The following is a 61,077-nucleotide window of genomic DNA, read 5'->3' as shown; positions in this document are numbered from 1 at the left end:
TCTGATGAGAAACTTCTTTAAGTTTGTGTTTCTAAGGATGGCTCTTAGGTCCCAGAGAAGATGGGGGTAGAAAATTTACATCACGAAGACAGAGAAAGAACCCAACTTTTCTCCAAGATGGACTTTTTGGGACATACTGGCTTCTCAGAGGTGTAGTCTGGGCATATCAGCCCTTTTAGCAATGTGTGTTTCAAAAAAAGCATCTTTTCCCTTTTTAAAATTCCATCGCATGTGAAATAAAACCAAAAATAAACTACTGGGACTATATCAAAATAAAAAGCTCCTGCATAGCAAAGGAAACAATCAATAAAACATAAAAGACAACCTATGGAATGGGAGAAGGTATTTGCAAATGACATATCTGGTAAAGGGTTAGTATCCAAAATACATAAAGAACTGCTACAACTCAACATCCCAAAGCCAAATAATCCAATTAAAAATGGACAGAAGACATGAACAGACATTTCTTCAAAAAAGACAACCAGATGGCCAACAGACATAGGAAAAGATGCTCAACATCACTTATCATCAGGGAAATGTAACTGAAAACTACAATGAGATATCACCTCACACTGTCAGAGTGGTTAAAATCAATAACACAAGAAACAACAGGTGTAGAAAAGGTTGTGGCAAAAAAAGAACTCCCAGGCACTGTTGGTAGGAATGCAAACTGGTGCAGCCGCTGTGGAAAACACAATGGCGATTCCTCAAAAAGTTAATATTAGAGCTATCCTATGATCTAGTAATTGCACTATTGGGTACTTACCCAAAAAATACAAAAACACTAATTCAAAAGGATACATGTACCCCTATGTTTATTGCAGCATTATTTATAATAGCCAAATTATGGAAGCACCCAAATGTCCACTGATAGATGGATAAAGATGTCGGGTGTGTGTGTGTGTGTGTGTGTATATACACACACACACATCAGATATATATATATGATATCCATATATCAGATATATATATATACACACACACACATACACACACAACCATATATATATATACTGTTTAATATATATTATGTTAGTATATATACACTATTATATTAATATGTATTAATAGTAGGCATGCTATTTATACATACTATTTATACTTTTTTTAAAAGATTTTATTTATTTATTTGACAAACAGAGATCACAAGTAGGCAGAGAGGCAGGAAGAGAGAGAGGGGAAAGCAGGCTCCCTGCTGAGCAGAGAGTCCGATGCAGGGCTCCATCCCAGGACCCTGAGCCACCCAGGTGACCCAAGATTTTATTATTTGACAGGCAGAGATCACAAGTAGGCAAAGAGGCAGGCAGGGGCGGGGGTGGGGCCGGAAGCAGGCTCCCCACTGAGCAGAGAGCCCGACGAGGGGCTCAATCCCATGACCCTGAGATCATGATCTGAGCGAAAGGCAGAAGCTTTAACCCACTGAGCCACCCAGGTGCCCCTATACTATATAGATATAGATATAGATTAGATATAGATATAGATATAGATATCTATATATCTATCTATCTAAATGGATAAATAGATATGGAATATTACTTAGGCACAAAAGTGGAATGAAATCTGCCATGTGCAACAACGGATAGAGCTAGAGTGTATTATGCAAAGTGAAATCAGTCAGAAAGACAAATACCATATAATTTCACTCATACATGGAACCAAAACAAAGGAAAAAAATAGACAAACCAAAAGAGACTATAGTACAAAAAACAACAAAACAACAACAACAAAAAAACCCAGGTGGTTACCAGAGGGACATGGTGAGAAGATGGGTGAAATATGTTAAGGGAATTACACTTATGGGCCCCCCGGGTGGCTCAGTCTATTAAATGACTGACATTTTTTTTATGATTTTATTTATTTGACACACAGAGAGAGAGCACAAGTAGACAGAGAGGCAGGCAGAGAGAGAGGGGGAAGGAGGATCCCTGCAGAGTAGGTAGCCTGATGTGGGGCTCGATCCAAGAACCCTGAGATCATGACATGAACTGAAAGCAGAGGCTCAACCCACTGAGCCACCCAGGCACCCCTAAATGACTGACTCTTGATTTCAGCTCTGTTCATGACCTCTGGGTTGTAAGATCAAGCCCTTTGCCAGGCTCCACGCTCAGTGGGGAGTCTGCTTCTCTCTCTTTCTGTCTCTCCCTCTGCCCCTCCCCCGACTCATGCTCTCTCTCTAAAATAAATAATCTATTAAAAAAAAAGAAGAGTCTACTTATCATATAATGAGCAATAAGTAATGTATGGAATTGTTGAATCACTATATTCAGGTTTACACCAGAAATTAATATAACCCTGTATATTAACTATGCTGGAATCAAAATTTAAAGCTGAATTTTAAAAAAAAGGTGAGAAACAAGATGGGATCGGGAAGGAGACAAACCATAAGAGATTCTTAATCTGTTTCCTGTTTTGTTAATTTTGGCCATTCTAACTGGTGTAAGGTGATATCTCAATGTGGTTTTAATTTGAATCTCCCTGAGGGCTAATGATGATGAACATTTTTTCATGTGTCTGATAGCCATTTGTATGTCTTCATTGGAGAAGTGTCTGTTCATATCTTCTGCCCATTTTTTGATATGTTTGCCTGTTTCGTGTGTGTTGAGTTTGAGGAGTTCATTATAGATCCTGGATATCAACCTTTTATCTGTACTGTCATTTGCAAATATCTTCTCCCATTCCGTGGGTTGCCTCTTTGTTTTTTTGACTGTTTCCTTTGCTGTGCAGAAGCTTTTGATTTTGATGAAGTCCCAAAAGTTTATTTTCACTTTTGTTTCCTTTGCCTTTGGAGACGTATCTTGAAAGAAGTTGCTGTGGCTGATATCAAAGAGATTACTGCCTATGCTCTCCTCTAGGATTCTGATGGATTCTTGTCTCACGTTGAGGTCTTTTATCCATTTTGAGTTTATCTTTGTGTACGGTGTAAGAGAATGGTCGAGTTTCATTCTTCTACATATAGCTGTCCAGTTTTCCCAGCACCATTTATTGAAGACACTGTCTTTTTTCCACTGTATATTTTTTCCTGTTTTGTCGAAGATTAATTGACCATAGAGTTTCAGGTCCATATCTGGGCTCTCTACTCTGTTCCACTGGTCTATGTGTCTGTTTTTATGCCAGTACCATGCTGTCTTGGTGATCACAGCTTTGTAATAAAGCTTGAAATCAGGTAACGTGGTGCCGCCAGCTTTATTTTTGTTTTTCAACATATCCTTAGCGATTCGGGGTCTCTTCTGATTCCATACAAATTTTAGGATTATTTGCTCCAGCTCTTTGAAGAATGCCGGTGGAATTTTGATCGGAATGCCATTAAAAGTATAGATTGCTCTAGGCAGTATAGACATTTTAACAATGGAAACAGCATGTGTTGGAGAGGATGTGGAGAAAGGGGAACCCTCTTCCACTGTTGGTGGGAATGCAAGTTGGTGCAGCCTCTTTGGAGAACTGTGTGGAGATTCCTCAAGAAATTAAAAATAGAACTTCCCTATGACCCTGCAATTGTACTCCTGGGTATTTACCCCAAAGATACAGATGTCATGAAAAGAAGGGCCATCTGTACCCCAATGTTTATAGCAGCAATGGCCACAGTCGCCAAACTATGGAAAGAACCAAGATGCCCTTCAACGGACAAATGGATAAGGAAGATGTGGTCCATATACCCTATGGAGTATTATGCCTCCATCAGAAAGGATGAATACCCAACTTTTGTAGCAACATGGACGGGACTGGAAGAGATTGATTATGCTGAGTGAAATAAGTCAAGCAGAGAGAGCCAATTATCATATGGTTTCACTTATTTGTGGAGCATAACAAATAGCATGGAGGACAAGGGGTGTTAGAGAGGAGAAGGGAGTTGGGGGAAATTGGAAGGGGAGGTGAACCACGAGAGACTATGGACTCTGAAAAACAATCTGAGGGGTTTGAAGTGGCGGGGGGGTGGGAGGTTGGGGTACCAGATGGTGGGTATTATAGAGGGCACAGATTGCATAGAGCACTGGGTGTGGTGCAAAAATAATGAATACTGTTTTTCTAAAAATAAATAAATTGAAAAAAAAAAAGACTCAATCTCACAAATCAAACAGGGTGGCAGGGGGCGGGGAGGTAGGGAGAGGGTGGTGGGGTTATGGACATTGGGGAAGCTATGTGCTATGATGAGTGCTGTGAAGTGTGTAAACCTGGCGATTCACAGACCTGTACCCCTGGGGCTAATAGTACATTATATGTTTATTAAAAAAATTTACAAAATTATTAAAAAAAAAGGTGGGCTTGAAAAGATTTCTAGAGTTGCATTTCTGGTTTTGTGGCAATTTGTAAGACAAAGACAGTTGTTTCCAAAACCCAAAGAAATGGATTATAGACTGAATATCTATGGATTGACCTGCCTTTTTAATTAAATTTTTACCTTTTTTAAAGATTTCTTTATTTTATAGAGCATGTGTAGGAAGGGGGAGGGGCAGAGGGAGAGACAGAAAGAGAAGCAGAGTCCCTGCTGAGGGTGGAGCCTTGTGATGCAAGGGCTCAACATGGGGCTCCATCTCACAAAGCTGAGATCATGACCTGAGCCACAACCAAGAGTCGGACACTCAGCACACTGAGCCACCCAGGTGCCCCAGAAACTTTTAGTTTTTCTAATATCTGGGAGGTTTTCAACTAAAAAAAGGAATCTAAAGATTTTTGCCTTTGTAAAATCTGTGTGAAACATTTTAACAGAAGTCTTTTTTTCTGAGTACAGAATTTAACCTTAGCTGCCATTAGTGTCTCAATATTGGCCTTCCCCAATTCATTTGTAGAAGTAGGAGAAATTTTGGCCTTCTGTTTTCCCTCTGTGAAGGGCTTCTCCACAGGCCTATGTGCACGAATAACCATAGTATAATCATAGTGGAAGAACTCACCTTAGCAGCCAGTCAAGGTCTCTGGGAGTAGACTTGGGAAGAGCTATTAACCTAATTCTTCTCTGAATTTGGTTGGATCTTATGAAAGTGGAGGAAAAGAGGCTTTTTATTTCAAAAGATTGCTGCTGTTCAGGAGACATGGGTTTTGCAGTGGTGGGGTTTTAGATACATCACGATAGTACTGCCCAGAAATTCCTGAAGCTGAAAGGGCCTGATTATAGCGAAGCAAGCCCTACTGCCTGTCCTGGGTACTTCTGCTAAACTCACTTTCTGGCTTTCAGCATGTACATGACTAGCCTGAATAGCCCGTCTCCTTTAAACCTAGAGATTAGACCAGCATGTTCACTGTGGATCTTCCAGGGAAAGTTAAAATAAGCAGATAGGGTTGGATTTTAAGAGGAATTTATGTTAGATGTGGACATTAATATCTTAGGTCCAATTTTTTTTTTCATCTCATTCAGGGAGTCCCTAGGAATAGTGATTATACTAATCAGACAACTGAGAGCTCTCCATAAATAATTTTTTCCTTGCAAATACAGCCAATTTAAAGGAACCCTCTTCTGGCCACTGACAAGTAGGATCTTATTAATTCCAACAGCAACTCAAACCACTAAGCCCTTTTATGGTGTGATCAAATACGTAAGAGGTGTCCCTCTCTAGGGCAGATAAGGCAGCTCCTATCATACAAAAGTTTACTCCCAAAGATTATCTAAGAAAGCAAAGGGCTTTGTTGCACAGGCAGTAAGAATGGTATAGTGAAAACGGTGTCAGCTCTCTCCCACAAAAATGAGTAGATCCGCTGATGTGTGACGGCAGCCAATACTACTGGAATGGGACTTCCAACACTAACAAGCAACGAAGGATGACATGACGGAGGCCCTTGTGGGCTAGGACATTTTATGACAAACTCCCTTGAGGACGGGCATGCCCGGACAAAGCGTGCTGCTGGTAACTGCAGGTCTTGGAACCCCAGTCTATTTGGCCACCAAGGTACACACCAGTAAGTGCACGTCTGGACAGTGAAGACGAGAGAGAAGATTCTTACTGGTCACAAAGCTAGGCTCTTAATACATGTAACAAGATGAAAGGAAAAACCCCATGTGCACATTGACAGCTTTAGCTAAGTGCTGGGTCTCTCAGATACGGTTCTCTCATATCTAGGAGGATATGCTGTGGGTTGAGATTGTGCAGTGTTAGGCAGATAACCTATTGTTAATCTAACCTGTTGTGACCAACTGATCCTAACACGGGAGTACCTGGATTAGGCAGTAAACACTCTAAAAGCTTTTAAGTGCTCAACCCATGCCTACCAATTTTTAGGCTCTGGCTTCCAAGATTGCCCACGGCAACATCCTTTACCTCATGTGCACATTAATCCACAGGGGAGTTTGTCTCAGCAGACACCAGTCTGCTGAGAGCCACCACTTCATGAGTCTGTGGGGTTGGCTCCAAAAGTGCACTTCTAGAGCACAGGCCTGCTTTCTGCCCCCTGGAAATTCCTTTTTATGACAACACAAAACACAGACACAAAGGAAAAGAAAAGATCATCTCTGGGAGGAAATGGATCAATAATAGTACTCAACCACATTTTTACCAAGACTTGTTAAGTCCAGTGTATTAGTTCCACAATACTTTCTCTTGCTAATCTAAATTTAAAGACAAGGAGCGCCTGGGTGGCTCAGTGGGTTAAGCCTCTGCCTTCAGTTCGGGTCGGGATCTTGGGGTCCTGAGATCGAGCCCCACATCGGGCTCTCTGCTCAGCAGGGAGCCTGCTTCCCCTTCTCTCTCTCTGCCTGCCTCCCTGCTTACTTGTGATCTCTCTCTCTCTCTGTCAAATAAAATCTTTAAAATAAATAAATAAATAAATTTAAAGACAAAAGATTCTCATTACTCTCACTCCACCAGATTCTGCAGATTCTGGGAGGCAGACGTGGAAAGAAATCTTACCTTCTGCTGGTTTTATGTCAGATGTCCCAATACCTTAAAACTGCAGAATCTTCGGAGCAACTACTCCATGGAAACCAACTATAGGGGAGGAATTTAAATTTCAGTCTACCCATCAAGATTCTTTTCAGCTAGTCTAGGAATTGAATTGGTAGGTGACAGGATTGGTAGGTGACAGATTAACAGGAGAAAAGTTTTATTATATGTGCAGAGAGACCCAACAGTGCAATTGAGACATAAAAAACTGGGTAGTTTATAGATAGATAATCTGTGAGTAATAGATAGGACAAAGAAAACTTAACTTTGATTAACCAATTAAAGAATTCTAAACTGAATTAGGGCTGAGGGAGTAAATTAGTAACAAGTTATAAGCATTGTTTATACAGATTTCTTGGCTCTAAATTTCCTATCTCTGATAATAAGGATGTTTCTTTACCTTGTGGTACAGAGATGGTATGGTGCCTTTTCACATCAGAGATTCATTTCCTGCTGTTTGGGAGAGAGGGTGTGGTCCGAGTGTCCTTGTGCACAGTCTTGTCTCTTATGCAACTTTTATTTAGAATAATCAATATTCCAAAGTGGGACATTTTGGGGGTGGTCTGTCCTTGGCTGCTACACATTTAATGGAATGCTTATATGAGTGTCTCAAAACCATTAACTAGGTTCCTTGGCCAGTAAATGATTAGGAAGCATCAGCCTTAAAATATACCAAAATACTACTTTTAAGTCTATACTGTAAGAAAATTAGAAAAGTTTACACTGAAAAAAATTTTATAGACTACAACAAAATAAAAAGAAACTTTTTAGATTTAATTTATGTATTTTTCTATTTAAACCCCTTTGTTTCATCTTCCCAATATCCACCTGATTTAAAAAACCATTAAGTATCCTAAAATACTGGAAACAATTATTTAAATGAAACATATCTCCCACCTATGTAATAATGCAAAGAAAATATTTTTCCTAAAATATCCATCTACAAGGATTAAATCAGGTCAAAACCAAGCAACAAGCTCCTCTAACTGAAATCCCCTAAATAATCCTCAAAAAAGATACCAAGGGCATAATAATGTCAATGTCCTGTGATCTTTAATCAACTTTTTAGTATCGCATTAAGGGCTAAGAAAGGGCTTTCAGCTTTCTAGTCTGGCTCATCTCAAAGTCCTCTTCTTCTTATGAAGGAAGAGGAATTCTACACATAGACAATAACATACACAATTGTCTACATTTAGAAAACTTCCAAAAGTAAAACCAACTAAATATCTCTTACTAATATCATCATTAGAACATGATCCACAAACTCCAAAGTTGCTGACCTGAATTTATTAATATTGATTTTGCGAGCTAATGCAGAGAAAAATTACTTCATTAGCCTTAACATAAAATGAAAACTCTAAATTCCGGAAGTCTTCTTTCATTAGGAGGCTAAACTCTTCTGACTCACTGAGCCAATGGCAGGTATACACAGCATCACATTTATCTTTCTAATCTCTAGAACTTTCAAAATTTAGGATATACAAAATAATACCTGGACTTTGTCTGTATTCCACTGCCTTCCACTGTTTCATTTTTCCTACCTGAATTATGAATTTTTAGAAATTAAATAAATTCTTCTGAAAGTCATTTGGAAGCTTCTGTATTTGCCCTTGAATGATAGTTCTCCATCACGTGAGTTTATTCCACAAATTTCTCTCAGCTTAGAAAATTCTCTGACCTGTTCTATGTATGACCTTGCCTAGATTTCAAAGTACTACAACCACCTATTCACTGCCTAGCACTTATTTGAATGGACAAATAAATGAATGAATGTTCACAATAAATTGTAAATACAACAAACTACTTCAAGGGTACATTCCAGTGTTATTTGAAGACACCTGAAGCAGCAATTAAAGCTCTCATTCACCAATTCCAGTTTTAGCAATTCAAATAGTTGTCTTCTTACAAAAGGATATACTTCGGTTTGAAGTGGCAGAGGGGTGGGAGGTTGGGGTACCAGGTGGTGGGTATTATAGAGGGCACGGCTTGCATGGAGCACTGGGTGTGGTGAAAAAATAATGAATACTGTCTTTCTGAAAATAAATAAATTGAAAACAAAAAACAAAACAAAACAAAAAAAAAGGATATACTTCTGCATTGTCACAATTTACTACTACCTGGTGGTGGCTAGTAGTAGCCACTAGCATCAATTTTAAAACTATTCCAGATTTCAAAAATACTACAATATGAAAAATTCTAAGACTTCAGTATTAAAACTTAATGATTTTATAACTAAATAATCTAAGAGTGAGCAGGGAGGAAAGGAATGACAGAAAATTGACCACATTTCTTTAAAGACAAAGTTATCAAACTAAGAACCTATATGGCCCAAACTCTAACATCACACAAGAGAAAATGAAAAATATGACACAATAAACAAATCTTCCATTTCATGTCTTGGAGGTGCAGGGAATACTGGTCTTTAAACTTTCTTGTATATTAGAAACTTTTGATCTTGATCCAAAGAATCTGAGTATCTAGAGGCTGGACTGGGCATTTCTTTTTAAAGCTCCCCCTATGATTTTTAAAGTGCAGCCAGATTTAGTAGGTTGGGAATCACTGCAATAGTTTAAAAAAAAAAAAAAAAAAAAAGAATCCTCATTTGTGAATATTCTCATTAATTTTTCTTTGCTACAGACCTTGGTTGCTATGTGGTCTTTACTAATTATAACCAAACTAATTAGCAAGAGATGCAGGGTCTGGTCCTAGATCTATCCCTACGTCATCCTACTGCTATTACTCTGCCACCAGCCAGGGCTGTGTTTTTGTCTATGAGATGCTGGTGTAGGATTAAATATCTAGGTTTTTTTCTGATGCTCTATCTTTACAAGCAGAATGTTTAACAAGTTAAAAACACATCAAATCAAAACTTATCCATCTTAGTTCCATTTTCCTAACTGTTGGCAATAGCCAGAGAAACTGCACTAAATTCTAGGAAGGTTTTTCCTCATCACAAATAATTTTCAAAATCATTGTCAATAGCATGAGATGCTGATGAAATGCTAAAGCCAATATTATTCAGGCTTCATGCTACTATAGCAACAAACATATTCATGGGGAAAATACATTTGGTTTCATGAATACAACTAATTACCAACTTGAAAATTCAGCAAGCTGTGTGGTCCCAGACAAGTTATTTACCCTCTCTGTGCTTCTGCTCTTTCTATTACAAAATGGACATAGTTACAGTACTGGCTTTCATAGGGTTGTGAAAACTAAATTAAATGCACTTAAAGCATTAGGCAGATACTTTGAAAACATGCTCAAAACTTCAAAAAATCTTTTTCTAGAAACCTTAAGTTATAAAGCCGAACCTGTAAATCAAGAAAAAGAAAGGAACCATTATTTTATTTCTATTATCCACTAAGAGAAAGGACTAGGAAATGCCTTTCCCATCAGATCATTTGGGGATGAAGTAATCCTTAACGATATGGTAGAACTGTCCAGGAAAGTCCAAACTAGTCTAGAAACAAAACTTAACATTTGTTCTTTCAGCATGTCAAGGAATACAATATAGGATAAACTCCCAACAGACTCAAATTCAGCTAGTGTTTACCAAGTGAATGAAAATGACCAGACAGCAACTATGTAAATTCTATTTTATTATTCAGAGTTGCAGAAACATTAAAATAAACATAGGTAAAAATAGCAATATGCAAGGGTCTGCTTTTCATTTTAACATATCCACAAGAAACTAACATAAAAAGTAGGCATTTACAAATTTGCAGAAGTCACAAATTGAAGCAATCACCTGTATATAAAACAGCTAGAAACCTACTAGCCATTGTAACATCCCCATGAAGAATCTGGAAAATGTTCTATATTAAGAACATATGAAATCCACCAAACAAAAAAGTCTTGTTCAAGTGTGCGTTGGTGGTACAGTGGTGAGCATAGCTGCCTTCCACAAAAGCCTGCTCATTAAAAGAGGACACTTCCCCCAAGAACTGTCATGATATAAGCAATTCACTTTCAAATTGTTGCTTAGCAAAAAATTTTTTAAAAATTAAATAGGTATGAGACACAAAGAGATAAGGCAACTATGACAAAATAAATTATTATGTGATAAACTAATTGTTAACAAGACTGTTCCTTATTGAGTGGAAGATGGAAGATGGAAGATATTGGCTATTCTCTGTACTATCTTTTTCAGCTTTTCTATGTTGAAAATTCTTAGAATAAAAAATTCGGAAAGGAAGTTTACATACCATTCTAAACTTAGAAGTATAACTGATGTCAGTCTCTTCTTCACTTAGATATTAAATATATTTCAGTAATAATCATATTTTATTTGAGGTTTTTCAATGAACTATAAAGCCAATCCACAGATTTGGGATATATATAGAATTATTTTTGAATATGATAGAAGCTCCTGAATGTAAGAGGAAGGGCTTCTAAAATTTGTTTTAGCCTGAATTCATTCCATCAGAACCCATGAGAGTATATAAATCTTGCAGATTCAGTTATAGCTAGTCAACTTAAAGTGAGGGAAGTTAGTTCTTGGCTTTTCCTTTTTTTACAGGGAGTTGACCTGTAGCTTCTAAGTACTTATTGATGAGGTCTTCTTGTGTGGACGATGAACAGGGCTGATATCTGCAGTACTCCATTGTGTATTCTCCCTTTCCCTAAGGAGTTAAAAAACAACAGAGATTTTGTTTGCTTGTTTCGGTACATCTACCAAGACGGGATTTCACACATTTGAGCACTGTGTAGGGCGGTTTCTTAAAGAGCACCTGAGTAAAGTATAAATATCTGCTTACCTCTGTGCATGACCTAAGTTCAGTGGAATAACCAAACATATCATTTAGAGGGACCTGAAAACAAACACAGGATATTCTGGTATTGCTTATTGAAAAATATTTGAGTAAAGTACAGAAAAGCCTTAGGCATTTAATTCCTTTAGTCTTAGGTTTCCACTAACTCTTGATTAGTTACTCTTGATTTTACTCCTGATTTAAAAGAATTAAAAGCCAGAGAAGTATATATTTGTTTTACTGAAAGTATAAATCTTATTTAAAAATACTTTAACGTGGCAGTCACAACTAGAAACCAAATCCTTCTGTTTCACAGGGTGGACACCACTCATACCCACTCCACACTCTGGCTGCAGCTCAAACATGGAGAAGCATTTCTTCTGTGAAAATGTTACTACAACTTTCCTCTGGACACCTCAATAATATGCTGATAGTAGTGTCTTTTAGGAGGCCTTATGTAATGTGATATACACTTTCTTCCATGAGATTTAAGTAAAGCACAGGCAATGGAACTCAGTATTATCCAGTAAATAAGAGATAATGTGATAAAGCAGTTATACAAATGAAACTTATAACAAGAAATAAAGACAACTTCTATACATCTAAGAAAATGACATACTCATCATAAAGGCCCACATAGATCTTATTTTTAGTTTTTGCATTTAAGAGCTGCTCTAACAGCAAATTATAGAAATTGCCACAAATACAATACTCGAATAGCTAGGAAAATGTGTCAATTAGCTCTACATTCTCCAAAACCAACTCTCCAAAACCAAAAACTAGCTCTCATTTCTATCTGCGGTTACTAAAAGCAAGATTGTCAATGATCAATAGTACTTACATCGGCATACAGTGTAAAATAGTCCTCAATCCCATCTTGTCCTGTGATTACCCCATGGCGTCGGTTAATTCCCGCAATCACAGGTCCTTGAAATTCATTTGGGGCTATGATTTCCACAGACATAATAGGTTCAAGAATACATAATGTTGCATTTGCCAGAGCTGGGTTAAAAAAAATACACAAATTAGTTTATTAATCTTTAAACACGTGGGAACTCTCCCCTACCCAGACATACAAAAGAGAGAGTGCTTCCAAAGGTACACGCAAGTGATGAGGCTCAAGTATTTGATCTGGACTCTTTTTTCTAGTAGCTGTAACAGTCACTCTCCTAGATGGAAATTCCAGTAAGACAACACATGATTACAGTATTAATAGTTCTAAACTATATTTTTATCCTTAAACATCACTAAGCTGCAGAGAATATAAAAGGGGTCTTCAAACGACATTCAATCAAGTTCTTTAGCATCTAAATTATCCAGCTGAGGGTTACTTATTCTCCTTCTCTGAATACTTTCAGGAGTAAAAACTCTCACTGTTAAGTCTTTGTTTGTCCAGGTAAACCAGTTCCTTATGGTTGGTCCCTGGAAGACAGTTATTTTTAACTGTAAGAGAATAACTTTTATCATATATTTGGAGACAATAAACAAGTCACACCTGAGTTATGTCTTTCCTTTCCTAGGCTAAACATTTTCAACACGTGATTGAGAATCAGAAGACCAAGTTTCTAGTTTCCGCTCTGACCTCAACAAGTTATATATGCCTTTTAGAAAAACAAAATGTGTCCAGGCCTCAAGTTTCTTCACCTATAAAATGACAGTGGATGTGAAGAGACATTTAAGCACTGAAACGTGTGTGTCCAAGCTTATTTTTATTCCCCTTAATATATAACCAGAACACTTCTTAAAGTGACAAATGCCAACTGAGGGTTATATTTAACAATGTGGAGAGAACAGAATAACATTTCAAACATTCTTATCGAATTTGTATGTTATGATAGTGTAGAATAATACTTCGGCTTCAGACTGGATGAATCATCTCTAAATAAAAACTTTAAGCAAAATCTAGAAAAGATGACAAAGAAAATATTTTAAGATAACCACAGCTTTCCAGGCATCAATTTGTTTAGATTAATCAATTAATTAATTAATTGGCAATCATTCTCATAGAGTCATTAAAGCACTTCTCCTAAAGCCACTAGTAGCTTAAGTGCAATAATTATAACAACAGCAACTTAATATGCTTGGATTTCTTTGAATTATTCTCTAATTCAAATCATAGCTCAGACCTACCTTTGACTAATTAGTCCTCATTAGTGAATTTTGTTCTAAAAAAGAGAAGTAACTGAACTTTGCAGACTCCAAAGCTTCTTCAGCTAAGCCCCCCAAAACCCCACACAGACGTGGAACACAGCTAACAGTTTGGGACTATAGAAATGGCTCTAGCTCCTGCAATGTCTGGGGTTAATCCAACAGCAGAGCTTCCCTGGCTCTAAAGAAATGCAATCCATGCAGAAGAAGACACCCAGAAAGACAGATATGAGCAGATGTATTAAGATTTAGAACATGTTACCTCATGCTTTCAATACGTCAGTAATATAAAAGAGCGAGATTGTGAAAGGGTCATATTTTAAAGGGAAGAAAGGGCCAGGTAGACAGTGCCCATCACTTAACTGCTGAGGATGTCTTGTCCAGTTCTCAGTTTCATATTCTCTCATCCTTCTCCTTTCCCTTTAAGTTCCTCTTTCTTCCTCAACTCATCTCCTGACTCACTTCCAAAGAAATCATGCCTTCTTCTAAGCTGCTGTGGCAAGACTCTGGAGTGAATTCACCCTGCTGTATTCAACAGTCACACGGCAGCTCACTCCTAAAACCTATGTTTCCTCAAGCAGATCCGTGTGGTCTATGGCTTTTTAAGATAGCAAGTAAAAATACCAACATCATCACAGGTACTTTTAAGCCTGTGGTGGTGAGAAGGGTGGTAATATTTTTATATCAACCACTAGGAATAATGCTGATAACACCATGCCAGGTGTTGAAGAGGCCGTTTGAGGTGGTGTTCAAGGGCTAGGACTCTAGGCTGGTTTAGCTCTCAGCTCCACCACTATCATGTAATCTTGAGCCATTCAATTAACTACTCTGAGTCCTATTTTCTCAACTGTAATGTCACTGTGAACGTAAGATACAATAATTCATGCACTCAGCATAAAACACCACACATAAGTGATCAATAAATGTTATTATGAGTACTCGGAGACAAGAAGCTAGGGAACAGTGGCATGGCATAGTACCAGGTCAAAGGCAATCCAAAGGAAAGCGTGACTAGCATTCACTGCCCAAGTATGCACGTGCAAGTTTTCAAAGATGTTCCTGTATGGAATTACTATTTCCAAGCAGCCTGGGGGAAGTTTCCACACAGTAAGTATGGAGCAGAGCTGGGATCTAATCCCCAAGCCCATCACCTAATGGGGCAGGAGCTCAAAGAAGGGGTGCTATCAAGTTAACTGAGCTAACCTTTACTTCTAGGGCTTTATTTCTCTTGTTGGGTGGCTACAAGTTTGAGGTTTCTGGGAAGACCAAGCATAGTGCTCTAAAACCTGGCCACAGAAGAAGATGGCAATGGTCGCATTTGTAAGGTGAAACACGCCCAAAGAGAACATTCAATTTTAGATTCAGTTTTAGTTACATCACTGATTCATCTCAGAGACAAAGTTTCAACTGTGACCCAACAGTTCCAGTTTGCATTTGTTTTGAAAAAAAAAAAAGACAATCCAAACTATTTTTCTTCCAATTTTGAATAGAGAATGGCTAATAAATCTAAGCTATTCTGATACTGGGCTCATTTCACGGCATTTTACCCCAAAACTCTCATATGGGATTCAAGAGAGGTTTGCATGAAAAGCTTATTTTCTTACTAAGCTAAGGAAAACTTCCTTTTACCCTATACACTTGTCCTTCAATCATGGATGACTGAATAACAGATGAAGAAACAGCAAAGTAATTCATTTTTCATGCTAGCATCCTGATTTGTACATAATTATCTGGCAAAAAAAAAAATTTCAATTACTATCTAGTGTTTTTCCTATGCACACCTACGAGGCAGTTTTCATACTTAATGTCTGTACACTTAAAAAATTAAAAAGTAAAGATCACATATTCACCAGTTTAGCTAATATACACAGATGTACAGGCTGTTTTCATGGATGCACATGTGTAAATTATGGGCATATATGTCTGCATTTAGTTATAACTCTTATAGGAGCAATTAAAAAAGAAGATGAGGCTTTTTGTTAACTGACAACCATACCAATTATCTGGCTTTGTTTAAGCTCTATCTCCAGGACAGCTACTAATTTCCAGTCAAGAAGCAGCATAGAATAATTGGCGATTTCTAATTTGACTATACTTGTAGAAGGTATTGACATGGATGGAACTGGAAGAGATTATGCTGAGTGAGATAAGTCAAGCAGAGAAAGACAATTATCATGTGGTTTCACTTATTTGTGGAGCATAAGGAATAACATGGAGAACATTAGGAGAAGGAAAGGAAAAAGGAATTGAAGTAAATCAGAGGGGGAGATGAACCATGAAAGACTATGGACTACAGGAAACAAACTGAGGGTTTCAAAGGGGAGGGGAGTGAGGAGATGGATTAGCCTGGTGGCAGGCATTAAGGAGGAAGAGAGCACAAGCATGTGGAGTGAAAAAGGGAGAAGCAGGCTCTCCTCTGAGCCGGGAGCGGCAAGTGTTTTAATGTGAATCATGCCTTCGAAAATCTTTGTGACTTAATTTCCCTTTTTCCTATTAACACAATCTTCAGATTACGACAAGATTTCCAGATCACAGATTTCAACTGCATTTTTAACAGAGCTGGCAAAAGAAAATGAAGGACTTTCTCTCCCTTTCACAACTGAGAAACTAATACTCAAATTATTAATAGCTGCCATTAGTTTAAGTATATAAGGAATAAGCAACCAAGTCAAGAAATGAGCAATCTTTTCCAACTACTGCCCCATACCTGGTCACAGATGCAAACAGAAAAACAAAATGAAGTCCAAAATTCATGTAGAATCAACAAAATTGTAATTTACAGAATGCTTAAAAAATATTATGATTAATCTAATCTTTACTGTCCATTTTGACTGCCTCTGATAAAAATGTTTCTGAAATGTTTCATAAATCATAATATAATTCTCCTGTCTAAAGATACTTATGGACATTATTAATAATATGGAAGAGATGACAAAGAGAATACATTTTCTGGGTCCAGGACAGAGGTTTCAAGTTCCTTTGTTGAATAACCCTGATGTCAGATTGCTGTGTTATTTGCTCTTCTCTCTTAAAAGCAAGAATCAGATACATTTGCAATTGTTTAGGTTTCTGGTTCATCAGGGTTTTTAATACACCAGTTATTCTGTGTGGAAAAGGTTGACAATTCCAGCAGTTTATCAAGAGGTCTGCACTGTGAATAAAGTTTACTGAATTCCTTCAAAATATGTTGCCATCCACAAAATGCCTAAAAGCCTAAAATGTCACACTTTACAAAAATTACTTAAAATTTATGGATTTCCTGATATCTGAGTAAGTCACTAAAAAGAGCATGATGGCAATGTTTCTATAAAATATCTCTTAGTACTCCAAGCATATCCATCTTCTTTATTAAAAACACAACAGCCAAAATATGGAAAAAGCCCAGATGTCCTTTGACAGAGGAATGGTAAAGATATGGCATGCTTATCTCTATCTATCTATCTATACACATACACACACACACACACACACGAATATTACTTAGCCATCAAAAAGATTGAAATTTTGCCATTTGCAATGATGTGGATGGAACCAGAGGGTATTATGGTAAGCAAAATAAGTCTATCAGAGAAAGACAAATATCATATGATTTCACTTATATGTGGGATTTAAGAAACAAAACAGATGAACACAAGGGAAGGGAGGATAAAATAAAGTGAAATCAGAGAGGGAGATAAACCATAAGAGACTTAACTTTAGGAAACAAATTTGGGGGTTGCTGGAGGGGAGGTGGTGGGCATTAAGGAGGGCACTTGATGTAATGAGCACTGGGTGTTAATGCTACTGACGAATCACTGAACTCTACTTCTGAAACTAATACTACACTATGCTAATTAATTCATTTTTAAAAAGTGGCAAAAAAACAGAACTTACAGGTTATCTCTAAATTTAAGCATATGACAAATATTAGGTAATTTAGGAGAACAAGGTAGGCTTTCAGTTTTGTAAGGAACAGAATACAGTAAGCTACCCTCACTTCAACTCTAGATTTGTCCACACCTGCCAAGTGCCCCCGGTGGGCTGCCTGGGACTCTGGGGCACAAGACTAAAACACAGCACTGCACTCAGAGTCTCTGACGGTCTGTCAGGGAAACACACACTGTGCTGCAGCAAACACAGGACACAGTACCTTGTTTAAGAGCACCTTCTCCTGCACGGATGAAAGAGATTTCATTGGAATCAACCATGTGGTGCGCCCCATCTTGCAGGACAAACCGGAGCCCAGAGAGCTTGTGTCCAGAAAGAGGGCCTTTCTCACAGGCATCCAAAAACCCCTGTTAGTGAATAAATACAACTTCTGGAGTCAGTGGATTTCACTTCCAGGTGAATTATCAAAAATACTCACACATTTTACTGCTCAGAAATTGAACATTTTTATGAATACTACATTTTACTCCTCAGAAAAAGAAGTTTTAAAAAGCTGAATAGCTTAACTACTTAAATTTTATTATTGTCGCATCTAGATGAACAATCCCTTGGAAAAGCGTTATCACTTAGAAGCGCGAGGTGGTCTGAAAGTGATGCTAAGAGTGCCGACACTTAACATCTTCAGAAATTACTTACCTCTTATAACCCATTATACAGACAGCCTGCTCTTAATTTTATAAGGAGGAAACAGAGGAAAAGCAAGGAAGAATACTTCCATCAAACGTGGCATTGATTCAACAGCTATGTCCTGAGCTCCCACTATACACCTACCAGGGCTTTGCCTCACTGGCAGATCACTACATTATGGCTTTGGTGTTATACATGCCAGTAAGAACTGGAATTCAAAAGTAAATTCATTTTTCCTGATGCAGTTCTTTAAAAAAAAACCAGCTTCATTGACGTATGACTGATACACAATAAACTAAACATATTTTAAAAGTATAATTTGATAAGTTTGCAATCCTTTTTCAGCCACTTCAACATTTGTAGAGCTTCCACAATTCAAGTTAGTTTTTCCTGACAATCACATTGCTGCATATAGAGTACAATATATTTCTGACACTGCAAAACTATAAACTCTATATGCTGAAAAAAACATAAACCCTCCTTTACCTACATTAATATTGAAGAATACAAAATAACTTAAAGGAATACGAGTGACAAAATACTCTCCTGAAATAAAGTATAGTGAACGAAATACAGTAATCACAAAATGCTACCATCACTGAAGCCGAAATTATAATTAGCAAAGATTTCTAAGCTAAAAGGGTAAATGAAAACCTAAAAATCTCAATGTAGGAGGACAATTGCTGAAGGTTTACAACAGTCTTAAAGCCAGTGACCTAGAAAGCAAACAAAACACTAACCTCTTATATGTGCAAAGCACTTCACACTTTACAAAGAAATGTCACGGAGTATTATCTGACCCTCAAGTTGGTAAGGGGTTCAAGTTTAGTTTTCTATTTACTCACACTTTACAAATGAAGAAACTGGCTTTGAACACCATGATTTACCAAAGAGTGCATTAATCAGTAGCAGAGACGATGGGAGAACTCAGATATTGGGAATCTTGGCAAAAGATCATGCTACTGTAACAGTAAACTTAAAGCCTTCATAAAACCCTACTGACTGCTACAAATTTTAATTGTTGATTGCTATTTACAACATAGGCTCAATTTATCAAAAGAAATAGAATAACTATGATTAAGAAACAGAATGAGGGATACTTGAGTGGCTCAGTCGGTTAAGCATCCAACTCTTGATTTCAGCTCAGGTCACGATCTCAGGGATGTGAAATTGAGCCCTCTATTAGGCTCTGCCCTGGGCACAGAGCCTGCTTAAGATTTTCTCTTTCCCTCTCCCTCTGCCCCTTAGGACAGTGCTTAAACATGAAAAGTGCTTAATATATATTTGCTAAGTGCATGTCTTTGAAAAGCTGGCTACAATCTGGAGACGGGTGGACTATGAGAAGGAAAATAAGTCCTCTTAGAGAAAGAACTACTGCTTTGTTTTGGAAAAAAGAAATAAAGGAAAAAAAGAAACAGAATGAGTTCCCCCCTCGTTGTCATAGCATATATTTATAGCTCTTCATCCTAATGAACTAAAGATCCTAAATCAGATGGAAAGCTTACTAATCAGGTAAAGAAGCAAGACTGTAAATGAAATGAACCACAGAAGACAATGTGATAGAAATAGGATTTGAGGGGCACCTAGCTGGCTTAGTCAGAAGAGAATGAGACCCTTGATCTTGGGGTCATGAGTTTGATTCCCACGTTGGGTATAGAGATTACTTGGATAAATAAAACTTAAAAAAAAAAAAAAGAGCATGGTGCATAAACAATGACTCTTGGAACACTGAAAAAATTAAATTATAAATATAAACACACAAACAAAAGAAATACGATTCAATACCAACTAATAAACTGGTTAAAAAAATGTAATCAAGTTATTTTTGTTGTTACCTTTTCTACTGCAGGCACAAACTGCTTTGGAACATTTGCCCCGAATGTTTCATCTGAAAACTCCAACTTAGTGTAGTTCTCTGGGTCCAGAGGCTCCAGTACACCTATCACTCTTCCAAACTGGCCCGCACCACCCGATTGTTTTTTATGTGTAAATTCAAACCTGAAAGTGATTTAGGGGGGGGTGGAAATCAACATGGCATTAACATAATTAATTACCAAAATGAAATAATTCCTACCGATTTAAATGAAAAACCGCATTGTACCATTTTTACTTACTTGTTCCTCTGAATTTACTGCCATAAAATTTTACTGTAAAATTTATTTAAAAGGTAATTCTCTCTTTCATGTTTTTACTTGAAGGTGAGGGTAAGGTACAACACCAAAATAATCCATGATTTTCTTTCATTCTGCCAATTTTTACTTCACAAGTAGAAACGTAAAAGTGTTAAAAGTCAAAAAAAAAAAAAAGGTCAAAAAAAAAGTCAAAAAAAAAAAAAGTGTTAAAAGTCAGTCTAAGGTTCTTGCTCTAGTAACCTACATTTGAAGAGCTCAGCCTCTTCTTTTGGAATGCCTCCCTTCCCTGGGACACAGCATTCTCTTCTTAATTTCTACAGCCAGAGAGAGTTACTTGAAAATGGGAGCTCTGCAGTTAATTTATTCAGATAGTTCCTATCTAAAATAATTTACCACTTGGACTTTATGGATGACACAATACAAGAGAAGGGAGTTTCAGGTGGATTAATACCTGAAGAGAGTAATGGCAAAACGGTGACTAACATAAGTCACTCATATAAATAGATACATATACAGAAAATATACAGACATAGCAGTGTTTACTTCAAACCACTAATGGCCACATAAACAGAGTAAGCACCTTCTATATACTTATTAAAACATTTGTAAACATAAGCTATTTCCCTGGAAAAAAAAAAAAAAACAAACCAAAAAACCATTTCATGGGTATCTACTGCTTGCAAAGCATTTCTTCCTTTAAAGTCAAACCTTCCTCAAGACCTCAAGATGAAAGAGGCCACCTGCTTTCAAAATTATCTCAGACAACTGCAGGTAAATGAACGTGAATGAGTGTGTCCCTACATAAAGATGTGTGGTGGTTAGAAATTACTAAATACTCATTTTGTGGCAGACACCAGCTTGGAGTATGCGGTTTCATAAGAAGCCTAAATGTGAATGTTCCTGCTGAACTGCCTGTAAACAGTCTCCCTGCCACCAGGAGACTCGGGACAGGCTGAGAGAAACAAAATACTGACAGAGATACTGTTCTGGGAGAGAAAAAAACAGCTATCAGAACTAAGAGAACGAAAGGACTTGCTGCAGGGATTCCATAACCATGGGCCCCTGAAAAGTCTTGGGTATGCACAAGTTCTCTGAGATGTTTACAGTTTTGTTTCAATCTGACAATAATATGACATCAATACAAACATACACTCTGTTGTCTGTAGGGTAATCACTAACCAGGGATGTTTATAGTTAAGTTAAAATTTTTTAAAAATTTAAAATTCAGTTCCTCAGTTGCACTAGTCACATTTTAAGTGGTCAACAGTCAAATGTGGGAAATGGGTACAATATAGGACAGCAGTTTACAAACCAGTAAGTTTCAGGGGTCACGTCTGAATCATAATCAAGTGGAGGCCAAATAATGAAACGGAGGCACCAGGCTTGTGCTAAGCAGATTTTACGGATCGTTTTATTTGTTCTTCCCCACAAACTACGATTGTGTACTACTATCACCATTTTACAGATGAGAAAGTAACTTGCCAAATATGATGCAGTTAAATGGCAGAGCCACGATTGTACCAAAGCCAATGCTCTTAATTAAACATTTTTCTAGAAGGCTAATAAGAACATAAGCTGAAATAACCTGTAAATGATGATTTCACTGAAAAAGCTGTTAGACGGCGGTACGTGAAGACAGACTACAGCAGCTTACAAGAGGTAGAAGAACTAAGACATCACTTGGTAGGCAGTGAACAGGAGTGCTGCAGGTAAAAGAACCCAGGCCCCAGTCATGTTGGGGAGGCAATTTTGTTTTGGCAAAACATCATCTCTCACGATAAAATTAATGTTAATTAGAACAGTGTTGGGTTTTTGTTTTGTTTTTTAGATTTTAATGTACTTGAGAAAGAGCATGAATGGTGGGAAGGGGTAGAGGGAAAGGGAGAAGCAGACTCCCTGCCTAGCGGAGAGCCCAATGCGGGGCTTGATCCCAAGACCTCAGATCATGACCTGAGCTGTAGGCAGCCACTTAACTGCCTGAACCACCCTGGCACTTCATAACTGTATTGGTTTTATCTCTATTTTGCACATTTATTTTGATTTTATAGTTGTACCAAAATTGCAAGATAGAGATCTTTTTACTTAGTTTTCATTCATATTAGTCTTCATTATCAACCAAAAGCTCTTTCAGCATCATCAGAATGTACTCAGCCACTCTTTCCTGGACACGATCAAAGAAACACATGATTCAAACAATACACACACACACACACACAATGACAACCTTAGAGGTTGGCTGATACATATGAATGACACCCTCTCAAGCCCAAAAAGAAAAATCTTTTTTTTTTTTAAGAAAAAAGCCTTAAGGAGAGAAACCCTGTCATCCTCAACTCACTTGACAATTGGTGGACTAGTGTAACTAGAAAAGACAGAAATGCTTTATTCCTTACATTAAAATATATATCTACTTACTGCAAATAAAGACTGGGTAAATTAAGGATATTTGAGGGAGAGAACACATTACAAATACATTTTTAAGTTTATTTTTTAAAGCACAACACATATGCCCACCCAAGGAACTTTCAAAGAACCTCCAAAAATCCATTTTGAGGGAAAAAAGCAAAGAATCTCTATTTTCCAAGCCAATGAGCTTGGAAAGTTTGGCCATACAGATAAAAAGGAACCTTTGCTTCCTGACCTAGAGCAAATCCAAAGCCTAAATTACAGTCCCTTCAAAGGTAAAACAAGGTAATTAAGAAATCTGGAGAATGGAAATGCACTACCTACTAAAAGTCTGTGCTTGCTTAAGCAGCTATAAAAACTCTCATCTTTCTTAGAAGTTTCTTCAATGCAGTGCTTGAAGTTCAGTTCTTAAATGTTTTAATTCTTAAAGTAAAAATTTCAAAGTGATCAGAAGGTCAGAAGCATGGTTTTACAGCAAAATCTTATTTTTCTAAGATCAGCAAAGGGAGAAAGAGGTGCAGGTGTATTTATTTCTCTTGACCTAAGAAATTACATAGCCCTCCAAATTAATGCTAATTTCTCATATACTGATTTGGGCAGCATTGGTCCAATTACACAGAAAAGGGGATTAACCAAGAGGGCTCCTGGACCTCAGAGGGGGAAAGAGAAAAAAGTAACCAACCCACTCGCTACCTGGAGCTCCTTTTGCACTTTGCCCTGGGCCTGACACTGTGAGTAGTGTCTGAGGAAGGTGTGCTCTGAAGGGCATGTGAAGCAACCAGATTTCTTCCATGAAGAGGAAACTGGAGGCCCGAGAGGCACGCTCCATAAACGAAAAGGCCAGAACGCCCCTCCCTGCACTTCAGTAAAGGTTAATGAAAGGAAGCACAAAGTCCCAGCCAGCCTAACCCACCAACTCCCCCCCCACACACCTCCACCCTCGCCAGCCGGAAAGGCCACGGCTCTCCCCTCGCAGGAACAAGTCCGTACTGTGGGTGGCAGTGGGGCGGGGCCACAGGAGCAGCAGCGGGAGCCAGCGCCCCTGCGGCTGCTTCCTGAATCAGAAGGAGGGAAGGAGGAAGAGAAGAAGGGTGGGAGCTGGCGATCCCGCCCACACCCGGCCGACCTCAGCGTGCGACTCTTCCGTCGTCGCAGCTCCCCGGCAGAAGGCTGAACCAGCGGTGCGCTGGGAGCGTCTGGTCCCTGCAACCTGAGCGCAGCTGTAGGCTCCAACCAAGAATGGAAATCCCCCCGACCCATTTCCCAGCCTCCAGGGCAGCCTCGGTGGCGGAGAACTGCATCAACTACCAGCAGGGGACCCCCCACAAGGTGTTTCTGGTGCAGACTATCAAACAAGCCAGCATGGAGGTGAGTCCGACAGAGGGCAGTGGGCGGGGGCCTGCACCTACTTGCCTTCCCTCCACTCTCGAGGGTCTCAGCCTCGTTCTTCCGGAGATTTCCTTTCCACTCCACCCTTGCCTGTTTTTGGACTAGCTGTTGACCTCAGGTCTAGGGAAGTTAACATTTCTGGGGATAGCTGACACTCCAGGACAGTCACAGCTGTTTGTTTTTTCTTGGAAAGTTGGAGACATGGATACAGGTTTTAATGGGCACTTACAAAGAAATGGAAAAGCGTTCTAAACATGGGTCAGCATTTAACCATTTTCTGAATGAAACCTGTAGAACCATTCAAAAGACGCCTGGGTGGCTCAGTTGGTTGGACGACTGCCTTCGGCTCAGGGCGTGATCCTGGAGTCCCGGGATCGAGTCCCGCATCGGGCTCCCAGCTCCATGGGGAGTCTGCTTCGCTCTCTGACCTTCTCCTCGCTCATGCTCTCTCTCACTGTCTCTCTCTCTCAAATAAATAAATAAAATCTTAAAAAAAAAAAAAATCTCAAAACTGCTACTGCATTTCTCATCTGCTACTCCAATCTGAACCAACAAAACATCCTGTCTTCCAAACAATACTTCTTTGCCGAAATTTTAGAACAATCTTTATCAGACCCTTTGACCAAAATGAAGGGGGAAGCAAAGAGCAAAACAAACTGACAACCAAAGTCAGAGAACAAAAGCATTGTGGGCTGAAGCTTTTAACTACCCAACACCAGTACCACTGATTCCTGTAAAAGATAATGCTTCCACTGGCAAAGGGTTAAATTAAATGCTTAAGGCCACAGCTGTCACTAACTCGGCTTGTTTCTATTTTACTAAAATTTACGATTTGAGATTGTCGCTTAGTTATCTGACATAAACTTAACTAACAGTCTGTAAGAGCTGACAGGGAGTAGATGTTACTTCAAAACTGCACCAGATAATTAGGTACACACTCTTAACTCTATCTTGATTCAAAAGTGAAATACCTACACAACTGTCTTACAGTTACAAAATTTGTTAAAGTATCATTTTGCAGGTTCACTAATGGACAAATAAAAACAGTATTTAACATCTCTAACCACTTCACAGTAATCTGTCCCCAAATGGAACCGACCTTCCTTGAACAGTGTTTGGAGGGTACACAGGGCTTTTTGAAAATGTTTTCAATGGTATATCCTGTTTTTCATCTTAGAATCAAAAGGAGTTTCACAATTTCTTTTGTAGAGAATTCAGGGTTACAGATCCAGAGGTTGAGGTCCTCTGATGAATGAAAGTGAATTATAACTTATTTTATATATGCTTTTATCCCACTCTTCTGTTCCCATCCAAAATAAATCTCTTAATGGACCTCCTAAATTAGATGTTACATACATGGTGACATGCCTTTTTCAAAGTCAAAGGCTTTAATCATTTACCCTCACCAAGTCAGCCTTCTGCCCCAACCAAATGAGAATGTATTTTTCTAAAAACACAAAGAATGGAGTTATTCTTATAATAACTCACCACATTTTCTTAATAGGATATTCCGGGAAAAGGACACAAGTATTGCCTTAAATTTTCTGTGGAAGAAATTATCCAAAAAGTAAGTAAAATGTCCTTTATTATGAAGTAAAATTTGACTTTATAAATATTTTAGATCACCTTCCCTAATCAAATCATGGGATTAACTTGTATTTTTTTTAAAGTTGTTGTGAAATTCCTGCCTTGAAAAAAATAACGAGCATTCAAGGGTCCAATTATACTCTTTTAAAAACATACTCTGACGGGGGGGTGGGAGGTTGGGGTACCAGGTGGTGGGTATTATAGAGGGCACAGCTTGCATGGAGCACTGGGTGTGGTGAAAAAATAATGAATACTGTTTTTCTGAAAATAAATAAATTGGAAAAAAAAAAACATACTCTGAGATACATGAAGTAATTCTATGCAGCCACTTAGAAAAGACTACCCATATCAATTCAAATAAATTCTCTTAAATATATTCTTAGGGCAGTCTGAACTTATGCGTGATATGAACAAATGAAGTAATTTACTCTCCAGTCATCATCACTTTCTTATGTCTGCCTTTCTCATTCTATTTTTTTCCCTGGTGGTCTAGTGGTTAGGATTCGGCGCTCTCTCATTCTATTTTTTAATTTCTTCCATTTAAAGAAAGCTGGTGCATTTAGATATTCATGAGCAATAAAATGACCAAATGATACCAGTATGTTCATAGGAATCTTTCAGTAATGTGGCATGGAGATTTTTAAATATTACATACCTGCCAAATTATTAGTGAGACAAACTTAAAAAAAAAAAAAAAGGGAATTGCAGTTTGTACCATAACCATCTTAAAACTTTTTAAAAAGCTTGCTCTTTTGTTGAGCATAATTCAGAAGAGACACAGGCTAACATAAGAGATTTATTAAGATTATCTGAGCTACTAGACAGCCATCTTTCAAAGCAGAACCAATGCTACTATTTGCTACTATTTTCTAATTTTACATCTAGATACAGATTAATTTATCTGGGCTTGAGGATATTTCTGTTGTTTCAGAAGCAGAGGGTAGAATAAGACTTAAAAAGTAACCGAAGTCTAGAGGTAGTACATAAAGTCAGACTAAAATCTAGCCTCACAAATGGGACACACCATTAACACTGACATAATAAAGTTTTAAGATGAACTGTAAGATTATGATACTTGGTAAGTTATAAAATAAGTTATCTATTTTAGATACCTTCAAGAAAACTGTAGGCCACACCCAATTAAGATAGCTCTGTAATAGACACTCTGAAGTCAAGTTTGAAACATGATTGGGGGGCCAACACTTTAAATGTTGCATCTCAACAATGACAATTAGGAATGGATGGCCATTTACATGTAAAGGTATTTTGGAAAATGTTTCAAACAGCAAGTTACACTGAACTGTACAGCGGAAGTACTTTACCCTCTAATGGGACAAGATACTGCACCAGAAGTCAACTTCACATTTGAAGGAGAAATTGGAAAGAACCCAGATAAAGAAGATAACACATTTTATCAAAGACTCAAGTCCACGAAGGAACCACTTGAAGCACAAAATATTCCAGGTATATAAATATGGCATGGAAAATTTTTTTTTCAACTTTAAGATCAGTATAAATTATCTGTGCTCAAAACCGTTAGATGTTAACAATATGTTGGAAATATACTGGCTTTTTGAAAAATATTCATTATCAATCTAATTCAACAAAAAGGGACTTACTTATATTCTGTACACATTTGAAGGAAACTAAAACATGATTTAGAATTTAGATTTCTTAAAGGTTAACACTGTATGTATAAATAATCCTATTTACCATATAATTGTTTCCTCACCAGACAGTTTTGGAAATGTAGCTCCAGAAATGAAGCCAGTTCGACACTTAGCCTGGGTTGCTTGTGGTTATATAATATGGCAGAATTCTACCGAAAACACATGGTATAAAATGGTAAAAATTCAAACTGTCAAGCAAGTGGTAAGTGATTTCTATAAAATATACTATTAACAGGGTTGTATTTTACTGAAAGTGTGATCATTCATAATTGGATAAATAGTGCCCCTCCGGTCATTTTATATTTAATAGTGATGCTGGTATTTTGAAGGAGTGGTCAGTTACAACCGAGGTCAAAAAAGTTGAAGCTACAGGGGCGCCTGGGTGGCTCAGTGGGTTAAGCCGCTGCCTTCGGCTCAGGTCATGATCTCAGGGTCCTGGGATCGAGTCCCGCATTGGGCTCTCTGCTCAGCAGGGAGCCTGCTTCCTCCTCTCTCTCTGCCTGCCTGCCTCTCTGCCTACTTGTGATCTCTCTCTGTCAAATAAATAAATAAAATCTTTAAAAAAAAAAAAAAAGTTGAAGCTACAGTTTCAAGAGAGTAAAGTATTGAGTTATAAATAATTTGGCCTTCAGTTTTTGTGCCCAGCTTAATACAGAGTATACCCTTTGGTGATCTAAATTTGGTACTGAAGTCTTTATAGCTATGCAAATGAAACTGCCTCTGTTTTTATTTCCTCTATTGAAATGCCAGAGCTCCTCAGAGAATGGCTGGCATTTTTTTGCCCCAAGAATCAGCTAGAACATATATCTTAGCATCTTTTAATCTTTGTGAAATTTGCTATATATCATTATCTTTTCTAGTCATAATCTATCACCTCATATCTAACTGCTAGCCTGCTAGTCTTTTAAGTCTGATAGGACCGAACCTCCTCTTTCTAGTCTTTAAAGACATAAAGTGATCTTCACACTTTAGCTTTATTAAGAAGTTAAAAAGAAAAAAAGTCAACTGTTGATACCTAATGGATATGAAGAAAAACAGAGTACAAAGAAACCACAACAAACAGTTTTAGTTCTATAAGAGAAAAGGACTTTCCAAATGACTTGTTTCAGCTTGCTGGAAACAAACTGCAAGGCAGCTGGAGCACCTTTACTCCACAGGCTTTTGCAACCACATAGTAGACACCTACGGGCTCTGGCGGCCAGGACACCCAATCACAGTAATTAGAATATGATGTCAATATCTAACATAAATACCACAACTACATTTTAAGAAACAGAGCCTTTTTTTGTTTGTTTTTAAAATTTTTAATTAGGCTCTGCACCCAGCGTGGAGCCCAACACAGGGCCTGAACTCCTGTCCCTGAGATCAAGACCTGAGCTAGATCACAAGTCAGACGCTTAACCCTCTGAACCACCTAGGCATCCCAACAGAGGATTTTTGTTAATGCATTTCTGCAGATATCTACTTTGGGTACAAATTCCTATTGGGGTAACAAAGCTCAAATAATTGAGTAAAAGGTCCGGGTTACAGAGGTTATACAATCATAATCATGGTTTTCAAGGCATGATCTTATAGCAAAATATGCTCAAGACAGTGCTAGAAGTTTGATGACAGAAAACTCCTATAACCCCTCATCAAAGTTTTAAAGCATTATTAAAATTTCAGCAGAAAGGTTTACTGCACATTTATAATTGCTATTAAGTGAAGAGGCCACAGAAGCTCATGCTGCCCCTTGGAGGCCAGGGATGGTTTCAACACATTGATTATAAACCTTAAAAAGCTTTGTACAGCAAATCTCTGGTGGATGCAGTTTTAAACGATGTGGATGCGGTATTTCTGGGTAGCTGGTGGTCTAAATACTTTGTATGTCCAAAACAATAAGCAGCACAGATCAAAGCTTTAATTGCAAAGTCCTTTAACTACACTGTTTTCCTATTTTCAGTTTTTATTTTATTTTTTTTAAAGATCCTATTTTCAGTTTTTAAAAAGAAAATTTCCATTATAAAATTGGTTTCCTTTAATGTAAACACTCATTTCAGTAGTTTATCCCCTAAAACAATGCTTCTGAAAAATAAAAACATTAAGGAATCAATCTTGGACAAACTTTAGATCGTAATGTTCTGAAGTAACTATCACAACTCAGGGAACACAACTTTTAGAACAGGTGAAAAATCATGATTTCAAAATGTAGTTTGAAAGACAGCTTTTTTGTAAGAACATAGTTTTTCTTTTTCTTTTTTTTTTTTTTGTGTGTGTGTGTGTATGTGAGAGAGAAAGAGAGAGAGAGAGCATGCAGGTATGGGTATTGAGTACTAAGGGCAGAGGGAGGGAAAGGGAAGCTCAAGCATACTCCAGGCCTAGTGCTGGCCCAGTGCAGGGCTCCAGCTCACAATCAGGAGATTGTGACCTGAGTTAAAACCAAGAGTTGGGGGGCGCCTGGGTGGCTCAATGGATTAAGCTGCTGCCTTCGGCTCAGGTCATGATCTCAGGGTCCTGGGATCGAGTCCCGCATGGGGCTCTCTGCTCAGCAGGGAGCCTGCTTCCCTCTATCTCTCTCTCTCTGCCTGCCTCTCCATCTACTTGTGATCTCTCTTTGTCAAATAAATAAATAAAATCTTAAAAAAAAAAAAAAAACCCAAGAGTTGGGTACTTAACGGACTAAGCCACCCAGGTGCCCCAGGAACACAATTTTTCTGATCAGACTAAATAAATTATAACATTCAATTTTTGTTTTTACTTATTAAATGGAAGTATTATCATCTAGTAATGAAAGCTGAATTTTAAAATGAACATACCATTTTTGCCAAAGATACTGTTTCAAACACCAGATTTTTATTTTTTATGATAGCAAAGAAATGATGACTTCATTGAGTTAGACTACACCGTTCTACTTCATGACATTGCATCTCAGGTAAAGTATCAGCTACTTTTCTTTGATGAGTCTTTGAAAACTGAGACTTGTTTTAGAGCCACAGTGTATGTATGCCTTATTAATTTTGACCCTAAATCAGAATTCCTGTAAATTAATATAGACACCAGGTTAAAGTATATTATACTTGTAGCCAAACTTCTTTTTTGCTATTCTTTATAAGGACTGTTTTGTCTCTAACGAAATCTAAACCAACGTTGTTTTCTTACATGTTTTCTGAATTTTATCACAGCATTAGTTAGTTTCCTTTACTTGCAGGAGATTATTCCTTGGCAAATGCAAGTTCTCTGGCACCCGCAGTATGGTACTAAAGTCAAACATAACAGCCGTCTGCCAAAGGAAGCACAACTAGAATAACGGAAGACCCTAACACTGACGTGTCAGTGTACTTACTGATGATGTGTGTATGCCTTCACTGATACCTAGTTTATGGGGTCAAGCAAATCCCAAAATGTCACTTTGTATAAATGTCTTCATGACAGTATAGAACTACACAGATTCCGTAACAGAGACTCACATGATGTAAAAGTGTCCCAACACTAATAGTGGTATGTATATCCCATAATAAAAAGCTTCAATTCTGGCCTCACAGTATGTTTAATTCTGCTGCATACTTACGGGACGGGGGCAGTAATGGTCTCTCTGAAAGCAACTTTTGGCTTTCCTGTGACACAAGGACAGCCATATTCTCTTTCCATCCTCTAAAAAGAAGAGGGGAGATAATTTTTTGGTATACTTAAAAAAACAAACTGAAAGAAGAAAAAAGAATCTTAACTACATTTGAAGCACTCATCTAAATATGATAAAAATGATAAATCTTAAATCATTTAAGTATCTTACAAAGGTTAGATACATGATTTAAGTAATACAAATGACTCTTAAAGATTTTATAGAAATGAATTCTAATTTAGACTGTTTAACTTACACTTACCTCTAATTAATCTATCCACTAAAATGTCACCTTTATTTCACATTATTATATATTCTCTGGAATAGCCTATAAGTCTATAAGTCTGTTGGCAGAGTTTCTACTACCTTAATTTCAAAAATATGATCACAACCAGAATTTTCAATCATAAGTCAAAGAGCTTTTGTTTTCATTCATAGATACAGAAGACCATTCCTAGGGGAAAATATAAAGCATCTACTCTTTCTGTTACCTAAATTCTAGTACTACATCTATCTAAACCTTCAAGTACTGACTTGAGAAGAAAACAGATAAGAAATGGTTCCAAGAGCAGGTACTGGTGGGCTAACTGCCTCAGCAGGTCTCTCCCTGCAGGTTGTCTCCCTAAGGCTGGCACTGGGATTTGCAATGACCCAACTAACCATGACCTAGTGTTGGATGAATGATCTTACTGCAAATACTTGGGAGTCTTGATTCTAGGAGTCTGTAAATGTTTTACAAATATAAGGATTTAGAAATAAAAAAATAATTATTTTTTAAGAGATGGTAACATTTATAACATAGTATACCACATCTGGATACAAACCAGAATGAAGTCTGAAGAACCACTATTAGTTTACAGTCATTAGACTGAGAATTATTGACTTGTAACAAAGCAGAGACATAAATAAAATGAATTTAACTTCCATATTATTCATTACCTGAGCATAGATTTCTAAGTGTAATTCTCCCATTCCAGATACAATTGTCTCTTTGCTCTCATTGTCAAAGTGGACTTTAAATGTGGGATCTTCTCTTGTAAACCTGCCAATACCTTTTGAAAATTTTTCCAGATCATTCTTAAAAAAAAGAAAGTCATTACACATTTTAGTAAGCATGATAAGCAATGGGATTGTTGAAAGAACTTTACTAAATGAAATCAAATACATGAACAGTTAAGAATAATAATGATCCCCATCTAGTTCCTAGGCCAGACCCTTTCAACATGTGAGCTTGGACACCACACAGTCAACAGAGCAGGGAATGGTTGGCTGACAGAATTTTCTTTCCACAAGATACAAAACAAGAGTCTAAGGCTTAAATATACCCTTTCCTATTTTATTCTTGGATATACATAGAAATTGTCCATTTCTGGAAAACTTTCTCCATGAAGGGAAAAGAAGAATCTGTGTTACTCTATCACATTTTAGAAATTCTACACATAACCAAAGGAATCCGCATGTTTCCCAAGACCTGATTGTAGAATCAAGCAGGACAGTTAAGACCAAGAGTAAGGCAAATGCCACAGTGAGACTTCTTCCTTTAAAAACAGCCTGCTTGGGGCGCCTGGGTGGCTCAGTGGGTTAAGCCGCTGACTTTGGCTCAGGTCATGATCTCAGGGTCCTGGGATCGAGTCCCACATCGGACTCTCTGCTCATCAGGGAGCCTGCTTCCCTTCCTCTCTCTCTGCCTGCCTCTCTGCCTACTTGTGATCTCTCTCTGTCAAATAAATAAAAATAAAAATCTTAAAAAAAAAAACAAAAAAAAAACCCAGCCTGCTTGGATGTGATTGCATGTATCTTTATTCTCCTTAGATATAATATGGTCCTCTAAGGATATGCCCTAATGCCCCCAAACCTGTGAATGTTACTTTATGTAGTGAAGGGGATTGTGCAGTTATAATTAAAGTTACAGACTTTGTGATGGGAAGATTACCATGAAGAATCTGGGTTGGCCCAATGTAATCACATGGGCCTTTAAAAAGGAAGAGGAAAACAGAAGGGTTAGGTTAGAAAGACAGAATGAGGGAAGAAGCAGAAGATACCTGAAGCACAAAAGTGACTGATTTCATGGTTGAAGGCACTGAAGACAAGATGACAGGGCCACAAGCCTAGGAAAATGGATAGCCTCTCAAACTAAAAAACAACAAACAAAGAAACAAAAACCCAGGCCCCAGGTGACAGTCATCAAAGAAATGGGGACCCCAGTCCCAACAGCCACAAAAAGCTGAATTTTGCTAACAATTTGAGTAAGCAAAAAATAAAATGTCCCCAAGAGCCTCCAGAAAGCAACAGTCCTGTCAATATCTTGATTTTAGTCAAATAAAAACTTTGTCAGATTCCTAACACTGTATAATTAATACATTTGTGTTATTTTAAGCCACCAAGTATGTGGTACTTTCTTCTTACGGCAGCAATGGAAAACTAACATACCCTGAATCACTAGTATTTAACACCGATAGGTGTGTGCATGGAACTGTGCTATATGTTTTGAATATGTACCTCAAATTCTAACCAAAATGCTGCAAGACAGAATTACCCACATTTCATAGGTGAGGAAACTAGGTGTAGAAAGGCTGAGTGATCTGCTCTAGGCCACAGAGCTAGTGCATGACAAAGCTGAGACAGAATCCTCAGTCTATCTCCGAAGTTTTTAATGGCCTTTTCCCTACATTAGCCAAGAACCCCCAACTTACTAGAAGATCATCCCTGCCCCCACTATCGAGATTCACAGCTTTATGCAGTGACTTCATTATTTGATTTAAATTTACTCTAACAAACAGACAACCCTGAGATACCAAAAATCTTTTAGATATTGATGCCTTTGATTTTCCTCCACTGTTGTGAACTATCAACAGTTAAATATCTTTAACTTCTCTCCCTGATTATTCAGAAGGGAAAAGCAAGCAATTTTAGCAAAGCACCTGGAACTGTGGCATTTCACTGTATGGTAAGATGCAAGGTTTGCCTTTCCTCAAATTTCTGAGATGGAATGACATAATGTTTCTTGCTCCCTCAACATTTTTTTCTATACTGAGAAGGGTCTGGAAAACCTCATTTCCTCAAAACAGAGGAAGAATTAGCTATTAATGTATCCACAAGACAATACATCAGAGTATGTTTTGTAAATAATAGTTCCCAGATGACATGAGATTATAAAATATTCACTCAATGCATGAATGAGTTCATTTCAATTTACCATATTAACATGACTTATGAATGTCAGACCAACTTAACTCAATTATGCGAGCAATGCAAACTAATTCCAATGGTGGTAATGCAAGTAAGAAACTATTCAAGAAATTCTGGTTTCATAAAAAGCTGATTGACATCAAATCCAACCATAAAACTATTCTATTTGAAACTGACAAAGAGGTGCCTGGGTGGTTCAGCTGGTTAAGATCTGACTCTTGATCTCAGCTCAGGTCTTGATCTCAGGGTTGTGAGTTCAAGCCTCACATCCACACCTAGCATGCAGTCTATTTTAAAAAAAAAAAAAGTGATGCAGTGCCTGGTAGTTCAGTCAGTTAAGCATATGTCTTCGGCTCAGGTCGTGATCCCATGGGCTTGGGATCTGCCTTGCATCGGGCTCACTGCTCAGCGGGCAGTCGGCCTCTCCCCCTGCTCCTGCTCCCTCTCCTTCTCTATCAAATAAATAAATGAAATCTTTAAAAAAAAGGGGGGGGGGGAGTCTTGTTTGCAGGTTTTCCATGTTATAATGAGATATATACTTCATAACTACCACAAATCCAGAGATGTATTATAATCCATGAGACAATTAACCTATGTAGTAATCTAATGTAGTTCAGTGAGGTTTTACTATAACTTAGGATAAATGTCCCTATTTCCCCTATTCCGTTCCTTTATGATCTGTATATAGGAAAATATTCTTACCACTTTGGAGCCAATGATACTGTAAAGAGTTAGAAAGCACAGTCTTATGCCTACTTTAATACCATCAACTTTTTCAGGTATAATGAGAACTAATTACTACCAAGAGAGACTGGTAGTTTTAGAAGGTGATTTCAATACCAAAAGAGGAAACAGAGACCATAAGATTGCTGGGTATCACAGGATACTATGTGCATTGTGTAGAAAGATGAAAAAGGGCTCAAGTTTTTATTGTGCTATATGAGATTGAAACTCCAAACTCCTACCTTGTTAGAAGGCTTCATTGCTATTGAAATGACAGGATCAGGAACATGAATTGACTCCTAAAATATTTTTTAAAAGAACGAAGAAGAATTCAAGTACAGTACTATTTGGGTCAGGGATGGATTAATTTTAATGTGCTACTTACAAAAGAACAAAGGACAAATACTAGTCATCATGTTTATGCTAGACAATACATATCTTTGGTCTGTTTTGTATTAAATACATTAATAAATGAATGCATATACTTACATGATCTCCTCCCTCCCAAAATAACAAAAAAAGATTATTCACTATTTAAAACCCCTAAGTTTATTGACACATTCATTTTAAATATAATCATAATGAACCCAAATGCCAAAATGTGAAATTCTTATGTAGGCTAGTGGCTACACGTGCTGTTGCTGTCTTTTGCTAAGTTACTTTATTTAATCAAAAATATACCATGACTGATAAAACAGAAAGGGCACTAGATTCTTTATGCATATGATACCTCATTCAATCAGTCACAAATCTGACAAGCAGATATCCCCATTTTACGAATAAAATCATTAAAGGCTTGGAAAGACAAAATAACTTGACAGAGGTGAGACACTAATCAAGGTCTATTTGCTTCAAAGCCTAAGCATTTCCTACAACCTCCAGTCCCTCACATTACTAATTATAGGTATTTAGAGAAGGCCTTATCAACACTATTTGTTTACAAACTATGCCCCTTCTCTAGATCCCCCCAAAACCTGTACAGACTTTTATTTTCTGTAGTATCTTAAATCAACATGGAAAGCCATGGACATTGGACATTAGAGAATATCTTATACAGAAAAGCTAAATTATAAAATTATGAATTCATCACATAATACAGGGACTATTATAGTGCTCATCTATTAGGGCTGGATCAGTTCTTGGGTAAATGACCCACTGTAAATTCCTTCACGGCAAATTACCCAGGTGTACTAGGTCTTTCTTTACTAAATTCAGGAGAGGGACCACCCTACCTCATGAACAGATGGTCATACTGTCGGAGAGCCTACTCAATAAAGGGAAAAGTGAGTGAAGGGGGATTCAAAGGCAGGAAGTGCCCAAGTATGCTCTTCCCTCTGGGATCCCTCAGTCATGAAAAGGGACCTCTGAGTTCCACAGGACAGGCTGTGTACAGTAAGTCAGACTGCCTAGTTGCACCTTGCCTTTGAGCAACGTTCCAGTCTCTTATACCCTAGTCTACATGTTACAGCTCTCTGGGACTGAGGCAAGGGCCCTGGCTGGCTGTTAAGTTAGTAAGTGGCTGCCCACTGGGACTAGCTGGATTCTGGTGATAGGCAGTCGAGAGGCATCCGCAAAGGGGAAGCAGATCTCAGAGTGCAGGAGTCAGCGCTTCAAGTTCAGGTGTATCTAGTGAAGATTTTTCCCTCCATGCTAAATCTTAGGGGACTGTGGAATTATTTAACTAAGAAAAATCAGATAAGTTAGGTCACATAGAGCACTTGCCTAACTGACATCCAAAGAGCCATGACAAATCTACATTGATGCCTGTGGCAATAAACGAAAACTATAACTGTTTTTCTTAAGTATTAAATATACTATATAAACACAGACTTCTAAAAAGTGATAACTTTGAAATTAAATCACGTACCATAGAAAGGCCACTATTATTTTTGTTTGTGAATGTGTCTCCACTAGCACAGTCAATGCCAAACAATGCACAGATGTCTCCGGCATACACTTCCTCAACATCCTAAATAAAGAAATAACACAAAGTAATACTTGCAACTAACACACATCAGGACATGGTAATCACACGATGAACAGACTGTATATAAACAAACATGGCAGAATCTCACCATGAATTCTACAGAGAATGAATTAGCTAGAACCAATGTAATACCAATAATAACCAAGGCGAGATATACCTTGAATAGGGCCTTTATTTAAACCACATCTCAACTGACAGAACTTGACTTTACATGGAAACTCCAAGCTGTGGCATCATGAGTTGGAAGATCTGTATTACTGAGAGAACACAGAGCTTCACACTTTTGGCGTTATTTCTATGGATTCAAAAGGATGTATTATGTATGCTGGCACAGTCCAACAATGAGTATATGACAAAGAAGTACAAGGAAAAACTGCACAGGAAGTTTTGAAAACAAAGGCAGGCGAGTTCAGCCCACTGTACTTAAAATAGTCTTAATTTCTCACAGATGCAAGCCGTCAAGTAAACACAGGAAATCTAAGAACAAAGCACTGGTGCCTCTTAAGCTTCCTAGTTTTTGTCCATTTATACTGACAGTTCATTCATAACAGATGTGGCTATGAATGACCAAATGTGCCGGAGTCTTTAACAGTTCCACAGATGTAAACCTCTCGTAGCCTCTGGCCCATAAGAACATCTGTGACAATCACTAATTCCTGTATCATGCCCCCTGCTGCCTATCTCACAAAACAGCAATAACACCCAATTTTGAAAGACTGCCTATTCAAGAGACAGTATGGCTACCACAAATTTCTGTACGTCCTAAGATTTTGTTCAGAGCAATAAACTTCTCCAGCAATAGAGCTGACTGGGGAAAGAGTGTGAGCAAGAGACAACCCCACCCACATGGCATTTCTACTAAGGCCTAACCCTAAAAGACCACACAGAAGGCTAGAACAGATTGAGAACCAATTAAAAAATACAAGCTGTAAGCCAAAGTTTATTTCCCTAATTAGACTTTGAGAGGTCCTAAATCTTCAGAGGGATTCTAGCACTAATATGATCCTTCTGGGGGAGCTGATTCTATAACAGGAATAAGAAACTCTAGGGCTAAACAGGGCTTTCACACAGGGCCATCCCTTGCATTAGAGAAATTTCTGATCCGCCAGGAAGAACCTATACTTGCCTCCATCATGTCAGCATGCAGGCGAACCAGCCGCTGCACCCGCACCTTCTTTCCTGTCCTCGTGTTATAGATGGTGTCACCCTTCTTCAACTCTCCTTGGTAATTGCGGACATAAGTTAACTGTCCAAATCGTCCAGCCTAGAAGTCAAGATTGGATAAGGTAGAAAGAAGAAAAAAGAAACATAAGAATCAAAATTAAGGGGCGCCTGGGTGGCTCAGTGGATTAAGCCTCTGCCTTCAGCTCTGGTCATGATCTCAGGGTCCTGGGTTCAAGCCCCACATCGGGCTCCCTGCTCGGCAGGGAGCCTGCTTCCCCCATGTCTCTCTGCCTGCCTCTCTGCCTACTTGTGACCTCTGTCAAATAAATAAATAAAATCTTAAAAAAAAAAAAATCAGAATTAAGAGAAAAACTTCACAACAACCTCCAATCGTTCCCTATCAATTGTGGTAGTATACTTTATACACGTTTTGGTTTATTGTCTAAAATACTTAAATACTAGCTTTGAATATAAATGAGTTAAGTGGTTGTTGTTGATCTTTTTGGTACTACTTCTGATTCTTCTGAAATAAAAATTAGAAAATAATTTTAAATTGCATATGCAATAAGGAATTATCCTTTTGCCTTCTGTTATTTCATAAGTTTGGTTTAATGCAATTAAGATATAAAACACAAATATAATTATAGGAAAGACAACAAAAATATAATTAGAAATGGTAAGACTGTATCATACATCTAAAAAAAATCCTTTGATAAGCACCTGCAAAGCTATATAAATAAGCATTCTTTAAAGTAACTGAATATAAAATAAATAACCAAAGATCAATTCCTCCTCAATACTAACACTAACCAACTGGGTATGTTTTAAAAGTTGCCATTTAACATTTAAAAGTTCCCATACTGATTTATAGGTTTAGCACAATAACAATAAAAACCCCAAAAGGAATTTTACAACATATTATTGATTTTAAAATTAATTTTGAAAAATAAATGAAAAGAAAAAGCAATTTCTTAAAGTATCCTGACAATAAGAAGCTTACATGACTGATATAAAAACATTTTAATACTCCAAACTTAAAAAGTACAGAAGGGGGACAAATTAAACTCAATAGCGTGCAGAGTAAAAAAATCTAAAATGCAGAATAGAACACATCTGTCAACAGACAATGATGACAGAAGACATGACAATGGATAAGTACAGCATTGTTCAATAACTGGGAGCTGGACAATTGGTCCTCTATGTGGAGGCAGAGGAGATACATTTAGAGTCCACCTCACAGCATACAGCAAAACAAATTCCAGCAGGATTAACAATGAAAAAAAAGGGTCACAAAAAAATAGAAAACATTTATGAAATATATACAAAGAGGATGTCTAAGGTTAAAAATGAGAGAAGTAAAAAAGATGAATACATTTGACTATAAATTTAAACTGCTGTTTTAAAAAATAAGAGAGCATTCAAATAAGTAAACACTTTGACACTAATTTTTAAAATAAGAAATGAGACAATTGCAAAAGAGGAATTATAACTGCATAATCAATATATGGAAAAATGTTCTGTACCATTAGGAATTAAAGCAAGATGTAAAGCAAGAAGAATTACTAACTTTCACTTTTAAAACCGGTAATAACTTTTAAATAATACTCAATGCTGATAAAGATTCATTGAAATAATTTACTACATTAACTCTAGGAAAGAAATCTGATAATAAACCATTAATATTAATATTAATATTAAAACATTCCATTCTTGGGGCACCTGAGTGGCTCAGTGGGTTAAGCCTCTGCCTTCGGCTCAGGTCATGATCTAAGGGTCCTGGGATGGAGCCCCGAATCAGGCTCTCTGCTCAGCAGGGAGCCTGCTCCCCGCCCTATCCCAACTGCCTCTCTGCCTACTTGTGATCTCTGTCTGTCAAATAAATAAATAAAATCTTAAAAAACAAACAAACAAACAAAAAAAATAGTGTTAAAACATTCCTTTAATTCAGTAATCACCATTTCAGGAATCCTAAGAAGATATTCCTAAATGTATATTTTTAAAAGCTTTACCCATAAAAATTGTCACAATTGTTATTTGCACTTTTCAACTTAAGTTTTCCAGAGTAAGTATATTATAAAAATTTTACAATAAAAACTAAAAGCCCCCCAAATAGAATCCCATCCCAGAAATAACCACCTTAACACTTCTAACTTAACCACTTCCTTTCCCTGTTAAAATAATATGAACACCAGCAACAACAACCTAACAAAAAGTACCCAAATCTTGGGTTTCTAATACCATTCTCGATTAAAAGTAATAGAACCAAGGCACCTAAAATGGTTGACTCTAGGGTGGAGACAGGGAGGATAAGCCTGGAGGATCCTGCAGTGCCATCAAAGTCAGGAAATACTCAAAAGAACAAAACACTACTCAATGTCAAAAGGACACAGGAACAATTCAAAGAGCTCCAATGGCCAAACCTGACCAACCTGCACAACAAAATAACGTGCTACTCATTGTGACTCAAAATACATATCCATGAGGCCATATTGACATAAAGATAGACTGAATAAAAATATAAATGGGGAGACAAGACAACTCTCCCGTATAGAAGAATCCCAAGTAACTTAACAGTAGATACTGCTCCCTCAAGGAAGTGGAACATGATTTCTCACAGCTTAAGTGTGGGCTGCTTACAGCAACCCAACTTCCATCTGAAGATGCAGTTTGGAAAGAGAAGGGGGAGTAATTTTCAGCAGAGTAATTTGTAACAAAATCATTTTGTAATAGGAAGAACACCTTAGAAGAAAATTTCCACCTACAACAATTACATACATTAGAAAGCAACTTACCGTGCTCGCTTTGGCAGCACATATACTAGAAAGCAACTTACCTCCAGTTTAAAAGCCAGGCCTACAAAAGGGTGGGAACTGCTTCTCTCGGAGTTCATTAAGATTTTTTTTTTCTCTCTTGAGTCACTTAAAAGAAATATAAATCTGTGAGATGCATTATTTGATATCTCTCTTATATCACTTTATTTTATTAAAGAAAAAGCATCTACATGTTAAACATTTCTACCTCATATAAGGGAAATTTCACTGAGATTGGTAAGAGTAACTTCTCAGGGCTTAATTACTACATTATGACATGACCAGAGCAGACTAAAAACACGAAAATGGCAGAGAAAGAAAAGAAAATAATCAACGAGAGCTTAAAAAAAATGTTTGCATTTCAAACTTTAAGGATTTTTGTTTGTTTGGTTTTGGTTTTGGTTTTTTTGGTGTGGCCGAAAATAGCTGGTCCCAAATGAAAAAACATTTACTAATGAAGAAAACCTTAGTAGATAATAAACCATACTTCTAACTCACAAACAATATGATATGGCAAATGGTATAATAGTTTTCTACATGTCAAAAGTGTTACCCAAATAGAAATTGGCAACTGATTTTTGTAAATTATGGGGGGAAAAACCAATAAACATAACTTAATCAAAAGAACCATTCTTAAATTCTTTCACAGTGCATAAATGTTATTTCTGCATGGACTAAGATTCAATTTCCAAGACTTACTCCTCATGATTGAGAATAGCATAATTTTGGACTTCAGATGGATTTGGGAGGTATTCTAAAACAGCATCTAGAAGAGGCTGAACTCCTTTGTTCTTTAACGCACTTCCCAAAAGAACAGGAGTAAATGACCTATTTAGAGTAGCTCTTCGGATTGCACACTACAAAAGAAAAAAAAATTAACAATTAACCTTAAAAAAAGTTTTGTATTTCAGATCAGTTACAAACCAGTAAGTGAGGGGCACCAGGGTGGCTCATGACCTTTGCCTTAGGCTCAGGTCATAATCCCAGGGTTCTGGGATCGAGCCCCACATCGGGCTCTCTGCTCAGTGGGGAGCCTGCTTCTCCCTCTCCCTCTGCCTGCCTCTCTGCCTACTTGTGATCTCTGTCTGTCAAATAAATAAATAAAATCTTAAAAAAAAAAAAAAAAAAAGAAAGAAAGAAAGAAACTTCAAACCAGTAAGTGAATAAAAGGAATTGACACTCTTTGGAGTACAGGCTATAGTGGAGACTAGAACGAGGTCCTCTATATATTAAAGGTCAAAATACAAGGAAAAAAATCAGTTCCTTCTCCAGGGCTAGGAAGCAATTTACTGTATAACTGCTTTTGACACTCTTGGAATGTCACTAATTTCCAATGTGACAAAAATACACACACACACACACACACACACACAGAAAACAGGCACACACAGAGAGAGGTATAAACAGTATGCTAACAATTATGTAATAATAAGGAAAAGTAACACACACACGCGCGCTGTGTCTGGAAAAATACAGCAAAAACTATTAACTGGCAACCTGTTTTAGGGAGGAGGCAGAGAACTAGGCAAACAGGAGACCGTAGGAGACTTTTTTTTTCTTTACTGTGTATCTTTGTGTACTTTTAAATGTTTAAAACCTATGAAAATATCTATTAAAAAACACATTTAATTAACAGATGTTTTCTTTCTTTTAAACAACATACATACAGGAAGCCAAGTAGTACAAATCACTCATAAACTAAGAGCCATGAGAGTAACAGGCTATGATGTTACTCTTGCTTGAGGTGTGAGCGCTATGAATGTGTCCCAGCTGTGTGCCACAGGCAGCCCTCCGGGCTAAGCACGTCTCTGAGAGTAAGCAATGGAACTAAGTTTTAGCAGCTAGAAGACATCAACAGCAATAGGGAAACCAGTGTACAATTATCCTTCTAGAAAACTAGTTATCGTAAAAAAAGAAAAAAAGCTTAAAGCAAAAACTTACAACCGTAACTTCTGAACATCACTATAATACAAGTCACTAACCACTTAATAAGCTACCTTAAGCCACAGGACCAAAACTGACTTACCAAACCTCCCGTATATGCAAGTAGGGACGTAAATAATCTTACCACATTTACTTTAAAACAGAAAAACAGGAAGGTGGTAGATAAATAGAAAAAAAAAAAAAATTAGAACCATCCTAATACCAGCCTAACAAAAGCTTTATTTTTCAAAAATTTCCCTTGTTTTCACACTTCAAAGGTGTTGCCTTTCCACTGTCCCTAATAATATATCCAACAATACAGAAAGTATACTCATGTATCCTCTGCAGAAAACAGTAAACAGAGCAGCACTGAATTGGCCATGCTTAGAAAGGCCTGTTTACAAGGTTGGCTCCTGGCTGGTGTCTGAGAACCTGGATTTCAGGGGGGTTCCCAGCATTCCCAGAACTGAGAATGGTTCCCCATGGCTACAGTCTGCACAATGGGTGGATGCTAAACACCTGCTTTCCTCCTGCAAGTCTGGAATTTGGGTAAATGCCAGGCAGAGGATGTCTTTCAATAGCCATTAATAAAACCTCATTCTAACAGATGAGATTCACAAGTATATCACAACTCACTGCTATAGGAGTGAGGCAAACCCTGCCATGACTCCATTGTGAGAGAACTCTTGGAAGCTGATACATGGTTTCTTCTGGACTTCATCTCATGTGCCTTTTCCCTTTGTTGATTTCGCTTTGTATCCTTTTACTGTAATAATCAGAGCCACAACTATGATAAGGTGTTGAGAATTTTGTGTGATCCTCCTAAATCACTGAACCTGGGAATGGTCCAGGGGACCTCTGACACATGCCCTTTAACAGATAAAAACCTAACTCTGTATTGTGGTTCCCAGGACACAGAGCTTGACCTATACCCTCCTACATAGTTTATGAAAACTAAAGGACTCAAGTTATGAGATTAGTAAGCGTCCTCAGCTTCGACAGGGTTCTTTCCTTGTGCATTTTGCCTACTATCAACTCCTGTGCCAGGTCTTAAACACAGTAATCATTTATCTGATCTCTGCTAAGTGTACAATGTGGTTTGGTAAAATAAGTACCAGTTTTTTTAATCGTAAAATAAACAAGATTTATCACTTTAACCATTTTTAAGTATACAGTTCAGTGGCATTAAGTACATTTACACTGCCATGCTGTCGTTACCACTATCCATCTCCAGAATTTTTTTATCATCTCAGATGGAAACTCTGTACTTCTTAAACTCTCTATTCTGTAACCCACCCCTCTGCCACCACCCCTGGTAACCACTATTTCTGTCTTTAGGAATTATGACTGTTCTGGGTACCTCACATAAGTGTAAAAATATGTCATTTGTCCTTTTGTATGGTTCATGTCATTTAGCATGTCTTCATGGTTCATCCATGCTATAGCATGCATCTGAATCTCCTTCCTTTTTAAGGCTAAATCATAGTCCATTGTATGTATATATTAATTTTGTTTATCCATTCATCCACTGATGGGCATTTGAGCTGTTTCCAGCTTTTTGCTACTGTGAAGAGTGCTACTACCAACACAGGGGTACAAATACCTATTTGAATAATTCTTTCGGGTATTATCCAGAAGTGGAACTGCTGAATCCATATGGTTGTTCTAGGTTTAATTTTTTGAGGAATGGCCGTACTTCTTCCACAGTGACTGCATCATTTCACATTCCCACTAACAATGCACAAGAGTTCCAATTTCTCTGTATCTTCGCCAACACTTGCTATTTTACTAGCTATCTTAATGGATAAAGTGAAATCCCATGATTTGACTTGCCTTCCCTAATAATTAGTGATGCTAAGCATCTTTTCATGGGCTTATGGGCTTATTGGCCTCTGTGTGTCTCCTGTGCAAAAATTATCTACTTGAAAAATAAATACCAATCTTAAGCAGAGATCTTTTTTTTTTTTTTTAAGGATCTAAATGACCAAGTGAAGAAATCTATACAGCCTTCTAAACAGTACAAGTATCAACATTTAGACTATAACCATTTAGCAGCCTCATCACTTAATCTGTTTTATTGCTGTAACACTTGTATATTTATCTTCTTTCTCCTTAAGAAGATATACCCAAGAAGTTGATTTATTTTCTAAGATTTTATTTATTTATTTGACACACAGAGAGAGATCACAAGTAGGCAGAGAGGCAGGCAGAGAGAGGGAGGAAGCAGGCTCCCTTCTGAGCAGAGAGCCTGATGCGAAATTCATTCCCAGGACCCTGGGATCATGACCTGAGCTGAAGGCAGAGGCTTAACCCATTGAGCCACCCAGGCGCCCAAGAGGTTGGATGTTTAAATATCATCTTTTCTTTTTAGAACTATAACTCCTTTCCCATTGTAAGATGTTACAGAACTCATTACTTAAAGAATAATAAGAAATAGCAAGTATTTTTTGAAAAAACCAATAATATTAAATAAATTTACTCAGATTTCATTAATAAAACCCATGCATAAAAGCATGTCTCTTACCCACAAAAAACCCCACCCTATTTTTCTTGTTATTGTAAGACTTATTTTGAGAGCACTTGCCTTTAAATCAGAAACTGAGGGGATTTTTTCCTCCAAGAACATCTCACCAAGCTGCTCATCTGAATTTGCAACACATTCAATCAGCTCTTGCCGGTGATCAGCAGCTGCTGCCCTGAATTCAGCTGGAATTTCCCCATATCGAACAAACTGACTAAGAAAAGAAATGCTTTATTTTACTACTATAAGGATACTCAATTATACAATATAAAGCACCAATGAAAAACACAAACCCTAATGGCTAAAATTTTTTTAAATGAGAAAGAGCTTTGATATAATGTAGATCTTTAAAATTTAGACAGAATAGTGGGCAAAAATACTTAAATAAGCAAAGCAAACTACCAAGGTTGTACTACTAATAAATACAAGAGCCAAGCTTCAAAGTCATTCTGACTCCAAAGCTCATATGACTCTTGAAAATTCTATTAACTAAATTAATCAGAATATCACAGTCACTAACAAAGAGGAAAAGAGACCTGACTCTATTCCTTCCACTGATAACAAACCCAATTACACAATTTTAACACAGAATATAGTAAAAAAAAGGTTACTAAATATGACAAACTCTTCAACCTTAACCCCAGATCGCCATTTCTTTAGGGGCTGGATAGGAAAGAATTATAAATATACACAACTGAGAAACAGATATACATGATATTTAAAACATCAGTCTCAAAAGTTTCAAAGTTCTTCTTTAAAAATGGAAACTAACGTCCAAAATATCAGCTTTTCAGAAAATGTGTTCCTAAATTAAAAAAGTAAAGGAAGTCAACCGCATATAGTCAGAAAATAATTTTATCTCAAAAAATGCTCTTCACAGCCTTCAGATCATAATTTCATCCTTCCTGTCAAGCTCCCCTGGTTCTTAGCCTTTTATGTCAGAATCAGCTGTGGGTCCTTTCAAAATTTATATACCCAGAGGTCTAGGGCTGGGAAAGAGGGCAGATATAGTAAGAAATTTCATCTGTGGTAGGGGCATAACAAAGTTTAAGAGCCTTTACTTTAGAAGACAAATGTGTGCCCTGGTAACTTTGGGAAAGTTGATTTATTAATTCATTTACAAACATTTTTGAGTCCTTATTGTGTACCAGAAAGTGCTAGGGCTTGGGACAGAATTGAATAAACATGATAAAATATCCCTATCCTCTTGGGCCTTACATTCTAAGAAATAGTAGATAAACCAGTCACTACTGTCATACAAGTAGGGAGAGAAACGCCTCATCTACTAGACAGCCTGTATCCTTCCCCTGCCTACAAGACGGCTGATGAGGATAAAGGATACAGTTAACTGAACACAACACCCTTCACCCACCCGCCAGACTAGCAATCCCAGTTTCACAGCAGAGAAAGAAAACCTCTCAGGAATTACCCCTAGAGAAACTGCTAGGCTATTGGGGACCACTCCTCATAATGAAGGGTCATTTATGTCTTCCCACATTGTCCCAAAACAGTGCCACTCAAAATGTGGTCTATAGACCTATAATGGCAACATCACCTGGGAGCTTTCCAGAAATGCAAATTCCAGGCTCCCCCTAGACCTACTGAATCAGAATCATTTGGAAGTGGATCCAGGAATGTGTTTTAACAAGCTTGCACGTGATTTTTTTGAATGTCAAATTTTGATTAACACAATTTTGTATGTAGAGGTCACTCAAAATTGATTGATGGATCAAATACCATGTCAAAAAGCACCAATTTGCTTCTTATGTTCTTCAAACCACATCTGCACTATTTTTAACTGCTTTTATGTATTGTCATTTTATCTCTGTAGTCTCATAAATAGAGCAAACATTCATGATCCATATTTTCTTCCCAGTTTTTATCATAATACCCAGGACACAGCAGCTACTCCATAAAAGTCCATAGGATGAATCAATGAATAAATAAACAAATGGAAAACGAGATACATTACTAGCCCAAGCTGATGGCCTGTTACCATATAACATATAACATTGCATATAACATGATATAAATTACCCAAAAAATAACATACTCTCCCTTGGAAAGAATACTAAGCAAAATGGGAACCAACTAGGATTAAAGGCATTAAAACAAAATCATTTGAGTATATTCCTCCAGCCACATTTTAAAAAGACGTTTTCTCTATGTTTAAAGAAGTCATCCTTTCTTTTTTCTTTTTGATGCTTTTTAAGGTATTAATAATACATTTTTAACTTACCCAAAGTCTCCATCAAAATAGATGGCTCGTTCCTCAATAAGGTCTATTATACCTCTAAAATCACCCTCCAAACCAATGGGTATCTGCATAAATGCTGCATTATGACTCAGTTTAGACCTGAAAAATAAAAACATATATGTTTACCAAATAAAAATACATATGTCCTCCCTAAAGCCCTTTGAAATGACAAAAATAAATCAATGGCAGATATTGTGGAACCGAGAAGGGTATCATCAGGAGCTCAAAACAGAAAATATATTGGGGCGCCTAGATGGCTCAGTCGTTAAGCATCTGCCTTGGGCTAGAGTCATGATCCTGGGGTCCTGGGACTGAGTCCCGCATCAGGCTCCCTGACCAGTGGGAGGCCTGCTTCTTCCTCTCCCACTCCCCCTGTTTGTGTTCCCTCTCTTGCTCTGTCAAATAAATAAAATCTTAAAAAGAAAAAAAGCCAAAAAACTCAGAAAATTTAAAACAATTGGGAGTAACCAAATTCACCATGCTCAGGAAGCCAAAACCCTATTTAAGCAACAAGAGAACTCTAAAATAAGTGTTTCTCCATCAGCTCCCCAGAATATCCTGGATCAAAAACATAAGGGGGAAGAACAAGTCAATGGTGGTTGATCAGAAAACTAAAGGATAGTGGGATCATCTTGTCCATCTCTCCTTAGATCAGCTGACTCTAGCAAAGCTGAGTACAGTTAAAGAGGAAGTTCTTACAGGAGAACTTTTAGCATGCATGTTAAAAATCAGATATTCATTATCAGCGTATACCCTCTATCAGGCACAACCACTGAAGGGATTCACGGCAGGTATTCTCACTGAAAAAGAAACATGCTCTGGCTACTATAGTGTAGTCTAGACTCTAGGCCCCCATCTATAACTATGGATAGAGAACTAAGAATCACCAAATATTTGAAGGTTACCAATAGCTTGAAAGAGACGTGTGAGCTCAAGAAACAGTATTAACTTCCAACAACAGAGTTATCGAAAGAAAATAAAATGCAAAGATCTGAGAACTACCTTTCTATTAATGAAGACGATGCAATAAAAGACAAAGTTTAGGAAATTAATTACATAATTACAGAAATTAAAAAGAAAGAAAAGGCTAACATAACAGAAGGGACACAGATGACCTTCAGATTAGTGAGCTGGAAGACTGACATCAATTCTCATAACCCAGATGAAAATGAGAATAAACAAAATGTATGAAATAGTAGAATGAATGGTAGAAAAGGTAATACATGGAGATGAGATCCAGAAGTTCTAAAATCTGTTTAATAGGAGTTACACAATGCAGATAAGAGGGAACAGAGCAGAAAGAGAACTGCAGTAGTCACATAAATGCTAGAAGAGAATTTTCTGGAATTCACACAACAACATGGTAGAAATAGTCCATCCATTGCCAAGTACAAGTAAAATATAAGTAAAAAGGACAAAAAGTGAAAAGGTTTTGTTTTCAAACCTAAGTAAGAAATTACTAAGTAACTAAGTAAGAAATGACTACAAATACCCAATAAAGAAAACTTTCAAGTTCATATTCCCAAATATATCACTTCCATCAGTGCGCACAGCAATACTGTCTTTTGAAGCTCTTCCAACACTGTATCCTTCATGACCAGACACATTGCTCTTGGTCTTTCCACTACCAGAAACTTTATACTATTTTCATCAGCTCTGCCCTGGGATATTTCAATAGGAAACTGATAGCTCCATTTACACATCCACCAAAGATGAAAGTGAAACTTCCACTCTTTTCAAAGGCTATGTGAAATATATAATATTGAGCAAAGTGTAAAATGCCAGGACCACAACTTAGTTACATCTGGTACAGAAAGGAAGTGTTACTGTTATTTTAGCAAGTATGTTACCATATGAACCCAAGGGAATACACCAAAACTTCTTAAGGGCATTAATTAAAATTCCTTAAGTTTTGGGTGCATGGGTGGCTCAGTGGATTAAAGTTTCTGCCTTCAGCTCAGGTCATGATTCCAGGGTCCTGGGATTGAGCCCCACATCGGACTCTCTGCTCTGCAGGGAGCCTGCCTCCTCTCTCTCTCTGCCTGCCTCTCTGCCTAGTTATGATCTCTGTCAAATAAATAAATAAAATCTTTAAAAAAAAAAAGATAAAAAATTAATAAATAAAAAATAAAGTTCCTTCAGTAAAGGTTACAACAGACAATCCTCTAGGTTTGTCTAAACATATACTTATAGAATCCACACTAGATTATTACTTCTCTAATCACAGCAAAATAGTGAATTGCCAGATTGTTATCTGGATTCACCTTAAACCTCCCTATAATTTAAGTCACATTTTCCCCATTTTACAGCAAATGTAACTGATGAGATCACATCACAAACCAAACTACTGACTTCAATGTTTCTTTTACTAAGATAAGTACTCACATAAATTTTAGGGAAAAAAACTTTTTTTTTCCCCTAAAAATTTTTTTAGGAATAAAGCTTAATGACATTGAATTAATAATTGTCCTTCTATGTCAGGTTTCTTATCCAAATCATCACAGCCCCTCCTGTTCTTACTAAGGCTCAGTACCTCATTTGCTGCAGGGCCCTGGTGGGGTTGGAGCCCATTCGGTCCAATTTGTTAATAAAAGTTAAAAAAGGAACGTTGTAGCGCTTCATCTGACGATTAACAGTCATGGTCTGGCACTGCACCCCTCCAACAGCACAGAGAACGAGGACTGCACCATCCAACACTCTCAGGGCCCTTTCAACTTCTATTGTGAAGTCCACATGTCCTAAATTAGACAAAGAAGTGTGGGTCTTAAAGTATGAATTTTTATAACATGCACGATTACAAGCTTTGTATCTCTCCTCATGATGTAAGTCTTTTAATTAGAATGTGGATTTCTTAAACCACCATACTGTTTACTCACCATAAGGTCCAGGGGCCCAACTCTTCAAAAAACTGTAAGGGGGGTGCCTAAGTGGCTCAGCTGTTAAGCACCTGCCTTCAGCGGGGGTCATGATCCCGGAGTCTTGGGATCGAGCCCCGCATGGGTCTCCCTGCTTGGCGGGAGGCCTGCTTCTCCCTCTCCCACTCCCTCTGCTTGTGTTTCCTCTCCTGCTGTGTCTCTGTCAAATAAATAAATAAAAACCTTAAAAAAAAAACAAAAAACACAACAAAACTACGAGGGCCTGGGCACCTTTAAATCAGATACAGCTTTCAATGGACAAGAACCTTCCTACTCAAAATTTATTTGCAGTGTTTTTTTTTTTTTTAAGATTTTACTTATTTATTTGATACAGAGAGAGAGAGAACAAATGGGGGAGCTGCAGGCAGAGGAAGAAACAGGAAGCCCGATCCAGAACTTGATCTCATGGATTATGACCTGAGCTGAAGGCAGTTGCTTAACCAACTGAGCCACCCAGGCGCCCTATTTGCACTCTCTTTTAAGGAAACCACAAAATGATGAAGAGTTCTAGGTCTCAGATTTCTCTAACAAGAATTCACAGTCACACTTTTGAATATCATTTGACACTTAAAAATGAGCTGGGACATAATAAAGAACTAAATGTGCTTTTGTCAAAACAATCTGCAACAATTAAACTAAGACTTCAACTCACCAGGAGTATCTATAATGTTGATATTGACATCTTTCCACATGGTATAGGTGGCTGCTGACTGAATAGTGATTCCTCGTTGTCTCTCTAGTTCCATAGAATCCATGACAGCACCAACTCCATCTTTACCTTTCACCTAAACACAAGCACAGCAATTCAGAGTCCCCCATCCCTACATCCCAAGAAGGAAAGAAATCTTACTGAGTTGGAACTAGAACACAGAGAGTTAACTGATGCAATTTTCAGAGAAGTCAGACCATATCATATTGTGAAACAGAGAAATGATTACAAGTTTTTCCCTCTATTATCTGTCTAACCCTCTTTTCATTGCTCTTCCCAACAACGGCTAAATAGAGCAATCACCTCAGTCTTTGAGCCAAACCCCGTTTCCTCTGCACTGTTCCTGCCCACTAGCCTTGTGACAGTCCGTGAGCAGATGCTCAAAGCACACATTTTTCCCTGCTCTATGACATGTGGATTTTGAGGCCTGAGTGGGAAGGAGTCAGCTTGCAAAATATGTGACTTAACAAGATGACCTTAACAAGATGGAGAGTTAAGTTACTCAATAATATGGTAATTTCTTTAGAAGACGTTCAAGTTAAAAAATTTTTTTCCTGATACATGTATTTTGTAACTATTAACATTATACTATATATAGTTTTAAACCCTTCTTAAACATCTCTCCATAACGTTAAACAGTATGTAAATACGACTTTAAAAGCTGCTTAAGAATATATCATGATATATTAATTGAAGTATAATTAATAGTTGTATTAGTTTCAGGTGTGGACTTAACATTCCTAAAGGACAATCTACCGAGGATACTCATAGTGATGATTTCTAGAAAGATTCCTCACAACAACACTGCAAGCCAGTTTGACCTATCTATCCCTTTGTGCTAGGACTTCAATAAAGATCCACTGTAACCATTCTTTTAATCTTTCAGGTTTTGTGATGTTTATTAAATCGTAACTACCAAGCTCAAACTAGCTTTGAATCAACCAGGAACTCCACACCTCATGCATCTTTGCAATTCTGCCAGTGTAGTAAAGCACTCGTTCTGTTAATGTAGTTTTTCCAGAATCAATGTGAGCTGAAATTCCAATATTTCGTATCTTTTCATTAGGAATCACTCCTGACGAACTCCATCGGCAGACTTCCCAATTAACCTGAAAAAATAAGAGCTCAAATCAATGCACTTTTTATAAGAGATAATGGGCAACTAGAATTGGTTTGGTTGGTATCTTTCCACCAAAGAAACTCAATGGAAAAAAAACATTATGTGAGATTATGTGCAACTCCTGTAACCAAAGGAGAAACTGCAAGAGAGGACAGAAAGGGCATACATATTCTTATAAATAAATCAGAAAAATATAGTCAAATAAGCTAGTTAAATAAAGGGGGACAGATACTTTTCCAAATGTCACAGGTTTGAAAATACATGCTGAGGCTAATAAAACCAGTAAGACAGCTTCCAACAATTTTAAAAGGAAACACAGATTTCGTTTAAATTTTACTTATATTCCCCCTTCTCCCTTATTGTAGTTGACAGCTAGCAAGGATGTTTTCCAACACATATGCTTTGTGTTGTGGTACGGATAGTTCCAAGGGACCACACAAAAGGTTTCCAATTCCTTCTGCACGAAAAGAATTACTTTTTTAAAAACTTCATTTCATTTTGGTGGAGGTGGGGGTAAGGGAGAACCTTATATTTTACCGAATCAAGACAATATAAACCTCTCCCCATAGGACTGCAAATCCAAAAGGTACTGCAGCACTTCTGGGGAAAGAGAAACAGAAGAACTTAGAAAAGTTGGGCAAATACTAAATGGATTCTGGTGGACAGGCATTTAGATGAAATCCCATGAATATCAGCAAGCAAAGCAAACGACGTCTGCATACCAGGAAAGTCTCAACTCCCACCCCAACCTACTCCACTCTGCAACCTCCGCAAAAGACAGAAATAGGATCAAAGTACCGGGAAGTTCGAACGACAAAACAAATAATCCAGAGTCTGCCCGAAGAGGGCTGTCCACAGCCCAAGGACTCTGCGCAGAAAAGAGCACTCGATAATGAGTCAGAAGCCCTGGGTTCGAACCCTGAACACACTAATTTTTCAGCTGTTCTGACCGGCACTCCAGTCACTTCCCCCTCCCCCCCAAAAAGAGGCTGAAACATAAATCGGTGGCCCGTCCACTCCCCCAGGGTACCGAGACGCAGCTCATGAATAACGAGATGTTCAGGTACCGAAAAACTTTTCAGCACTGAGGCACGACACCTCGTACCCGGAGCTCTCAGGAGGTCCCAGAGAAGTCATTACTGTTCCCTAGCCCTGGAGGGACAAGCAAGGTCCTTTATGCAGTCCCTGGTTTGGTTTCGCCTCGCCGGGCTCTAGTACCTGCTTCCTCTGCCATCCCAGGGTAGCGAGGACCCGCGGAAGCGGCCCGCGCCCCAAAGCCGTGACAGCGGCTGCTCCCACCAGTCTCATGGCAAGCGCAGAAGTGGCGTAAAGGTGGGGCAGCTGTAGGTCTACTCAACAACCTGACCCACATCAAAACGCGTTCAAAGTCACGCCGGCAATCAGTGCCGGAAGAGCGCTTCCGGGTCGAAGGATGCGGAGGAGGTGAGAGGAAAGAAAAGAGGAGAGACTTCCGGCCCTCAGAGCCAACCAGCCCCATCTACTGCCCTTGCGCCCTCTATGGACCTGGAAGAGAAAGTGCAACCGCTCTGCCCCTAGGAAGATGCAACATTTATTTTTCCTTTATTTTTTTAAATTTTTATTTATTTTTAAAATTTCTTTTCAGTGTTCCAGAATTCACTGTTTATGTACCCCACCCAGTGCTCCATGCAATACGTGCCCTACATAATACCCATCCCCAGGCTCACCCAACCTCCCAACCTTTTGAACGTGGTTATTTTGCGTGTTCGGTGTTGCCGTCATGTCTACTTTTGCGTAGGTTTAAAATTTTTCATAACTTTTAAAAAAGTTGTGAAACTTTAAAAGTTTAAAAAAGTTTTAAAAAGTTATGAAATAGCCTCCTCTCCCCTTTAAAGGGCCCTGCTTGAACAGCCACACCAATATAACAAGAAATGTGGAGATGTGTTTACAACAGAATAAAGTAAAAAACAAAATGAAAAGTTGCTGTTTATGTTATTTACAAATGCAAAAATAATAATAATAATAAGACATGACCCGAAGGGCGCCTGGGTGGCTCAGTTTGGTTAAGTGACTGCCTTCAGCTCAGCTCCTGATTCTAGGATTCTGGGATGGAGCCCCGCAGCGGGTTCCCTGCTAAGTGGGGAGTCAGTCTCAGTCTGTCTTCCCCTCTGCCCCTCACCACTAACACCCCACCCGGCTCATATTCTCTGTCAAATAAATAAGATCTTTAAAAAGAAAAAAGACATGACTTGAAAAATGAACTGTCAATTATGTTTTTTCTCATTTCAAAAAGTTCACTGTTGGATGTTAAATGTTACATGTTCAGGCCGTAGGGAAGATGGCATCCTTGATGATTCCAGTTAGATCTCTTAGAAGTGTTCTGAGGGTGGCCTGGGTGGCTCAGTGGGTTAGAGCCTCTGCCTTCGGCTGGGGTCAGGATCCCAGGGTCGTGGGATCGAGCTCTCTGCTTGGCACGGAGCCTGCTTCCTCCTCTCTTTGTCTGCCTTTGCCTACTTGTGATCTCTGTCAAATAAAATCTTAAAAAAAAAAAATGCATTTCGAGCTCAGTATGTCCAAACAGAGCTTATCTTCCTCCCCAAAACCTTCTCCTCCAGTATTTCGAAAATGGAAACCCCGCTGAAGTTGCCCAGACAAAAATATCACTTCACCACTACTCTTGGACACCTCTGGTCTAACCTGTCAGCATATGTTATAGGCACCACCTTCAAAAATAGATCCAGGATCTGCCCTTTCTCCCCGCCTCTCAACACTGCCATCTCTCCACCAGATTATAATAGATTTCCTAAAAATCTCGCTGCTTTGCCTACAGCTCAGCTTATTCTCAACACTGTAACTAGAGGGATCCTTTTAACCCAGACCTTGTCATTTCTCTGCTGAAAATACTCCATTCAGTGAGTTCATCGTTGCTGTTATCTCTACTTTTGTGTAGGTTTGAAACTTTTCATAACTAAATTTTTAAAAAATTCTAAAGTGGCTTCCCGTCCTCCTTAGAGTAAGTGGCTGCAAATACTCTACTTCAGCAGCCAAACCAACATAGCCTTACTTTCCCTAGCTGGTTTTGCTCCAGCCACATTGGCCTCCTTACTGATCCTCATATAATCAGAGACTTTGCTCTTCCCTAGATCCTGTGGCAGCCCTTTTCTTTGTTTTCAGTAGCCTCATCAGTGAGAAGTTCCCTAACCAACTTTTCTGAACCAGCAGCCTCCTCCCTTTCTATCTTTTCATGCTGTTTAATTTTCCTTTGGAGCACTTCTTAGATAGATCCAGACATTTCACATACCTGTTCATTGTCCAGCTCTCCCAATGGGAATGTAAGTTCCATAAGGAAACCAATTTGGTTTTGTTAATTTCTGTAACCCTTTGCATATGGTAGGTGCTCAATAAGTATTAAATGAATGTACAAATGAGAATAAGTAAATAGAAATCAGAGTAAATTATAAGGGACAAGAAAAGAAAAATCAAAGTTTCAATGATGAATTTCAAATTCACTTTTCATATGCCATCCATGTATTAACTTGCAAGAAAGGAGAGAATAAATCCATTAATGCTGAGTATACCCAATAAACTTTTGTTTAGACTTTCAAAAATTCAGTCTTTATAAGCCTTTTATGTATTTGCTTAAAATACATATGTAATTATGCAAATGATAATAAAATTAAGGTTAAAGATATAAATTGTCAAATAAAACAACGTATCTACAACACTAAAACCACTTTAACAAACTAAGCTTAAGTAAAAATTCATGCTCATTATCTTGTGTATTCATATTTTTCTGTAACTATGCTGATGTTTTTAAAGATTTTATTTATTTATTTGACAGACAGAGATCACAAGTAGGCAGAGAGGCAGGCAGAGAGAGAGAGGGGGAAGCAGGCTCTCCGCAGAGCAGAGAGCCCGATGTGGAGCTCTATCCCAGGACTCTGGGATCATGACCTGAGCTGAAGGCAGAGGCTTTAACCCACTGAGCCACCCAGGTGCCCCAAGATTTTATTTATCTGATAGAGATCGCAAGAATGCAGAAAGACAGGCAGAGAGAGAGGAGGAAGCAGGCTCCCCCCTGAGCAGAGAGCCCAACATCGGACTCGATCCCAGGACCCTGGGATCATGACCCAAGCCGAAGGTAGAGGCTTTAACCCACTGAGCCACCCAGGCGCCCCTGAATATATTATTTTTATTAATCACTTTTAATCAAAATAATCAACTTTTCTTTATTCCAAAAGGAAAACTGGAAGACAGAAAACCAAGAACTGTCTAGCTAAATTTTTATGTTATTATAGATTATCTCTGTTAAGGGGTGTGTGTGTGTGTGTGTGTGTGTGTGTTTAGAGGGAGCAAGCTTGTTGGGGGCAGAAGGCAGAGACAGAAAGAGAGGATCTTAAGCAGGCTCTACAGCCAGTGCTGAGCCCTATGCAGACTGGATCTCACAACCCTGAGATCAGGACCTGAGCCAAAATTAAGAATTAGACACCCAACCAACTGAGCCACTCAGGTACTCTTAATTCTATTAACTTTTAAAGTGGCAAAATACACATACACAGTATCATCCAAAACATTTCCATGGTTAATTCATAGTCATTTTATAATCTCTAAGAAATTTGAAACTATCCTCAGTGACCAAAATCTTGTATCAGTTTTTACTTAGAAACTATCCAAGTATGGGGTGCCTGGGTGGCTCAGTGGGTTAAGTCTCTGCCTTCAGCTCAGGTCATGATCTCAGGGTCCTGGAATTGGGCTCTCCGCTCAGCAGGGAGCCTGCTTCCCCCTCTCTCTGCCTGCCTCTCTGCCTACTTGTCATCTCTGTCAAATAAATAAATAAAATCTTAAAAAAAAAAAGAAAGAAAGAAACTATCCAAGCGTCCAAGGACTAATTTAATATTTTCTAAGCTCTGGAAAAGTTAACTAAAGATCTGGAAAATTACAATTTTAGCTAACACTTTCAGTCATTATAATAAATAGTATTATAGTAATCTTGTAAGATTAAAACCCCTTTAAAAGAGATCTGCATTGTAATTTTATTTAGATAAACACCATTTTGTATTTTGCAATCTTACACAATTGATGGAGTCAACAATAAATTATCTGACCCATAAAATCAATATAGGAAATTTGGGAAGCTTAAATCATGAGAAGTTCAACCTTGGTTTTATATAAACTAGAAGATTTTATTAGCATTAATTTATGTAATAAAACCTGGAAGAAGACTATAGTTGACCATATTCATTCCTTTACACAAATGCACCTATTTATCAGAAATATTTCATAAAACTTTTTAAAAAGTACTTCATAAACCTTATATTCATAATCATTAAATCATATTTTAAAACTCCTCTTTTATCTTGAAAACTTTCTTATAATCATACTAACAAAAGCTATTATTTAAATGCACTTGTCCACATTTTTTATGCAAAACAGCACAAGTGGTTAACAGACTTTTTGTCTTAGACATTTTGGACTATTTGGACTAGATATTACTAGATTACACCTATGCCAAAATGACCTTTTTCTCAATTCATCTTTAAAATTTTTCAAGTGCACAGTGCCTAGGTCGCTCAGTGGGTTGAACATCTGACTCTTGATCTCTGCTTGGGTCATGATCTCATCGTCTTGAGATAAGTCCCATATCAAGCTCTGAGCTCATCAAGGAGTCTGTTCATCCTTCTCCCTCTGTTCCTCCCCCTGCTTGCACATGCTGTATTTCAAATCAATCAAAAAATAAAATCTTTAAAAATTTTCAAGTGGGAGGAAAAAATTGGAACAGGAGAAACAGTGAGCTAGATGGCATATTAAACATTTTGAGTTTGAGGGTCACATGGCTGGATCAATCAGTAGAGCAGGTGACTCTTGATCTCAGGGTTGTGGTTCCAGTCCCACACTGGGTGTAGAGATTACTGAAAAAAATTAAAATCTTTAAAAATAAGTTTGAGTTTGAGGAAAAATCAATTGCAATAAGGCAGTGGCCAAACAGGAAGTGGTTAGGAGGTCTCCACCAACCAGAGCTAAGGGAGACTTTGATAAAGAAGAGGCAGAAGCAAACAAGGAAAGTTATTCGATTGACTGGCTTTAGCTTAAATGGTTGCCGTCTATGAAAAAGTCTAGTTGGCTGTTAGTGATTGATGTCTTTAGGCTTCAATTTCTTAACCTTGAGGCATAAAACGCTTATTTTGATTTGGTTAAATGGGCCACTAAGACATTAAAGCCATCTAATTCTACTAGCTTCCTTGTTTAATTAATAATACAAATATTAAAGTATTCCTACAGAAGTATAATTACTTTCCCTCTTCAAGAAGGGAGGAGAAAGTTTAAATATAAACCGTACAGTTACAAAGCTCTTAAGTATGGGGACATCTGGGTGCTTCAGTTGGTTAAGCTTCAACTCTTAATCTCAACTCGGGTCTTGATCTCAGACTTGTGAGTTCAAGGCCTGCATTGGCCTCCATGCTAGTAGTTATGGAGACCACTTAAAAAAAAATGAAAAACTCTTAAGTATGGAAATAAAAGACAGAGAATCTTTTACATAAAGTGGTCTCTTTTAGACAAGTAACACATAGACTCCCCTGAGGTTTTGTTAGTTGTTTTTTGGTGTCATTCTTCCAAGGTTCCTCTCAAGGCAAGTGCCTTGTTCAAGCGCAAGTTCTTTCACATCCAAGTTCCCTAAAATTGTCACTACAATTCCTTGCTAAAGGTATGCCAGGTGGTAGTCCAAGTCTATTAGTAACAAACCCATGAAAAACTGCCTATGATCTATCAAATGTAAAACACTGCTGTCTGTCTCAGGCTTTAATGTTAAGCCACATGACTACTGACCTGAGACACATGTAGTTAGAAGGCAACATGGGTAGATAGAAGGGCTCTCCCAAAGCAAACTTTTCATACAAGTGACAAGACTGAGGAAAGTTTTCATAGACAAATAATATAAGATGGTGGGCAGGTAGCCAGAAGATAGAAGATGGTGCTTAAAGTCAAATTCACCAGAAGACACCAAAGTCTGATCAGAACCCCCAATCCCCAAGAGACAATAAGCATGATCCTGGGGATAAAGAAATCATCAGAATGCAGATTTACTGCAAATTCCATGTAATTGGGGACAGAAGGGATCAAGAGGTCTCAGATATGTACATTATTACCAAATTGAAGATCCTAATTCACTGCAGTAAGGGTCTAGGTCACACTTCAGTAGAATCTCTAAACTGTCCCAGCCCTATCAACCTAAGACCACTATCTTAGTCTATTCAGGCTGCTACAGCAAAAATACTATAAACAATATAGTGGCTTAAAAACAATAGAAATAGAAAGGGTAAGGGAGGGGTGCCTGGGTGGTTCAGTTGGTTAAGCATCTGCCTTCAGCTCAGGTCATGATCCTGGGGTCCTGGGACTGAGTCCTGCACCAGACTCCCAGCTTGGCAAGAAAACTGCTTCTCCCTGTCCCTCTACCTGCTGCTCCCCTGCCTGTGCTCTGTCAAAAGAGTAAAATCTTAAAAAAAAAAAAAAAAAGGCAAGTGATCTCTCTAGTGTCTCTGTTATTAAGGCACTAATGCTATTCAGGAGGTCTCCACCCTCATGAGCTAATCACCTCCCCAAAGCACCATCTCCGATTACCATCATCATCATATTGCCGTATAATGTATTATTTGTTTCAGGGGTACAGGTCTGTGATTCATCAGTCTTACACAACACACAGCACTCACCATAACACATACCCTCCCCAATGTCCATCACCCAGCCATTCCATCCCCCCAGCCTCCTCCCCTCCAGCAACCTGCAGGTCTAATGTGCTCCTGCCCTTGCCTTGTGACAATAAAGGAGAATGGAGTCATAAAGGCAGAGTAATGGAAACCTATCACTGAGACTGCCAGGAAGAACTCTAATGTAGCAAGGAAAGGAATGTAAGTATCCAACTTGGCCTCATTGCCAAGGCCACATTCCCCAAACTGTTACTATCTTTCTAGTCCCAAAAGATCCAGGGTTTCAGAAACATCAATGGTTATCCACAAGGGAAAAATACTATGAACTACAAGCTACAGACAATCTTCTTTCTTATATGGTTGACTTCAGCAGCATGGTAAAAATAATTCTGAAAAGAGGACATTTCAACAACATGTGAATATAAAGAATTGACATTTACTCACTCTATGTCACATAGTTTTATGAGTGGCCCCTTATGAAGCTCTGTGGCATAAGAAGAAATATATATTTAATTCAATTTTTATTTACTTTCTATGATAAATTGGGAGAAAAAATAGCTGTAAATACTGTAACTGCTATATGTTGCATAGAAGTTATATCATTTTAATATTCTTTTTTTTTAGAATTTATTTATTTATTTGACAGACAGAGATCACAAGTAGGCAGAGAGGCAGGCAGAGAGAGGGGGAGGAAGCAGGCTCCCTGCCAAGCAGAGAGCCCGATGCAGGGCTCGATCCCAGGACCCTGGGATCATGACCTGAGCCGAAGGCAGAGTCTTAACTCACTGAGCCACCCAGGGGCCCCAGAAGTTATATAGTTTTATTTTTATTTTTTTTAAAGATTTTATTTATTTGACAGAGAGAGAGAAATCACAAGTAGGCAGAGAGGGAGGCAGAGAGAGGGGAGGAAACAGGCTCCCTGCGGAGCAGAAAGCCCGATGCAGGGCTCGATCCCAGGGCCTGAGATCATGAC

General features: G+C 38.0%; 2 protein-coding genes across 3 annotated transcripts; one reads left to right on the top strand and one right to left on the bottom strand.

The window, feature by feature from the left end:
• Positions 1-10,451: 10,451 nt before the first annotated feature.
• On the bottom strand, positions 10,452-53,863 carry GFM1 (G elongation factor mitochondrial 1). The gene is made up of 18 exons (XM_044251684.1): positions 53,641-53,863; positions 52,259-52,411; positions 51,246-51,378; positions 50,212-50,416; positions 47,661-47,777; positions 45,485-45,635; positions 41,677-41,834; positions 41,001-41,085; positions 38,130-38,267; positions 36,884-36,985; positions 35,259-35,315; positions 32,044-32,181; positions 31,054-31,136; positions 20,158-20,320; positions 17,898-18,042; positions 12,462-12,622; positions 11,627-11,680; positions 10,452-11,491 (listed from the first exon to the last, which is right to left on the bottom strand). The coding sequence occupies exons 1-18, from the start codon at positions 53,728-53,730 to the stop codon at positions 11,360-11,362; spliced, it is 2,265 nt and encodes a 754-aa protein (XP_044107619.1). The 5' UTR covers positions 53,731-53,863; the 3' UTR covers positions 10,452-11,359.
• Positions 23,871-31,026, top strand: LXN (latexin). Of its 2 annotated transcripts, XM_044251686.1 has the most exons (6): positions 23,871-24,228; positions 25,754-25,816; positions 27,123-27,300; positions 27,572-27,708; positions 30,355-30,417; positions 30,694-31,026. In XM_044251686.1, exons 1-6 carry the CDS (start codon positions 24,100-24,102, stop codon positions 30,790-30,792), a joined length of 669 nt encoding a protein of 222 aa, XP_044107621.1. In that variant the 5' UTR covers positions 23,871-24,099; the 3' UTR covers positions 30,793-31,026. The 2 variants fall into 2 exon arrangements, with proteins under 2 accessions (XP_044107621.1, XP_044107622.1); XM_044251687.1 differs by lacking the exon at positions 25,754-25,816.
• Positions 53,864-61,077: the final 7,214 nt, after the last annotated feature.

Source organism: Neovison vison, chromosome 6 (genome assembly GCF_020171115.1).
Source record: "Neovison vison isolate M4711 chromosome 6, ASM_NN_V1, whole genome shotgun sequence".
NCBI classification, from domain to species: Eukaryota; Metazoa; Chordata; class Mammalia; order Carnivora; family Mustelidae; genus Neogale; species Neogale vison.
The sequence above is the reverse complement of the archived record's forward strand: the minus strand, read 5'-3'. Positions and strand labels throughout refer to the sequence as shown.

Coding starts and splice junctions, on each gene's coding strand:
- LXN (XM_044251686.1), top strand. CDS start 24,100: ATGGAAATCCCCCCGACCCATTTCCCAGCCTCCAGGGCAGCCTCGGTG. Junction 24,229..25,753: donor TCAAACAAGCCAGCATGGAG/GTGAGTCCGACA, acceptor TTTTCTTAATAG/GATATTCCGGGAAAAGGACA. Junction 27,301..27,571: donor TGAAGCACAAAATATTCCAG/GTATATAAATAT, acceptor TTTCCTCACCAG/ACAGTTTTGGAAATGTAGCT.
- GFM1 (XM_044251684.1), bottom strand. CDS start 53,730: ATGAGACTGGTGGGAGCAGCCGCTGTCACGGCTTTGGGGCGCGGGCCG. Junction 45,636..47,660: donor TATTTTGATGGAGACTTTGG/GTAAGTTAAAAA, acceptor TTCTTTTCTTAG/TCAGTTTGTTCGATATGGGG. Junction 36,986..38,129: donor TGCATGCTGACATGATGGAG/GCAAGTATAGGT, acceptor TTCTTTATTTAG/GATGTTGAGGAAGTGTATGC.